Source organism: Zalophus californianus, chromosome 5 (genome assembly GCF_009762305.2).
Source record: "Zalophus californianus isolate mZalCal1 chromosome 5, mZalCal1.pri.v2, whole genome shotgun sequence".
NCBI lineage: Eukaryota > Metazoa > Chordata > Mammalia > Carnivora > Otariidae > Zalophus > Zalophus californianus.
In genome coordinates this window covers 13455050-13527138 of record NC_045599.1, presented here as the reverse complement: position 1 = coordinate 13527138, position 72089 = coordinate 13455050, and positions in this window count along the sequence as shown.

Below are 72089 nucleotides of genomic sequence, written 5' to 3'. Positions count from 1 at the left end.
AGAAAAGTTACTGACTAGCCTTGTTCAAAGTCTAAGAGACTTGCACTAAACCCCACATTCCGAAGTTCTCAACCTACTTCTTTATATTGCATGGTGATTGGGACACTTAATTCAACTTGGGAAACTGGTAAAATTGAGATATTTTTCCTACAAAGTGAAATAAATCAAAAAAGAATTATATTTTTGCTCTAGACCCCAAAGAGGCAACTACAAAGATACTGGTTATTAGTATTATGAAAAATATCATGACAATTTTCTTTTGATTCCAGGAGCAAATCAGATCTACACAAATGAAAGGACAAGGCATACAATATAATGGAATGTGTATACATGGGCTTCCAAAATATTTAGGTAATGCGACTTGTCAGTTCTAAGGAAAATGAATATGTCATTTTCAATTAAAGTCCTAATAGATCATTTAGAAATAGATTATTTCCCATAATTTTTAATTTCCTATTCATGACATTGCCATAAAAATAGTTATTCATTGATAATCAGGGAGTTGAAAATAAAGTTTTTTCTTTTTCTTTTTTTTTTTTTTTTTGATCATTTGGATTCTTCTCTTCCTTTGATTTTGCTTACCTGTTCAGGATATAATGCAAATCATTCTGCATCAAATCTTTTGTCATTACTGATGCTCTTAAGGCAGCTTTTGAATCAGACTGCTTAATAGGTGTAGAGAGTAAAAAGGAAACATAAAATAGCTAGAGAGAAACATGCTGTAAATACCTGGGGAATTAAAAAAAAAAAAGTGTAAGCTACTTATGTGCAAATGAAGGCATTTAATTGTAATGTGTCTTCCGTGATAAATGGGGGGAAAAGTCTTGAATAAATTTCCCATTATAAAATGAGAAATTGTCATGCCTTGCCCTTTTCACTTGCTCCTTGAGAAAGGTGAATGTATCTAAAAAAAAAATTATACCAGTAGAGCTGCTTTTATTCAGCTAATGAACTACAGTAACTTGGGAAAAGGTGCTGTGTTGGATGGTTTTAGAGAGCAGGAATAGTAACAGGTTTACATTATCAAATTAATAGTGGGATTTTTTTTAAAGTTTTTAGTTTTTTATTTGAGAGAGAGTGAGAGAGAGAGAGAGCCCAAGAGAGGGTAGGGTCAGAGAGAGAAGCAGACCCCCCGCTGAGCAGGGAGCCCGATGCAGGACTCCATCCTGAGACTCCAGGATCATGACCTGAGCCGAAGGCGGTCGCTTAACCAACTGAGTCACCCAGGCACCCAATAGTGGGATTTTTAAAAGACAAATTGTATTCTGCATTTTGCATAGAAGTTCATGAGCGGCATTTGAGAGGGTACACAACATTGGGGAGGGTCCAGCATAGGCCTGGACAACCACCTAGCATCTGATCAAGGATCACTGGTCCTTTGGGCAAGTAGGTCACTTTCAGATCAGAAGTTTGCTATTTGATTTCAGGGTTAAGGACCACTAATGTACAAGAAGCTGTTTTCTGAAGTGTCAGCATAGCAGATACTGCCTTTTGGAAAAGAAACAATTCATTAAAGGTCCTGCCTTGTCTTAAGCTGTAGTAGACAGGATGTAAAATTGGTATATTAGAGTCAGAAATGGGATTTTTCTTAGAGTGCTGACGTTATGCCTCCTGCTCACACACAAGAAAGTTCTTTACAGGAAAAAGAGGGAAATTAAGTGTGACACAAACATGCAGCACTTGGCAAACAACAGAAGAGTCAAGGGCACAAACACAGTTATCAGGGGAAAAAATTCTGTTTTCTATCCTATATTCTAATATTTCAGTTAATTCCATATCCATATTTTTCTTTAACAATTCATATATTTGCATTGCTATGAAATCACTTTTATCATTATCAATTTTTTTTTGCTATGATCAGCATTGAAAATGCATAGCGATTTCTTTTACTGATGATTTTAACTGCGAGATTCATTTCCAGAAAGAGTTTCAGAACCACCTTTAATCAGCGAATCAGTTTTCTTCTAAGAATGCATATTGCAGGTAATCTTTACATTTACTCAGACCCCTTGACTGCAGAGTGTAATAAAAATCAATTGTTTCAAAAGAATTTAACTGCTGCATTTCATAAAAGTGACTTGGCTTTACCAAGTAGAGGTTTTATTGTTTTGATCTAGGCTAAGGTTGTTGTTGGACAGTGCAAAAATGTTTTTTTTCTACCACAGTAGTCTAGTTTAACATACATAAACCCAAAGAATGGTAGCTCCGAGGAGGTGGTATTAGTTTAAGTAAAACCACAAAAACTTTTTTTTTTCTGTGTGAGAAAAAGATTTGAATGGGCCACATAATGTTAATATTAAGTTTTCTGTTGTCTACCTCATTACTTTGGTGGATGACTTTCATTAAAGGCAGTGAAGCAAAGGAATCAGTAACCTGGGCATCTTGGCCATTTCTGCAGTGCCACAGATATACATTTCATACAGTATGGAAATTATGCTTAGTGCACTTTCTTAGAACATCTGTGCACTGGACTAGAAATTATGCCTTTATTATGATTCCTCAAGGTGCTGCTATTTCAAATTACAAGGGGAAACCATAGTTATTAATAAGCAAAGCCAGAAAACCAGCAAATACTAAATAGCCATTGGTTATCTATTACACAGAATATTTGTTTATGTGTACAAATACAGGTACAAAATTTCTTCTTCCTTTGAAAATTCTGGAAAAAAAATCATGAGGTACCATTCATTACTCTGGAAATCAACTGAGAGTTTGTCAGCTTATGTAAATCAGTGATAAGTTTCCCTTTCGAAACAGAAAGAGGTTTGTGCTCCTCCCTCAGAGAAGATGAAATGTTTCTTTTATGTCGTGAGAAAATGCATTTCAAATGGCTCTTTCAGACATTTTTAGGGGCCTCACGTGCTTCCTAAACTCTCATTCATGGGCCTTAACCCTGGGTGTCTTAAATTATGAAGGGGTTGAATTTGAAGTCACTTGGTATACAGGAGGTTGAGCCTGACCCACGGCTATGACATTTCTCTGTAGCTCACTTTAACTATATAGAATGTATTACTGTTTATCCTCTGAATGGGAAAATCTCTAATAACACTTGTCTATGTAAATATGGTTAATTGGCTCATTGATGAAATCATGTGATGCACCCTCGCAGTGCTGAGGAATCAGGAGTAATTAATCTACAGGGGTTTAAAGCTAAGAATTTACTCAGTTGTGTAAGGGGTGTGGTAAGCAGATACCCAAAGCAAACTAATATCATACCATCAGCAACATAATGGCTTTTTAAGGTTAGCTCAAATTACCTTTTCTTGATCCAGTGTAGAACCTCATTGCAATGTTGTGATACATAAAAAATATATATTTGGTCATTCACATGGCTAAAATAAGTTTCTCATATATATTTTGTCTTCTTCCATATTTCCTGGCTCACAGGTCCCCAAACCCTTGGAATTTCCTAAGTACTGAGAGTGATAAAGGTGTCTTTTGTTATATCAATGAGGTGACTTTTAGAAAGCACCTAAGAATGGAGGCTGGTTGCCATAGAAGCCAACCATTTGATTAGTTTCAGTCCTCCCCACCCCTCACGCACCTCCGAGGAGAGGAGAGGGGAGGGGCTGGAGGTTGAATCAGTCATTAATAGGCAATAATTTAATCAATCATGCCTATATAATGAAGTCTCCATAAAGCCCCAAAAGGAATTGTGTTCGCAGAGCTTCTGAGTTGGTGAATACATGGAGATCAGGGACAGGGACTCCTAGAGAGGGCATGGAAGCTCAGAGCCCCTTACCCATACCCTGCCTTATGCATGTTGACCATCTGTCCATTCCTGAATTTTCTTCTTTAAAATAAACTGCAAATCTAGTAAGTAAAGTGTTTTTCTGGGTTCTGTGAGCTGCTCTAGCAAATTAATCAAATCCAAGAAGGAGATCATGGGAACCTCTGATTTCTAGCTGCTTGGTCACAAATACAGATAACAACTTGGGCTTGTGTTTGGCTTGTTGAGTAGGAATCATTCATTGCAACCTCCAGTCTATAGCTGGTTGTTCAGAAGCACTGTTGTCAACCTGGTCTTGCAACCAGCAACTGGAGGGGATGTGGGGCGCAGGGTGCACGTAGTCTTGTAGGACTGAACCCTTAACCTTTGGAATCTGATGCTATCTCCAGGTAGATAGTGTCAGAATTGCTGGTGTCCAAGAATTGTTCCTTAATATGGAGGAACACCACGCTCACCCGCTGCCATCACATTGGAATTTGCATCTCAGAACATGCAAAGTAGACACCAAAGTTGATGTCCCTTTTCAAATCCGTTCTGGAGGAAATTTTACACCAAGTGAGGTGATTTGCTGAAATTTCAGGTGCTCCTTATTGTGCTTATTCCATTAAATTAGGACTATATTTCTGGTTCATGGAGGCACTAGTTTATTGGCCACCATTTTGTGCCCATATTGTCTTTGAACTTACATTCTCTTTGGATACCGCTGGTCAAGAACTCACAGGGTAGTTTGCACATTGAAGTGAATCAGTGCACATTCATAGTGGCTGGATTAATATCAATGAATATCATCATTGAAGCTTGGGAGCAACCATACTTATTCCTACAAATCTCCAATGTTATGAAAGTGTCTTTATGATTGGAACCACTGAAAATAACCCAAAGTCGCAACTACACTTACAAAAAATAACAAAACTCTAGGTCTTAGATTCCTGACTTAAAATAAGTGCCATTTATTGAGGTCTTGTGGTAAGAAATTTTACATAGTCTTTTTTTTTTCTTATTGTCTAAGGTTATTTTGACACACTGAAACTCCAGCAGTATAATTTTGACTTTATATAATTTTAAGAATTCCTATTTGTTTCTTTTAAGTTCTTTTACTGAAAACACTACTTTTTATATAAGTCTTGATACCTGCTCAAGCAATATTTTTGCTGGCCCATATCAGGGAAAACAACTTGTCTACTACAGGCACTCTTAAAAATCTCTTTAAAATGAGAGGAATTAATAAAAAGAAGACTAAAAATTCATCTATAAAGACTAAAAACTGGGGCGCCTGGGTGGCTCAGTGGGTTAAGCATCCGCCTTTGGCTCAGGTTATGACCCCAGGGTCCTGGGATTGAGTCCAAGTTGGGCTCCTTGCCCGGTAGGGAGCCTGTTTCTCCCTCTGCCTCTGCCACTCCCCATGCTTGTGCTTTCTCTGTCCCTCTCTTTCTCTCTTTCTGTCAAATAAATAAATAAAATCTTTAAAAACAAACACACAAAAATGATTAAAAACTAACTGAACAGAAAGATACAAATCTGAAAAACAGAAACAAAAAAATAGACCACATAAGTCATCCAGAACCACCCCTAGGGCTTTGAGCAAGGCTGAACCATGGAAACAGTAGATGGTATATATATCTAAAAATCCGGGTCAGTAGCTATAAAGTTTACTTTATTATTAGGGTGTTGAATTCCCCAAAGTAAACATTCCTCACTTGTCTGCCATAAGCATTTCTTTGTTATTCAGGGCTGCATTAAGAGCTCATATGTGTTTTTCAGACAACTTTTTCTCTGTAATTTAGCCCTCAGAAAGCCATTGTTTGTCTAAGTGATAATTTCATTTCCTTTCCAATCCTTGGCTGTGATACCTTATAATGGATTCCAGAGAATCCAAGATCAGGCACAATAATGAGCGTTGAGATGGCTGTAAGAAATGCTGGAACATCTGATGAAGGTCTAGTGGGGTGGGAGAGAAAGCAAGGACCATCTGGTGAAATTATTTCCAAAGAGAATTGTTTGTAAGCTCTAAATTAAGGCAAAGCTTGGTTTAAACAGAAATTTTTAACTCAGAGGTTCTGCTTGGTTACTGGGGCTGTCACTGAAATACAAGGCTTTGGTGCTATGGATCTAGGCGAATGGTCTTTTGGAGAGCGGACCAAGGTGATTAGCCTTGTACAAGAAGAAAGATGCACAAATGACAGAGGGGTTGGTGAAGTCAAACTCAGGGTTTCCAGAGAGATGCTATGTAAAGTAGAAATTAGAGTTTGCCAGAAGCTCAGTCATTACTGTTAGTGACACATGGATACCCAGAGTCCAGCAGGCAAACTGGGGTATTGGATGGGATTATGGACTCGGGGTCAAGTTACTGGGGTTCAAATGCACATTCTGAATTCAGCAGTTAACTTTGTGCAAGTTATTTAACTCTCTGAGTTGTCATTTCTTATATTTAAAGTATGGATTATTAAATTATAGAAGAAAGTAGAAGTACCTGTACCATAAACAATCAAGTTTGGAAAATATTATTTAAGTATTGCTTTGGTAAAATTGTCTTTGCATGTGGTTTAGGGTTCAGGTGTTGGCCTTAAGTGATTGTCGTTGAAGAGGTCATGAGAAATCTGATGATCTTGGAGGTCTATCACAGTGGACTTTCTCACTCTGACAAAAGGGCGGTGATAATAACTAGGATGAGATGACAACCATGAACATCTTGCCCCAAATCTTCTTTTCTGCATCAGCGTAAATGTGTCGTGTACTCGTACTGCCTTCTTAGTGATGCTTCCATTCCCTCTCCCCTTTCGTGTTCACCTTGTTCCATTTCCATATCTTTTTTCTGTCAGTTTAAGTTCCTTAGTTATGCTCCTCATCTCATGAGCAAGTCCTCTGCTGTGTATGAGTGTATACAGGAATACAGATGCATTCATGATGGAAAGGAAGAATAGACTCCTAGTGAATAGACTTTTTAAGACCATTTTTATGTTTAGGGGAAAAATGAGCAGAAAGTATAGAGAGTTCCCATATACCCCCAAATCCTTCCCTACTCCCTCCTACTTATATCTTGCATTAATAAGGTACATTTATTACAACTGATGAGCAATGCTGATTACATTAATGCTAACTAAAGTGTGTAAGTTTTGACATTTATGAATAAGGCTACTATAAACATCAGCGTGCAGGTTTTTCTGTGGATATAAGTCTTCAACTCCTTTGGGTAAATAGAAAGGAGAACTATTACTGGATTGTAGGGTAAGAGGGTGTTTAGTTTTTTAAGAAACTGCCAAAGTGCCCTCCAAAGTCATGGTACAACTTTGCATTCCCACCAGCAATGAATGAGAGTCCTTGTTACTCCACATCCTCACCAGTATTAGGTGCTGTCAGTATTTAAGGATTCTTTTAAACAGTCCACTTTCTTGAAGTTTTAATAAGTGCAATGCTAGTTGCTATACCAAAAAGACCTGAAATGTTTAGTGACTTAGTTTATTTCTCTCTCTCTTTTTTTTTAAAGATTCCATAATCATCTATTGTGGTATTACAGGTAGAACTGTTCACCGCACTCATTCAGGAACCCAGGCCAAGATTGGCTCTGTCATCTTCAGCAGACCTCCTTCTGAGGTCATTCTTGTCATCAACATTCCAGGGAGCAAAAGGGGGAAGAGTAGGTTGGGGCAGTTCAACCCCTTTTATTTTATTTTATTTTTTGAGTTTTTAGTTGTGCCTTTATTCACCTTAGTTCATTAAGAATGTACTTGGTTGAGAGATCCTAGTGGTACCAACTACTTCTGCACGCCTTCCAGTGATGAAAACTAGTCACATGACTATACCTACCTGCAAAGTCAGCTGGGAAATGTAGTCCCTGTCTGGCTCTAAGGCAACAACTCCGTTATTAGTGTGTAAGTTCAGGGCACATTTTGGAGAATGTCTACTAATCCTCTACACATTTGCTGAGACAGTTCATTGTATCATTTGTGATCAGATAGCTTCTATTATTCCGTCACTTCAGGTACAGATGGCAATGCTGTTAAGATGGAAAAACAACAAGGACTTCCTGGAACCAATGATGATTGGGTGTAGTTCTGTCTATGATGTCCTTGGAAGGTTGGCCTTTAACATTGGACCTCCTTTGTAATACTTCCCCCAGTGCTTTGACAAGATGACTATCCAATAAGGTGAGTACCCAGTTCTCCTATCTTGTAGAAAGTTGTAGTTCTGGGGAGGAGAAAGTTAGTCTGACTTAATTGGCAAATGAGAAACCTACAATACATTTTGCACCATATTGATTCTGGTTGGGGGTTGAAGGCCATAGTAAAAAAATAATCACAGATTTCAAAATCCAATCATCTCTGTGTACTCTTGTTGCTATTCCCCTCCTTATGCACACAGTAATTTCGGTTTTGTTTTGACAGGAACATAGAGATATTCATAAACTGAGAGACAGTGTTTCGAGATTTAGTTAATATCTTATCAGAAATAAATAATAAGTGCCCTACATTTTTGAAAGCTTGGTAAGACAATGTACTCATCTTCATTAGTTGACTGCAATCATGAGGGCTTTTTACAAATAAAGGTTAAATAAACTCATGCCCTTAAAATAATCCCAATATGTATTTAATTGACCAGTCTTTCTAATTTGTTTGGACCGCTATTAAACCAAAAAAAAAAAAAAAAAAAAAAAAAACCCAAGAAAACAAAAAAAAAATTCTCTGGTTATTTGACCATACCAGTAGATTAGCAGGTATCAGCAATTTTATTGTCATTTGCCCTTTTTAACATAAAGTGTTCTCAGTTGGTACATTCTATCTTCCCATTTGGAAGGGTACGTGCGTGGGGGGGGAGAAGGCCCGGAGAGTAGAAGGGAGGGTCGTAGAAATAGCTTTAAACTAGATACATGAGTTTTATTTATTTTTTTTAAATTTTAAAGATTTTATTTATTTGACAGAGACAGACACAGCGAGAGAGGGAACGCAAGCAGGGGGAGTGGGAGAGGGAGAAGCAGGCTTCCCGCGGAGCAGGGAGCCCGATGCGGGGCTCGATCCCAGGACCCTGGGATCATGACCTGAGCTGAAGGCAGACGCTTAACAACTGAGCCACTGAGGTGCCCCTAGATACATGAGTTCTAAAATAGCAAGAGAACACTTGTTGTCACCAATATAATAATTGCTCATCAACATGCTAGCAGTTCCTTAAAAGCGGAGAACTATAGGCAGATGCTGTGTATTCAATTTACAGTCTGCAGTTGGTTTATGTCAAAACTCCAACAGGATTTAAAAACCTGCCTTTTTGAGACTCCTCTCTCCTTTAGGATCATTGGAAGATACCATGAATACACACCTTGAATTTTTTTTTTTTTTAAAGCAAAATTATCTCTGATTGCCGGACTATCTTCTGTTTTCTTGTTGGAACTAAAACCAGTTTCTGAAATGAATGGTTCTAAAGGCCACATCTCTGAACCAGATCCTTCAGCTCTAGCAAAATTTAATCTTTGTACGAGTTTGTGAACAATTTGTTAATGTTAAATAAGCAGCCGTCCATATACTTTACAAAGGACAGGTATCCTATTCATGTGTTTATGCCCTTCGCTTTTTTAAAAGGATCTAGGGAAGAGATTTTTTAAAAGTGCTCCATAACTGTTCTCTCAGTGAGAAAACATTTCCCATAGCACACGAACCAGTCAAAAGAAATATGTTTTGACCTTGCATTTATTCTTGGGCTATAATTGGTTCTTGAAACCACAAATGTTGACAGCTCCCCTTTCTTTTATTCTGAGCATGTCTTTTTAACTCTTGTCTCTTTAAGGGCTACTTACCTTTAAGACTGTATCAGAATATAAGGGGGAGGAAGCACAGCAGGAAAACAGTTACATCATTACAGACAACATCCTTTTTCACTGTGGGACTATCTGCCCAGAACCCTGCTTATTGGTTTTTCTCTGTGTACCTATTAGTGGACTCACTCTCAGCGTCTTCCTTCTTAGCAACAACAAGGCCCATTGAAGATACTTTAGGAGTGTAGCGTTTTCATTGTTACATTGAAAACTAAAGAGAAACTCTCCATAAATGAGGCCAGTTTGAAATTGACCAGTTTGTTTTATAAAGTTGCTTCTGAGTAACCAACTTGTAAGGGTTCCCTGTTCTCCTTGAGTCTAGATGGCAGATCCTGATTTCAGTCATCGCTGTTAGTCTTGATTCCAGTATCTCAGTATTCTCCTCCATAGATCAGGAGGTGAGAGTTCTTGTTTATGGGACCAGGACATTTCAGAGATGGCATCTATCATTGTTATTGTCATAACAGTGAAAACTCAAATGTTACCTGGGTCAACTGCTTTCTTTTCAGAAAAAAAAAAGTAATATTTCAACTTGTTGGTATATGTTTGAAAATTTCATACACGACATAATTATTTTTAATATCGTGATTCAGATTTTGTGCTAAATGCACTGATCAAGAAGGAAAACCAAATTACAGACTTTCCAGTTTCTTAAAAATGGCCATTTCAGATTAATCTTCTTATCTGGTATGTAGTGTTCTTATTAGATGGGTAATGGTAGCTCCTCCCACACACAGGAGGGGGATATTTGACATTCATTTCTAACCTAAATTGCAATTATTTTTTGTTTATTCATATACTAATACAAGATGAAAAAGCTCAACAGTGTGATTTTTTTTCATCAAGTCTAGGAATTTACAAGCAATGGTAGAGAGAACTATATCCCACAATGATACATTTTTTATACATTACTACATGTACTCATCAAATACCCATTAACCAAAACAAGAGAGAATAAGGGTATTATAGATTGCTTTTAAAAAATCATGTTGTTTAATTATATTTTCTGTTTACGTGTAAAATGGAGATAAAAATAATGCATTATAAGTATTCAGTCTTTTAGACTTTTCCAGAATATTTTCATTAAAAAAACTTATAATTTGATCCTCACAATAACCCCATGGGAAAGCAAATATAAATAGGATTAGCTCCTTTCATTAAAGATGAGCTAACCAGGGCCCAGAGAAATGATGTGACAACTGTGAATTACATAGAGAATACATGGCAGAGCAGAAATTGAATCTAAGACTTGTGATTGAACTCACATGTCCTAGAAGCATCCTATTTAAAACACATAAGCAAAACATATCCCTATGACTGAGTTTAACTCTGGTCTTTTCCCCTCATCCCCTAACTTGTGTGAAAGTAGTCTACACTGAAGGCCGTTTCTTCATATCCTTTTTGACTCTTGAACCCTTTTAGAACTTATTTTACTCATTCTACTGAAATTCTTTTCTTCATGGTTATCACTGATTTTCAAATACACTCATGCAAGCTAATTTCATTTTTTTAGTATGTTATTTTTAAGTAACCTGTACACCCAGTGTGTGGCTCGAACCCACAACCCCGAGATCAAGAGTCGCATGCTCAGCTGACTCAGCTAACCGGGCACCCCTACTTTCATTCTTTATCCACTTTGAATATCATCCTCTATCCTCTTCTTTTTGTCCATCCATCCATCCATCCACCCGTCCGCCCGTCCGCCCGTCCGCCCGTCCGCCCGTCCGCCCGTCCGCCCGCCCGCCCGCCCGCCCGCCCGCCCGCCCGCCCGCCCGCCCGCCCGCCCGCCCATCCACCCATCCATCCACCCACCCATCCATCCACCCATCCACCCATCCACCCATCCACCCATCCACCCACCCGTCCATCCATGCGTCCATCCATTCTTCCATTCATCCATCCATCCACCCATCCACCCATCCACCCATCCACCCACCCATCCACCCATCCACCCACCCATCCACCCATCCACCCATCCATCCACCCATCCATCCACCCATCCATCCATCCATCCATCAACCCATCCACCCATCCATCCATCCACCCATCTACCCACCCATCCATCCATGTGTCCATCCATTCTTCCATCCATCCATCCACCCATCCATCCATCAACCCATCCATCCATCCACCTATCCATCCATCCATCCATCCACCCATCCATCCATCCATCCACCCATCCACCCACACACCCACACACCCACCCATCCACCCATCCACCTACCCATCCACCCGCCTACCCATCCATCCATCCATCCATCCATTCTTTCATTCATCCCTTGTTCTCCAAAACAATGTACTCTTCTGTTTATTCTGTCTCTCTCAGATTACTTCTCAGTTTCCTTCACTAGCCTTCCTAGAAAAAACAAAACAAAACAAAAAAACCCAATATTTATCAGACTGTAGTCCTTCATAGGGCAACTGCCCTGTGTCAGGGTCCCCAAGGCCACCCTTAGGCTCAACAGTTTGCTGAAAAGACAGGACTCAGCAAAGCTGTTAGATGCACAGTTGCAGTTGATTACAGAGAAAGATTCCAGTGTTAAATTGGCAAAGGGCAAAGGCACCGTGGAGAGAGAAGTCCAGGGGAAACCAGGCACCATCTTCCAGGTGTTCCTTCCTAGTGGAGTTTCAGGGCAACTCACTTCATTCCCCCAACAGTAATGTGTGAAAACACATGCACAGTGTTACCCACTGGGGAATTTCACTCAAGTCTTGATGTCCAAGGTTTTTATCGAGGGTGAGGGATATAGGCATGCAGCAGCAACAATGTTACTGACCTCAGGTACTCAGTCACCAGCCCACAGAGCTAAAAAAAAAAAAAAAAAGGTGTTCATCATAAATCATGTGATCAAACTGGTACTGCATGGCCCAAGGCCTGAGGCATACAAGAACACTTTCATCTGGCGGAACGTTCCAAGGTCATCTCCAGTGGCTGCTAATGGACCAGTCCTAAATACAAGCCTTTCTTTGGAAGGGACTACATTTGAGCAAGCCAACCTGCTGAGTTAACCCCTTCCTGTCCATACCCCACTCACAGACACTTCTGTCTCATGCTCTGACCCTGAAAATTTTTGCTTGGACCAAAAGAGGCCACACCTAGCCTAATAGTAGGTTATTTTTGAGGCAACCTGGAATGTAGAGGGAGGGATAGGGAAAACATGGGTTTGGCATCAGAGAGTTCAGATTGAGCTTTGTACATTTTGTGTGCCCATGAGCCCATTAGATCTCTGATAAATATACACATTCAATAAGTATTAGTTCTCTCACCTCTCCTACAGTGTTCAAATTCTCAGATACGATTCTCACCTTTGCATAGTTACCAAAGTGGTCCTTGCTATCTCTTGCCCAGATTATTGTAACTGCTTTGTAATTGATCTTTCTGACTCCAAACTGAACAGCTGTGTGCACAGCACTCCCTTCCCTACCTGGCCAGGCACTGCAGTTCTAATTCATCCTTTATATGGCTGAACAAATTCCTCTGTTAAAAGGCATCTTTGATCATTCTACTCTCCTTGTCAAAAGACTTTTATGGTTCCCAGTTGCTCACAGATGCAAATTCACTGAGTTTAGCCCAGCAATCAATCCCTTCCTCGATCTGTTTCTCCCCTATATTTCAAGATTTGTCTTCCTTTATTTTGCTTCTGATGTATATTTTATTTTGAAATAATTTAAAAGTTTTTACATAGAAAAAACTACCAATCTTTGCCTTTATGGGTACTGGGTTTTGTTTTTGTGTTGTGTTGTTTTAGTTTTCATGGTTTATTTGTTTGCTTTTTGGGGGGTTTCATGTAGAAAGGTGCTTTCAAGATAATAAAATGCTGCCCATTGAAAAATATTTTTTATTCTATTTTTAAATTTATACTTTGGTTTTGGTAATATATTATACCTGGAATTTCTTTGGGGGCATGGTTTTTGATAGACACATAACTTTGTTTTTCCCCCAGTTTTTCCAAGACTCCTTATTGAAACTCCTTACTTCATTACCTTTCAATGGTACAAGTATCATGAAATTAATTTTGTGAATACGGGAGTCTGCTTATTGACCTTCCATTGTTTTCCATTAATATATTTACACATTTTTACAATAAAATCACTCAAAATTTCTCACTTTATATATATTAATACATTGCCTTTCAAGTACCTTGAAATTATCCTTCCAAAAATACTTTTAGCTCTTGTATCACACATTTTTTCCCATATACCTTTAAAATAAGTTTAACCTATTTATTAAAATTTATTGAGATTTTAATTGGGATTACATCAAGATTATGCATTATTTTATAGAAAATGGACATTTTAACATATTTTATCTTTCCACATAGAAATACAGTGTGTCACTTTGGATAATTAAGTCGTACTTTATGTCCTTAGGTAAAGTTTTATAATTTTACTCTTCTGGTTTTTTCACATACTTGTTAGCTTTAATCCTAGGTAGTTTTTTTTAATCAATTTTATTTATTTAAGAATGGTATCAATATAAATTATATCTTGCTGGTATACAGAAAGGCTATTGCTTTTTTTCACATTAATCTTGTATCAGAAATATATCATCTAAGATTGCATTCATATTTGCTCAGCATCCAAGGAAAGACAGTTTATTTGAATAATTACTGGAAGCCTTCCAAACCAGACTCAGCGAGAGCAGAATGTGTACATCTCTGAGGGTTGAGGTAGCTGGAATAATTGATAGTCTTTTCAGAGAGGATATTTTGGAGTCGGTGATGCCCAACTTATTTAATTGTTTTCAGTTTTTGTTACTCTGTTCAACAGAAAAGGTAAAAAGAATGAGTTTGAATTTGGATTTGGGCAAGAGGAGATGTCCTGAAATAAAATAAGGACATTGTCAGCAAAATTGACATTGAATATTACTCCTGGTGGGATAAATTTTGTCCATGATAAAGTTGGTTGTTTCTTTTGATTAAAGAGAATGGCACAATGAACATTTGTGCTCATGTCACCTTAAACCCATGAGCAAGTGTTGCTTTAGAAGATATAACAAACGTAGAATTTCTGAATCCCAAAGAATGTGTATTGGTTTTCATTTTAATGGAGATTATCAGTTTTCCCTTTAGAGAGGACATAAGGAACGAGTTTTTATTTAAGTATCATTTTACAAATATATCCTTTATTCCATCCTTTTCGACTTGATTTAATTTTTTTCCAGTGTTCTGATTAAAACTTAGTAGTGTTTTATATTAAAAATGAAGTTTTATATCTCTTTTATATACTCTCTTTCTTTGTATTAAAGTTAGTTTTGCACATGTTTTTCCCACTCACTGGGCTGTATGTTCCTTGAGTGTAGGAAAAATCCAGGTACCTCTCACAAACACCCATTGCAAGCTTTCCTGTTTGGTGCTTAAAAATACTACTAGAATTTTCTTATTTGTCCTCTACCTCCTAGTTTGGTGCTTTATTGACTATGAATAATGTCCCGGGCTCATGTGAATTTCTAGGATAACATGACAAGTTGATTAAGGCAAACTCATTCTTGGTTTTCCAGACATCTTTGTTTTTTAGTAATGCTTCATATTGTAGAATAAAGTTGCCCTAGATAGAATCTAGAATAAGTAAACATCCCTGGCCAGTTGTTCTTTACCTTGTACATTATCACACTGTATTTGATCATGGTCCACTATTTCTCAGTATGTAATCTATGCTTTTGCTGATAGATATGTATATAGATGTATAGACACTTTTTTAGGTCTAATAAACCAAATAAAAAGAAGATACAAAATGAACTTTTCTGTATCTTTGGGAAGTTGTTTCACAATTAACATTTCTAAACAACAAGATTAAACTCTTCACAGAAATATTTCTAAAAGGCTATCATTGAGGAGTGCCTGGGTGGCATAAGACAGTTATGTATCCAACTCTTGGTTTCAGCTCAGGTCGTGATTTCAGGGTCCTGGGATCAAGCCGTGCATCAGTCTCTGTACTCAGTCCAGAGATTCCTTGAGATCCTCTGTCCCTCTCCTCAGTCCCTCCTGCTCATGCTCTCTCTCAAATAAACAAATAAATCTTAAAAACAAAATAAAGACTCTCATTGAAATTTTAACCTTGACCCCATCGTATGAAACAACTTTATTGAAGACAGGAAACTATTTTCACTGGGAAAGGGAAACTAGATATCAGAACTGTGAATCTCTTTTGGCTTTGGATTGTTTTTTTTTTTATTTTTTTTAAAGATTTTATTTATTTGACAGAGAGAGACACAGCGAGAGAGGGAACACAAGCAGGGGGAGTGGGAGAGGGAGAGGGAGAAGCAGGCTTCCCGTGGATCAGGGAGCCCGATGCGGGCTCCCAGGACCCTGGGACCACGACCTGAGCCGAAGGCAGACGCCCAAAGACTGAGCCACCCAGGCGCCCCTTACACTCTGAAACATTTAAGTTGGGTAAATCATCTCAATGCTACATTCACTTTTGTACTCCTGTACACTGAATTGCAAATTATGTGGAAATGGTTCACCAAGAGGCCAATGTGTTATGCCTAAAATTATGTAATTTTAGCATCTTTAAATGATAATATTTTCTAATTTTTCCAGTGTGCTACACAAGTGTGGCTTAAAAAATATTTTCCCAGATGTTTTTATGCCGTTTTCATTTAAACTGTATTCATGGGTAGCTCTTTGGTACATAGGTTGTTTTTACTTAGTTATCTGTATTCTTTGAATGAAGTGTTCCCTACCCAGTTACCCACTCACCAGACAAAGACAGTGTTCAGAGCTCTTATCTTTCAGAGCTATCCCATGAATCAGAGCTGGAAAAATAAATGTTTAAGAGCAAAGCAAGTTGAGCTGGGTAAATATTACCTACTCTCCATCAACAACTGATTCAGGTAGACATTTTTAGATGCAAATTCCTCATGTTAGAGGCACCCTGGCCTGAAGAGTCTGGCTTATTGTTGAATAATTGCATACTTCTGAAGTAGTTTCACTCTTTACCCAGATTTTTTGTAGGATAATCTATTTCCTTTTTTGAAAGTGATCTGATCAGATTATTAGAAGACAGAGGAACTGATTGAAACAATATAATATTTCATTATGTTTCTTAAAGGATATAATGCCTATGAAGGGCCTGTTCAAAGAGAAAAGACAGTGTCCTTCTCTCTCTCTCTCTCTCTTTTTTTTTTTTTTTGAGAGGGAGAGAGAGGGGGGCAGGGTGTGGGGAGAGGCAAAGGGAAAGGGAGAGAGAGAGAGTCTTAAGCAGGCTTCACATCCAGCGCAGACCTTCTCTACATGGGGCTCAATCTCATGACCCTGAGATCATGACCTAAGCTGAAATCAAAATGCTTAACTGACTGAGCCACCCAGTCACCTGATAGTGCACTTCTCAACAGTAGGCCACTGAGTTGCCACTATTCTAGTTTTTATTAATTCCTTTTAGTCAGGATCTAGTAGGAATAAAGCTATTTCACCATTGTCTGCCAACCTGCTTTCTTCTGATTCTGTTTTATTGTATCCCATCTTTCCATCTGATCCCTGGCGTGCTGACACCTTGGTCTTCCCCAGCTGGGGCTTCTATACTTTATAGCAGTTAGCTTTAAGAGAAAAATATCTCCCTTTTTTGGAAGTTACAGAATTCCCAATCGTTGGATCTTAGAGTTTAGGGTACAACCAGCTTATCCACCAGAGGGAGAGAGAGGCGAGGAAAAGAGGTGAGGAAAAATTCTTGGTTTGGGCAAATTTGGATACGAAAGACTTTTCAAAGAGCTCATCTCCATCTGGTCTGGGAGGAATTCCTCACCTCTACCTCATGGTACTAGATCAGAAAATGCAAGCTACCAATACAAGACCTGGACAACTAGAAGCATGAGAGTGATGAGAAGTGGAGTGGAGAGAACACTGGAAATTGATGAATTTTCACTTGAAATCATCAGGTAGTTACAGCTTTCTAGACATGGCACCCCACTTTAGGAAAGATGGTGAAAAATGAACCCCCTTTTAAATTAGAAAATTGGGCTTCTAATTTCTGTGTCTTATCAAAGTTCTAACATTAATCCCTAATACTAATTTGCTCAATATTTTTCTCAGCATTTTATACGGGTGCATTTTTTCTAAAAGATTTGTTTATTTTAGAGAGAGAGAGAGAGAGAGAGAGAAAGCATGAGAAGGAGGGGCCGAGGGAGAGGTAGAGGAAGAGAACCTCAAGCAGACTCTGTGTTGAGCATGGAGGCCCATCTGGGTCTGGATCCCAGGACCCTGAGATCCTGACCTGACCTGAAACCAAGAGTCGGATGCTTAACTGACCGCACCACCCAGGTGTCCCCATATACATGCATTTTAAATTCACTGAGTGAGAGCATGCGCAAAATAAGTGAAGAGAGACGTAAGCTTTACCACCTACCCCCATTATTACAAATACTACTAATACAGTTACTACTAATACTAATAACAATAACTTATACTTTTGAGTTACTTATTATGTACTAGGCTTTATGGTAAGTGTCGTGTCTAAATGGGGTGTCTGTCCTGATCAGATGAGAGCCCCCAAATATGGGACAACGATCGGTGGACGCTGGTGGTATGGGCAGTGAAAGGATTCACCTGACGTGGAACAAAGGAGATTAAAGTTTTTTGAATACACCGTAAGGGGGCAGAGGGCTGGGCAGCAGAGGAGAGCCTGTCTGCAATGAGGCAGTTGGTAGGGGCTGTTTTGAAAGGGGGAAGGTGAGGTGGTATGGTGATATATGGAATTTTCCTTCTTTGGGGTACTGTGCCTGGTTGTAAGTAGCTCATTGGTCAGTTAGGTCCTATGGATATTTCAGGATGTTTCTCCCAATAAGCCTGTCTATATTCCATCGCTGAAGCCTGTTTGCCTAAAAGCAGCCTCTACAGTAAGCACTTGATATGCATAAATTTATTAAATTTCTCAAGTAACACATGGAGGGTACTGATAATATTTTTTTTTTTGATGATTACTCTGTGAGCTCAATAGCTGTGGTTATCATGTGCAAAGCACGGCTCATTATTAAGTTACCACCAAGTGTTTGTGTGTAACTCTTCCATTCAACAATGATTCAGTGACAGTCCTGGGCTTGATCCTTTGGACATCTCCAAGCCATAGATAAAATATAGTACAAAAAGTGCCAGGGCCAGGCAAATCCCTGGGCACTTGGTCAAAAACAGCTTGTCATTTCAAGGTATGCCAAAATGAAGCTTGTGGTTTAAAGGACCGAAATAATTTTCAACTGCAGACAGCGGAAATAAAAAAAAAAAAAGTTGTCTGGAAGAGATGACATTTGATTAGAGAAGTCTGTAACATATGAGTAGAATTCAGATAAGGATAAAAGAGATTAAATGGGCCTTCGTTCTATGCTGAGGGAATGACACAGGAGGGCGGGACCACGCGGTGTGTGCAGATCCCCACAATACAGCAGGAAGGAGGAGGAACCTGGAGACAGGGTTGGCTGCGATGAAATCACTGAGGGCCTTTTGCACCGAGCAAAATTTTCACAACTTACTTCATGGGATTCAGAAAAACTCTGAAGAGTGTTGGAAAGAGGAAGTCCATCACTAGAGAGGTTTTACCCTGGAAGTGCTAGGTAGAAAGAGTCAGATGGAGAAACAGGTTAAAAACAGATCAGTGAGGAGGCCCCAATCAGAATTCAGGTACAGGAGATGGGGTTTGTGTCAGGACGGTGCCTGTGAAATTAAAAGGAAGGGATTTATGTATTCAAGGCAGTGAGTAAGACCAACTGTGCTTGATGTCTGAGGGAATGTCTTTACAGATGTGAAACCTACAAACAAAGAGCCAGTTATTGTAACGAAGGTGGTCCTATACAGTCTGTTTGTCATTCTTGCCTCTCAGGACCGGATGGATCTTCTATAAGGCATTTATGTACTGCATAGTTGTCCCTTTCAGAGCACTTTCCCTCATTTCCACTTTTAAATGAATTAAATGAACTCCTTTGCTCTAACTCATAAGTAGTCTAATAGTTTAATATTCTGCATTCGACCTTCATTGAGATGGTTTTATGAACAAATATTAGCTTTCTGTACTTTAATGCTTGCACAGCACCTCATGAATTTTTATTTTTAATTAAACACTGACTCACTGATTGCTAATCCTTTTATATTATTCTTTAGTCTATTTGCATAGTCTAAGCATCTTTCTTTCTACCAATTTACTCCTTTCTCTCTGTCTAAACCTTCAATGTGGTCCTATGGTGGAATCCATCATTAATCACATTCTTTCGAAAACCAGCAAATATTTCTTTGCATCAGACATTTTCTTGGAAGTTAAAAACAAAAGGCATTCTGTTCAAGATGGATGGTTAACCTAGTAAGCAACAAATGCTTTCTTTAGAAAGTTTTTAGGCTTCACTGAGACAGAAGGGGTTGAAATTAATTTTCTATGATTTAAGAGGTCTTGCAGTGGAGAAATGGTTATTATCTCTGTTTAGAAATTAGTTGTTTTGGTCCCAAGTGAAACAAGATACTTGGGAAAAATGTGAACATTACAAAATTAGAAAGTCCTTCTCATGAAATGTTCCAAGTGAGAGAGAACCAGGATTGACTGGTGAACTCAAGAGAAATTTTTGATGGAAGCTGCTTTTGATGACTTTTGCTGGGAAGTTGTCCAGAAGACTTGAAGAGCTGTGTGTGACACATGCCATTCCTTGAACACCCTGGTTAGTCATAGAAGAGGTAGGTCTAATTAACAAAGTCCATAGGACAAATGATAGACAATATAATTATTCAAAAAAGAAAATATCCTGGAATACAGGACATGTAGAGATATGGCGAGTGTGTTATACAGTATGAGATATGAGGTGGGAATTATTCCAGATTAATCAGCCATTTATAATGAAATGTCCTCAGATTACATATACATCATATAGATTTAAAAATATAGTGTTCTATACTGTTTACACACAGTTCCTTTTAAAATTAGTTCCCATTCTTATAAAAGGTGTGTAGTTGATGGTATTGAACGATCTGTTTCTTATTTATTTTGGAGATTACTATGGGGATTCTGGCCATTTAGACCACAAGGAGTACTTGATTTGCAAATGCCAAACTAAGAACAAAATTATGGCAGACAGCTTGGAATGTATCTGTATAATTAATTGAGATGAAAAGTGATGAGAAAGAACCTTTTCTGACCACAAATAATTGCTCTGAACAACTTCTGGTGGCTCTCTTTCCAGTGCTTCGTGGTGACCAAGTTGGGTTCTGATTATTTGCATGGCAGAATGGAAGTTCTTGTCCTCTGAATACCTTTTTCCAATTCTATTCCTCCTGATCTTCATCCATTTGGCAGGAGACAGTTCCATCCCGTTCACCCTTGCTTGTCAATCACTAGTTCTGCTGGGGGAGAAGACATTCCAGGCAGTGATGCAAAAGAGAGTCTTTTACACAAGAGATACTATTACTTGTCTTTTGGGTGCTTTGCTCTTCAGAATTGAGCATCCAAGTTAAATGAGACTTGCTGGTTGCCTTCCCTGAGTGAGCAGCAATGACAGGACTTGTTGACTTGATGACAAGGGGTGTGTAACCATAGAGCAGCAACTGTTGGGCGGGGAAGCTGGCAGGATAGATGGGAGAGATGAGAAATAAGAGAGGTTGTCAGGCATCTGTGTGACATAGGCCATGCACAAACATGTATTTCCACTGCCCAGGTATGGCAAGAGTGTCCATGATTGACAGAAGAGTGGCTCTTTCAGGTGTTAGAATGAGCCAGCTTATCTGTGCAGATAGGAATAATGCAGGGCCGCATCTGGATAGTACTGTTCTCACCATAGGTGTCTAAATAAAGTTTTCCTTGCTGAGTTTGCGAGAGACAGCTACTCCTCCCCATACATTTGAGTTTATTATTCGGAAATGACCATGGAGTGCTTGAGCATTTAATTGTGTGCCAATAATGTTCAATTCTCTTTCTCTCTCTCTTTCTCATGCACATATAGACACACACATACATACATACACACATACACATGCGTGAATATCACACATATTTTGAACCCAATTATAATGTCTCTATTTTCTAAAAGCGGTGTCTATAAGAAACTATATGAGAAATTATATATATGTATAGTATATTATATGTATTATATATTATATAAGAGATTATCCTTTATTAGCATTATTAGTTACCCTAGTAAGAGCAGGCAGAAAAAAAAAAAAAAAACATGGCTTCACAATTTTCTTAATAAGATGGAGGCGAGAGGGGGGGAAACCTTGGGTATTTTACTCAGCAAAGTGATCATTGTGCTAGCCAGAAATCATTGTGCTAGTCACACTGAACCATAATATATTCCAAAGGGACTGAAACATTTTCATGAATGACAACTTGTTCTTAAATATTTTTCTCCTTGAATTTTTATAATCATGGTACCAAGAGAGTAGACATAATTAAGGTTGAAATGAGATTTCTATTAGGAAACTGATGGCTGAGATTTAATATTTATCCTAGTTATAGGGCATGAAACTCTATCATATCCCAAGTCCCTTAGGGTTGCTTCAGATTTTTCCATAATAAAATTTGCCTCTTGTCTTCATGACAAATATTTTACAAAAATATTTATTATTTTGGCATGAAAGACATTTGTTAGCACATAATTCAGAGTTTATTAGGAAAAGTATAGCTGGACTAATATACAAAGTTATTGAAATTCTTTTGGTCCATCACTTTATTAAGACAAGTAACATGTGGAAGCATTTTTAGATTTGTATACTGCGGTATTTTGAACAGTTTAGCAGTTTTCTTATAATAGAAACAAAGACTTTCACCTTCATATGTAGTTATCCAACCTCCTCCACCCAGTTTTTCTTTCCTTCTCTGCTACCCTCCAATCCAAGGAGCTGAATTTAAAAAATTGCAGTTGGGCAGACAGCTGGTCTTTGTAGAAGATTTAACACTTTGGGTATTTTGAATACAGTTTTGTAGCTGCTGGAAACTGAAATATAAATAAAACGAAAAAAAATGTGAGAGAGAAAAATACCCCACAGCTAAGCCAGCTCTTTAAGGATTCTTTTTGAAGTGAAGACATGATTTTCCTCTTGGTTTTATGGCACAAACCTGGAATACCATTCATGAATCATATCAAACTGATAGAGCTCAACTGAGAGAAGGTATAGGTGATAAGATATGATCAGTAGAGAACCCACTGTGTATTTTAACTCATTGGGAACATCTTGTGAATGTTTTTAACATTTCTGTTGTTAAGAATTTCAATAGTAAATTCCATACAAATTTTAGGATTGTTTGTTCCAGCTCTGTGAAAAATGTCGATGGGATTTTGATACATATTGCACTGAATGCGTAGGCTGGAACAAACGATCCTAGAATTTGTATGGAATCTGAAAGACCCCAAATCACCAGGGGAATGTTGAAAAAGAAAACCAAAGCTGGGGGCATCACCCTGCCTGACTTCAATCTATATTACAAAGCTGTTGTCATTAAGACAGCATGGTACTGGCACAATAACAGACACATAGATCAATGGAACAGAATAGAGAGCCCAGAAATTGACCCTCATCTCTGTGGTCAACTAAACTTCGACAAAGCAGGAAAGAATGTCCAATGGAAAAAAGACAGTCTCTTCAATAAATGGTGCTGGGAAAATTGGACTGCTACATGCAGAAAAATGAAACTGGACCATTCTCTCACACCATACACAAAGATAAACTCAAAATAGATGAAAGATCTAAATGTGAGACAAGAATCCATCAAAATCCTAGAGGAGAACACAGGCAGGAACCTGTTCGACCTTGGACAAAGCAACTTTTTGCAAGATAGATCTCTAAAGGCAAGGGAAACAAAAGCAAAAATGAACTATTGGAACTTCATCAAGATAAAAAGCTTTTGCACAGAAAAGGATACAGTCAACAAAACCAAAAGACAACCGACAGAATGGGAGACGATATTTGCAAATGACATTACAGATAAAGGGCTGGTATCCAAGATCTATAAAGAACTTCTCAAACTCAACACCCAAAAAACATCCAGTCATGACATGGGCAGAAGACATGAACAGACATTTCTCCAAAGAAGACATCCAAATGGCCAATAGACACATGAAAAAATGTTCCACATAACTTGCCATCAGGGAAATACAAATCAAAACCACAGTGAAATGCCACCTTACACCAGTCAGAATGGCTAAAATTAACAAGACAGCAAGCAACAAATGTTGGTGAGGATGTGGAGAAAGGGGAAGCCTCTTACACTGTTGGTGGGAATGCAAGTTGGTACAGCCACTCTGGAAAACAGTATAGAGATTCCTCAAGATGTTAAAAATAAAGCTACCTTATGACCCAGCAATTGCACTACTGGGTATTTACCCCAAGATACAGATGTAGTGAAAAGAAGGGGCACCTGCACCCCAATGTTCATAGCAGCAATATCCACAATAGGCAAACTGTGGAAGGAGCCAAGATGTCCTTCAATGGTAAATGGATAAAGAAGATGTGGTTCATATATGCAATGGAAGATTACTCAGCCATCAGAAAGGATGAGTATCTACCATTTACACTGACATGATTGGAACTGGAGGGTATTAAGCTAAGTGAAACAAGTCAATCAGAGAAACACAATTATCATATGGTTTCACTCATATGTGGAACATAAGGAATAGTGCAGAGGACAGTAGGGTAAGGGAGGGAAAACTGATTGGGAAGAAATCATTGAGGGAGACAGACCATATGAGACTCCTGACTCCAGGAAACAAACTGAAGGTTGTGGTAAAGGAGGGGGATGGGGTAACTGGGAGATGGGAATTAAAGATGGCACGTGATATCATGAGCACTGGATGTTATACTCAATGAATCATTGAACATTATATCAAAAACTAATGATGTACCGTAACTTGGCTAATTGAATTTAAATAAAAAAAGGATTACTTTACAAAGAACACAATTAATTTAAAGTAAAAAAAAAAAAAAATTCAATAGTAAATGGTTCGGAGTTGACTTAGGATGTACCTATACCGAAGATAGAGCAGTAGAAACAAGCAGACTCATGAAGTATCATCCCATGAATGTACAGAATGATAAAATCAGCAAAATTCTGGTAACCCAAGCTTCTACCTTGACCCAAAATTTCTGCCAATCAAGTCTCCACCGTTTAAGTTAAATGTGGCCCTGATGTCTGAGTCTGGAATTGAGAATTGATTTTCCCATAGAAAAATTAACAAAACAGGAAAAACAAATGTTGGCAAGGGTGTGAAGAAAGGGGAACCCTCTTACACTGTTGGTGGGAATGCAAGTTGGTACAGCCACTCTGGAAAACAGTATGGAGATTCCTCAAGATGTTAAAAGTAGAGCTACCCTATGACCCAGCAATTGTTCTACTGGATATTTACCCCAAAGATACAGATGTAGTGAAAAGAAGGAGCACATGTACCCCAATATTCATAGCAGCAATATCCACAACAGCCAAACTGTGGAAGGAGCTGACATGCCCTTCAACAGATGAATGGATAAAGAAGATGTGGTACATATACACAATGGAATATTATTCAGCCATCAGAAATAATGAATACTCACCATTTGCATGAACATGGATGGAATTGGAGGGGGTTATGTTAAGTGAAGTAAGTCAAGCAGAGAAAGACAATTATATGGTTTCACTCATATGTGGAACATAAGCAATAGCATGGAGGACCTTAGGGGAGGGGAGGGAAATCCAAAGGGGGAGAAATCAGAGAGGGAGATGAACCATGAGAGACTATGGACCCAGAAAAACAATCCGGGGGTTTCAGAAGGGAGGAGGGTGGGAGGAGGGGGTGATAGGTATTGAGGAAGGCACGTGCTATGATGAGCACTGGGTGTTAAACTTAACTAATGAATCATTGAACACTACATCAAAAACTAATTATGTACTATACAGTGGTTAACTGAACATAATAAAAAAATAAAAAAGAAACTAAAATGTGATGAGTAGCTTTGACAGAGTTAGCACAATTAATATATTAATTTAAGGGTATATGAGCAAAAGTTTAATTATAACTGGCATTAATTGAATATATCAGGCAGTTTTTTAAGTACTTTATGTGGACTTTACCATTAAACATTTGCAGTAATGCTATAAGGAAGGTAATACTATTATCCCAATTATATAGTTGTAGAAATCAATAGAACAAGAAGTTAAGTAACCCATCCAAGTTTATGCCATTTGCAAGAGGGAGAGACAGACTGTAATGCCAAGCAGGTTAATTCCAAAGGCCAGTCTTGAATAGGTACTATACCATCACCATGAGTTACAGAGGCTTTTCTTAATGTTTTTCTGGGTACATATCATTTATTCATGACATTGTTTCTGTGGGAAAATGTTTTTTGAAATTTTTGTGAGAAGCCCATACGTTAGAGCAGTAAGAGAGACGTATATTGCTAAGTGATTATTTGGAATTATACTGAGTAAGCATGCAGAAAGGTGGATTGTCAACTTTCTTGGAACTTATCAGTGTCGTGATCAATGGTTTCTCTTAGATCTACCCATGCACTGTCTTGTCTAATATATGGAGTGGTTGTCAATCCTTATGAGTTTTATCCAATTGCTTATTCCTGTTGCCAGAGAAGAGCCAGTCTGTATTGCTGTGTTTATTTAGGCTGCACTATTTTCAAGGAATATCTGGAAAGTGAGCAGCATGGCATAGTGGTTACCACCGCAGGTTATGGAGCTAGATTCTCTTGGTTTAAACCCTGCCTTTCCTAGTTACTAGCCATGTGATTTAAGGCAAGCTGGTTAACCTCTCTATGCCTATTTCTTTATCTGTCCATGGGACCATTTGTAGTTCATTAGTCAATAGTAGTTCATGTTGATAGGATTTTTAGGATTAAATAAGATGTTATTTTTTAAAGCATCTTAGACCAGTGCCTGGTTCATAGAAAGTAAAATATCATTTGTTTAAAACAGACTTATTTTGATAACATTTAACACCAGTTTTTTACAAAAAGTTCTCAGCTGGGACACCTGGGTGGCTCGGTTAAGCATCCAACTCTTGGTTTCAGCTGGGGTCATGATCTCAGTGTAGTGAAATTGAGCCCTGTGTTGGGCTCCTTGCTGGGTATGGAGTCTGCTTGTCCCTCTCTCTCCCCCTCCGTTCCTCCTCCTCCTCACTCACACTCTCGTTCTAAAATAGATAAATAAAATCTTTAAAAAAAGCTCTCAGCTAATAAAGAACAGAACATCCATAAAATGTAAAAGGATGAGTACAAAAAACAGCTGAAATCATACTTACTGGTGAAACAATGATTCTCTCCCTAAGTCTGAGAATAGGATGAGTATATAAACTCTTGTTGTTTCTACTTAAAATTATAGCCAGGTAAGAAAATAAATAAAATGTATCCAGTTTGGAAAGGATGAAGTAAAACTATTTATTTGTAGATGAGATAGTCATACATGAAGAAAATCCAAAAAAAGACTACCCAATGTTGCTAAAACTAGTACATGAATTTAGCAAATTCATTAAGACTTAAGGGTAATAACTTATTATAAAGCTACACCAAGCATTGCTGTATTAATAATGCTACAGTAATAATGCTAGCATAAGGCTAGTCTTATAGACCAAAGGAATAGAAGTGACAGTCCAGAAATAAATCTTCACATTTATGGTCAATTGATTTTTAACAAGAGAACCAAGAAAATTCAATAGAGGAAATAGTCTTTTCAACAGATGGTGCTGAGACATTGCATATCCAAATGCAAAAGAATGAAGTTGGGCCCCTACCTCACACCATACATCAAAATTAATTCCAAATGGATCAAAGACCTAAATATAAGAGTTAAAACTCTAAAAGTCTTAGAGGAAAATACAGGCATAAATATTTTTGACCTTGTATGTGGTAACAGTTTCTTAGATATGACAAGAGCCCATGCAACCAAAGAAAAAAAATAAATAATTTCAACATCACCAAAGTGAAAAGCTTTGAGGATTCAAGGGACACCAACAAGAAAGTAAAATTACACTTCACAGAGTGGGAGAAAACTTTTGCAAATCATATATCTGATAAAGGTCTATTGTCCCGAATATATAAACAACTCCTATAACGCAATACTAAAGAGAAATAACCCAATTTAAAAAGTGGGCAAAAGATCTTAATAGATTTTTTCCAAAGAAGCAGTATAAATGGCAATAAGTACATAAATATATTCTCAACATCATTAGCTCTGAGGGAATTGCAAATCAAAACCACAGTGAGATTCCACTTCACAACCACTAGAATGACTATTAAAAAGAAAAACAACACAGTGACATATTTTGGCCAGAATATGGATGAATCAGAGTCCTCATAAACTGTTGGTGGGAATGTCAAGTGGTGCAGTGACTGAAAAGCAGTGTCTCAGTTAATCAAAAGGTTGAACATAGAGTTATCATGTGACCTAGCAATTCTAGGTATACGACTGTGACCTAGCAATTCTAGGTATAGGACAAAATGAACAAACAAAAAACACATATATTTACCCCAAAACTACCGATGTTCAGAGTACCGTTATTCATGTCCATAAAGTGGAAATAATCCAAATATACAGTTGATGAATCGAGAAACAAAGTGTGCCATATCCATACAAGGAAATATTATTCAGCAATAAAAAGCAATGAAGTACTCATACAAGCCACAATATGGGTGAACTTTGGAAACATAAGGCTATGTAAAAGAAGGCTGTCATGAGACTACATACTATATATTTTCATTGAAATGTCCAGAATAAATTATGATAGTAGACCACATTTTTACTATCTACAGGTAAATAGGAACAAAATAACACTTGCAATCATATCAAAAACATCATATACTTAGAGATGTATTTAATCAAATACATGCAAAACCTGTCCTCAGAAAACTATAAAATAGTGCTGAAAGAAATTTAAGATCTAATTAAAAAAAAGAATATGCCATGTTTCTTAATCAGAAGACTCAGTCTTATTGAAATGCCAGTTCTTCCCAAATCAATGTATAGATTTGACTCAACATCAAACACAGTAGCACTGTACTTTGTTTTGGTAGAAATTGACAGACCAATTCTAAAATGTGTATGAACTAATATTTAATATTCAAAGCAGCTTTGAAGAAGAAGTAGGGCAGAGCACTTACACTACTGATTAAAGGAATTACTATAAAGCTGTGATAATCAAGACAGTGTGACACTGGCCTAAGGATTGACATAGATCATCAGAATGGAATAGGGAGTCCAGAAATAGACCCATACATATTGGTCAATTGATTTTCAAAAACAGAGCTGAGATATATTAATGGGGAAGGAATGGTGTTTTCAGTGACTGGTCCTGGACCAGAGGTATAAATGTATGGAAAGTACTGTACTTTGACCCGTGCCTCACAGCATGCCAAAAACAAACACAAAATGGATAGTATGCTGCAACATGAAATCCAAAACTATAAAACTCCTAGAGGGAAGCAAAAAAAAAAAAAAAATCATAACAGCATTGTGAAAGGCAAAAAAGTCTTAGGACACAAAAAGCACTAACTATAAAGGAAAAATGATAAACTTAAAACTTGTGCTCTTGAAAAGCCATAGAATACAAAAAGGTAAAACATAGACTGGGAAAAATCCTCATAATACATTTTGGACAAAAAGCGGATCTAGAATATATACAAAAGCTCTTAAAACTCAATAGTAAAAATAAATCAATCCAATTTTTGAAAAATGAACCACAGATTTTAGCACACTCTTCACAAGATATACCATTATGTTGACTAATGGTAAGTCCAAGAAAAGATGTTCAATATCAACAGTGATTAGGGAAATGCAAATTAAAACCACAGCGAGCTACTCTACATCCTCTAGAATGGCTCAAATTAAAAAGATCATCAATACCATGTGTTAGTAAAGATAGGGAGTCACCAAAGCTCTTCCACAATGCAGGGAGATGTTAAAATGGTACATTCCTTTGGGAACACTGGCAATTTATTTTAATGTTAAATGTATACTTATCATTAGGACTTAGGAAATTCTACTTCTAGTTATTTATTAAAGAGAAATGAAAACATATGTCCACAAAAGGACTATATATGGCCATAAGTGTTCATGGCAGCTTGATTCAAATGGACAAAAACTTCGCATAACCCAAATGTCCGCCAACAGGTGATTGGATAAACAAAATATGGTAAATATGTGAAAAAGAATACAACTCTTCAATAAAAAGAAATAAAATGCTGGTACCTGTAAGAATTATAGGTAGATATATCTCAGAACCATTATGCTGAGTATTAGAAGCCAGACAAGAGGAGGGCAGGCTCTATGACTGCCCGTGCATGCTAAGCTAGAATGGGCCAAAAGCAAATCAGTGCATGATTGGTGTAAGGGGCAGAGGGTATGACTGAAAAAGACCCCACGGGCGCTTTCAGAGAAGTTGGAAATACCTCTTATTTTGCTTGGAATGTTATTTATGTGGGCATATGTATCTGTCCATATTCATGAAAGGCATACTTAAAATTGGTACTTTTTTAATCTGTAAAAGTAGACGTTAATAAAGTTGATTTAAAAACTAAGCCAAGGCACACAAAGAAACAATAGAAAGGCTTATAATCTGTGAGAGCAGAAATTGCTATATCTGGATTTAGAATCCAGCTTTTAAAATCCTCTTATTTAATATTTCAGGAGACTCAGGCCTGGAGATGTACTTTAAGATGTTTATTAAAGTCAACCTAGCTGGTCAGGGGCAGATCCCACACTAGAACTGAATTCTCCTGACACTTTCCATTGCTTGGTAGAAAATCCAGAGGATATGGCTAGGTTGTTGTTCAGACAGTGTTTCCTCAAGACCTAAGTGTTATTGGTGGTGGGGGGGGGGATGTATCAAAGCAGAATTAGAGTTCCTTTCCATAAGAATTAATTTAATTCAGCCTTTGTTTTGGTGTTATGATATAGTTTATAAACCGACAGTATCAGACAAATGTCTACAACAGTTTTATAACTAAAGTTCCTTAAAAGATAGGATGCTTTCCTGTTTTAGAGGATGATTTTCTTTGACATATGTATATAATTAGCCCCCCAGTTCTCAAAATATTTATAAGCTCTTTCTAATTTGATCTCACTGAAAAATAAGACAATTTAAATTTTAGAAGTAGGAAGTAAGAATAAATATGCCTGCCGGGTGTGTTTAGTGAAAAGGAGAAAGCAAAGGAGGGAAGAAAGCGGGGAGGGGAAGAAAAAAATCAAATTTTTCTTAGTTCATTGCACTTCCTAAAATACACCAAAATAAGCATGCATTATTTATAATTTAAGGAGATGAATTAATATATTGAGAGGAAATAAGATAGCATGGCTGATGGAGCTGAAAACGAGAAGATGGTTGAAAATGCCTTTTTGCCCTGAATGACGATCTGGTTTTAGGACATCGGTGGAATTAATAAGGTTGCTACCACTGACCACAGTCTTGTCCTAGTGCATTTTCACTGGATTCCTACCTGCTCACAGGTATGTGCTGAAAAGGAGGCGGAAGAGGAAACAAAGCCATGATAAGGAAGATAGTGTGTTTCAAACTCTGATTCTGTTCTCCGCCTCACTACACTGGCCCAAGGCACTATATGCACATAGCTTATGAGAAAACCAGGGACCCACTACCAGGAGCAGAACAGTACTGTTTGTGGGTAGTATCTATCCTAGGGGAAAAGAAGTGATTTGGCCCACTGAAGTAGCTTCTATACTACAGTGTTTGGAAATTACTGATGGAATACGTGATCACTGGCCAAAAATCTGTTTATATAAACTGTATAGTAAATTATCTGTGACTGTGAAAGTCTCGAACATTTCTGCCCACGTTCCCTGGGGAAGTCAGGCTGAATAATATTTTTATTTGCTTTACTCGTTGTAAAACAGAACTAGAACTAGGGCAGATCATGATCTATAGTGTAAGTGGCATTTTTGAAAAACAAACACCAAAAGATCTCCAGAACATAAGCTTTGTTTTTCACTGTGAGTGTCTTTCATAGAGTTAGGGAACAAATTAGGATTGTAAAATGGAGGGAAGAAAACTTGTTTTGGGAATTACAAATAAAATGGTAGTTGTCGTGGAAAAGAACCTTACTTCGTAACACTCCCTCTTTCCTTTTGCTGATTCACAGCTTGTTAAGCCCAGGAATGGCTTGGCTCATGCCAGCTAGCTACCTAAATATAATCCGACGCAAGACAGAGACTGCTGGCTTCTTCTGTTTTCCTTTTTCCCATTGAATTAGAACTACTGAGAGTCTCAAAATATCACACTGATTTATTTTGTTTAAGCAAATCTATAATGTTTACTCCAAATGTCATGCACTTTCATTTTCCGGTTTCTGGAGCCAAGAGCTGCTGGCTGAGTTTACTTCTAAACTGGGTCGCTTTGCTGCAAGTTTGCTAGGTAGGTCACAATGGGAGAAAAAAAAAAAAAACCAATCATGACAAAATCATCACGGGGTTGGATGCACCGCCAATGCAAGAACCCCGTTTTGTTATCCTCGTTTTAAGGGGCTGAGCCAAGTGCTTACGCTGCCTGAAGCCTGCTTGTTTTGCAAACTGTCACATACTCTTTCAGATGACGTTACATATGGAGCCATAAACTCAATCTAGCACTTTATTGGCTTCCAGTTTTCCTCCCAGCAGTATCAATCTATGGCTGAATATTTGAAATATAATCCCTGTGCGTGTTCAATAACATGCAGTAGCCCTCATCATTTAATTTGTCTGGCATTTTTAGGGGAGAAAAAAGGCTCATGCCATACAGGCGTTGCTAGAGGAGGGACACCATTGAAGTCGTTTGCCTATTGCCATCAGCAAATGGGACTTTGTTCCCCTTTCTGGGTGCACTTTGGATGATAGGGTCTTTTTGATGTCATTACCAGGGAAGGAGCACAGGAGATACATATGTTTTCCTAGCTTCAAAATCATTAGGAAAAACTAAGTTGTAAATAAAAATCAGACTTATATTTTATTCTGCCTAGATTTTGAGCCTCTGATGAATTAAAAACATATGCTTTTCCTAAAGTTGTTTGGCATGAGAGATGTGTTTATTTACCTAGAAATTAAGACTCTACTTGAGCTGTTTGGAGTATGATATTTAAGTAGTCTGTTTGGAACCCAAAGTCACATCCCATCAAAATGTTTTAAATGATGATGAAATTCATAGATCAGCCTATAAGGATATATTTAACCCATAACAGACATTATGGATAGAACCTTTTTATCATATCTTAAACCTCACTGTAAAAATATAGTGTTTTCCAAGAAAAATGCCGTCATAGATCCAAATTGGTTTGACCAGAAAGTATCCCTTTTGCTAAGGTCCTGGATATGGGAGCGGTGACTAACAGGTCACTAGGAGCTCCCTCGGGTTGGGGCAGAGTCTTTGGCTTACCACAGGGGCTGATGGCTGGAATTTGGTGGAAGGCATGGGTAAAAGAAGTATCTGTCTGAAGACAGACAGTGCTGGGAGGCTGCCCAGTCCAGCTCCAAGCCCAAATCTCAGATTTCTGTTCTTAAGAATTGGCTGTATACTCAGACTCGGATCAGCATTAGATGTACAGCTTCTCCCCAGCCTCCTGGTTCCTATAACAAAACCAGTGTTATTTAGCTTTTGCCCAGATTTTTTAAAAGTTTCAAAATGCTTCTTTTTATGATTCTGTCTGTGAAAGTTCTTCCTTTAGAGCTCTCCTGAAGTGATAGTCCAAACACACTTTGGAGGTAAGTATACGAAGATTAAATTGCCAAGTTACAATAACATGAAAATTCACTGGTTCATCAAGGCATTCAATCACTGGGACTGGAGTGGAACTAAGGGATTGAAGGAAATGGGTTAAATGTCAGGAACACTGATAAACACCCATTTATTTCTTCACTTAATCACTCAACAAATATTTACTAGGTGTCTAGTCTACAAGATACTGTGCTGAGTACTAAGGACTTAGAGGTTAATATGCTCTGATCATGGTGACTGAGAAGTTTACATCCTGCTAACAAGGAGATACATATAAACAAAAACATATATTAGTGTATTAATGTATTTTTAGACATTGTGAGAGGAAAGACCACAGGCTCTTTTATCCATTTTCTGTCACTGCTATAACAAACAACCACAAACGTAGTGACTTAATGCCACACAAATTTATTCTCTTGCAAGTCTGGAGATCAGGAGTCTAAAATCCAAGTGTTGGCAGGTTGTATTCTTTCTGGCGGTCTAGGGGAGAATCCATCTTCTTGCCTTTCTTAACGTCTAGAAGTTGCCTGCATTCCTTCCCTCATGGCCCCACTGTGTATCTTCAAAGCCGGTATCTTCCAATTCGCCCCACCTCCACCCCACCCGTTTCCATGGTCACATTGTCTTTTCTGACGGACTCTCCGGTCTCCCTCTTCTAAGGACTCTTGTGATTAAATTGGGATCACCTGGATCATCAAGGCTCGTCCCCTCATTTTGAGATTCTCAATGACCTATTTCCTTTTACTGTGTAAGGTAACATGGTTATAGGTTCTGAGGATTTGGACAGGGATAACTTGTGGGAGACATTATTCAGTCTGCCACAGCTCTAGTGGAGTCCCATGGAAGGAAATTTGGGGTTCTCATCAGGAGTGGGGGTAGGAGGTCAGAAACGGCTTCTTTGAGGTTGTGGTGCTTGAGTCAAGATTTGGTTTTTGAGTAAGCGCTCAGTAGGGGAACACCAAGATATCCAGAGGGGAGCAGCGTGCACACTTTTCATAGTAGAAGGTGAAGACAAAGATATGCTCAGAAAGGGGCGCCTGGGTGGCTCAGTTAGTTAAGTGTCTGCCTTTGGCTCAGGTCATGATCCCGGGGTCCTGGGATCAAGCCCTGCATTGGGCTCCCTGCTCAGTGGGGAGTCTCTCCTTCTCACTCTCCCTTTCCTTCTGCCCCTTCCCCTGCTTGTGCTTTCTCTCTCTCTCTCTCTCTCTCTCTCACTCTGTGTCTCTCTCTAATAAATAAATAAAATATTTTAGAAAAGGATATGCTCAGAAAACTCCAAGTAGTTTGACTTGCCTAGAAGATAATTTTGAGAGAGGATTCACAAAGGGATAAAACTAGAGGTAGGCAATTGGATCAAATCGTACAGAATCTTACATGCCACTCTGAGGGGTTTCGGTTAGTATTCGTACTGTGCCTTGTAAACTTTAGCCACCTTGGATTCATGGAGCTCTTAGTTATGTTTCCTAAATCAGAGAAACCATGGGATTCTGCCTGTGTTCCCTCTGCTTGTGTTGCAACCTTGAAATTTCTCCAGGTACCGAGCTGTTAGAATCATTCTATCTCCTATCTCTTGTTTATTCTCTGTCTCTCAGGGGTCACTATCCTTCATTAACTTATGTCCAATATATTGAGTTTTGTTGTTTAGTATAGTTAAGAAACAAACACAATGTCTATTCCAGATGAAACTGAACCTCCTAGTCTTCATTTTAAAAAATGAGGCTAGAGATATGGTTGAGTTCACCTTTGAGGGCAGACTTCCTTTACTGTAAGAAAACCAGCTCCGTGGACATTTTCCTTATGCTAATTGAAGCAGAGGAATTGACCATTTCAAGAAAATGAAGATACAAAAAGGTATTTGTGTTGCATCTCTAAATAATCTAAGTTGAAAGAACAGATGTCTGTCCTCTGTGAGAGCCTCAGCATGGTTGAGAGTTGGGATTCTGGGGTGATGGAGACTGTTGAGTCATATCCCCAAGTTTGGATGGAAGTGAACCCTATAAACTGTAACAAACCAGGGGTACTGAAGTGAGATATGAATGGAGTGTCTTGGCTTGTGGATTCTGGTCACAACCTCATTTTAATTACATATATTTTTTTTCTTTCCTCAGTTTCGGTTTTGTCCTTTTATCTTGAAACTTCAGGAAAGTTTAGTTAAACTTCACATTTTAGTTTTATTTGAAACCTAGACTGACCTTGAGGGAGAGGCCTCTGTCTAAATTTGGATAAAGTGATACAGAGGGATGGTGGCAGCCCAGGATGACTGGTATGTGGTGGGAAAATGTAGTTGACAGAGAATCTCTCAGTAGGTGTCTACAGTGAGATCGGAGGCTGAGCAGACAAAGGACAGACCCCTTGTTTTCATGGAATGTTTGGGAATTTTCATGAGGATTCCCAGAGGTAGGTTGACAGGGAAATCCAATAAAGTTGGATTTCCTATGATGAAGTCTGATGGGCGCTTACCATACCTTTATTAAGATTTTAAAGGAAAATGCCTGAAGACCTATAGGCTAAATATTTGTATTAACATATAACATCGAATTATAAGTGAGGTGGTTTAGATATGATTCCAGTGTTTCTCTCTAGTTAGTCTGTTGGTGAGAGCTAGCACATATGACTACAGGAAAAGTCTGTCCTCGATATACCCGGATCCTGTTTTTTGTTTATCTTTATTTTTTTTTCAGGTCATCACCTAATTTTCTTTATCCTATGTTACTGTACTTCTCTTAATAGTCAGTCAGAATTATCTTCTCCTTGATTTATAGTGTTTTTAGTAACAGTAGAAGCTCCTTAATCTCCCTACATAAATTATTCAGAGATCAGACTTTAAATAGGGAGTCTTTATAAACTGTGTATTTGTGGTTACGGCAACTGGTGGACCTAAATTTGTTATTGTACAGAGGTGTATGGTTTTGGAATTTAGTGAGATTCCCTCTTCTTTGTCATTATTTATAAATATTTGTTGTAGCTCAGCCAGAGAGGATTTTTACTCTGTGACAATGGAAGGAGTTCTACAGAATTTTTTATATTATAGCATACAGAGAATGTCTTCCAGGATTAGTATTATTATCGTTATTATTTTTTTTGGTGGAAAAAGAATCATTAATTCCACATTCCTTTGTTGCAACAGTATCATCACATCCAATAACTCCAATGTAATGCTTAAATGAGATTTGCAGTGTCTTCTAGCTAACAAAATCACTTGTTTTAATACTAGCAATTGCTATAGAAGGATGATGTCTCTAATAAGCTTTGCATAATTTTTAAATGCCACTGCTGTTTTATGTCAAAAAGGCATGCTGACAGCGAGATTTCTCTTCAGGGTGAAAATGCCAGTGACCTCTTTCCCTTCCAAGTAATGTCCTTTATAAGAGGAATTCATAATCTTTTCTACTTTGCAACCTCTCTGACACTGCTTAACATCCTGCAGGTTGCTTTCTGACACCTCCATCCCACAGAAAGAGCACCCAACGATATCACCCATAACAGACTCATTGCAAAAATCTGTCACTTTCTAGTCCTCTTGGTATTTGTCATCTAGACCATATCTGATGCCGTTTTACACTTTGTCCGTCTTGTAATTCTCCCCCACCCTTAACTGCCATTGAGCCATTCTTTTATTTTTCGTCTATATTTTGGGTAATTCCTTGTCAATCTCTGCCTGGATCTTAAAGATTTATAGTCCATAAACATTTTCTCTTTGGGCTGCTATAACAAAATTCCACAGACTGGATGACTTATAAATGACAGAAATTTATTTCTTACCATTCTGGAGGCCAGGAGTCTGAAATCAGGGCACCAGCAAGTCAGGTTTTCTCTTCCAGGTCAGACTTCTCATTGTATCCTCCCATGACAGACAGGGCTAGGGAGCTATCTGGGGTCTCTTTTTAAAGATTTTTTTAAAAAAAATATTTATTTGACAGATTTGGCAGAGAGAGAGAGAGCATGCACACAGGTAGGCAGAGGGAGAGGAAGAAGCGGGCTCCCCACTGAGCAGAAAATCCATTGCAGGACTTGATCCCAGGACCTTGAGATCATGACCTGAGCTGAAGGCAGATGCTTAGCTGACTGAGCCACCCAGGTACCTCTGGGGTCTCTTTTATAAAGGCATCAGTCCCATTTGTGAGGGCACAGCCTCATGATTAAGCATCTCTCAAAAGCCCTACCCCTTTACACCATCACCTTGGACGTTAGGGTTTCAATGTATGAATTTTGGAGGGACACCTACATTTAAACCATAACAAACCCTACACATGAGGCTCTACCAAACCCTTTATGCTCATGACTTCCAGATCTGTACCTCTTATTCAGACATTCTTCCTTGAACTCCACAGCAGGTGGCACAATATTTATTTGTGCGTTTCTCTGGCACTGCTTAACATTGTCAGTATGGGATTATTAACCTACGCCCTAAACCCAAACGGAACCACCATTCACCCAGTCTCCAGCTTAAAGCATTAGAATTTACGTTCTTTAGCATGGGGGCTGTAGAGAGCGGATCCTAACATAAGGACTAAAGTATTAACACTTTATTTGAGAAATGCAAGCCCAGGATGTGAAGATGTGGATAGAAAGAATACAAGGCAAGAAAGATGTAAGCCATGTGATATGATACATTACTATGTTAGTCCCAGCTTTACAACAAACTCTAAAGGGGCAAGACTTTCATAAGAGATGTTCTCTGCACATGGAGAACTCTGACCATGTTATAGGATAAAATGATCTACAGAAGAAAGAATAGAGGAGGAATTTATCTGCCTGATTCTCTCCATAGAGCCACATTTCCCACTGCTCATTAGTCACACCGTGAGGAATTAATTTCTAGGTTGTATCATTCAAGTTCTTCATGGCCACTCAGGAACTCAGGCTGCCTCCCCAGGTAAAGCACCAACCCAGGGAGCGAGATTAGTAGGTAACTGAGGAAATCTGAGCAAAGTCACAAGGTCAGTGTCATCCCGATTCATTATCGTAAATTTATTATTGTATCTCAATCTCTATATTGGATTAGTTACCAAGTAGTATTATTTTTACCTCATAAATATGTCTTAAACATGTCCTCTTATTTTATGCTCTTAGCGTTTTTATCAGTGACAACTGCAAACAATTTCCTAATTATTCACCCTAACTTAACCTTGCTTCCCTCCCCTGCATCCTCCATCATCCGGTTAGAGTAATTTTTCTAAAATGTGACTCTTGCAATTTCACCCTACTACCTAAAAGTCCTTTGGTGGCCCCCACTGACTCCAGAGTAAAATCCCTGTCCTTAGCATGGACAGAGACAAAAAGTTCTCATAATCTAGGCTCTGCTTAAATCTTCAGCTTCCTTCCTCATCACTGTTCAAACAGTATTTTATGATCAGACCGTGATCGTCTATTGTCATGTTTCCCAAAAATACCATGCTGCTTTTTTCATTCATGCGTTTTGTGTCATGTTGTCTATCTTCTTTCCTTTACCAGGCTAGGTTCTGTTCAATCTTCAAGCTCAGTTCAAGATGAAAAACCAATAAAAAATATTTAATTGTTTATTCACAAGAAATATTTATTGAATTACTCTTACATACCGGACACGACACTGTGTTCTGATGGTGCAGAAGTTAACAAAGCAAGCAAAAATCTCCCTCCTACAGCTTATATTCTAGTGGAAGAGTAAAATACATAAAATGTTTGCTAGTGAGAAGTGACAAAGGAAAAAAAAAATCAGGGAAGAGCGGTAACAGCCATTTGGGGGTTATAATTTTAGATAGGATGGCCTGGTAAGACCTCACACGAAGAAGTGAACTTTGAGTAAAGACTTGAAGAAGGTAAGGGAGGATGCTGTATGGATATCTCAGGGAAAAGCAAATCAGGCACAAGGGAAATGATGTGCAAAAGCCCCAAAGTATAAGCATACCTGGAGTGCTTGAGGGATTGCAAGAAAACAAGGAAGGCTAGAATAGTAAATGAAGGCAGAATAGTAGAAAATAAGGTTAAAAACATAATGAGAGGCTCCCTTGTATAGGGGTGATGTGGAGACCATTTTACAACTGGCTTTTTAATTTTTATTTTTTTATTTTTTTTGAGTGAAAGGAAGCCATTGAATGACTTTAAAGGGACAGTAGAAAATGGCCTGGGCTATTCTGTTGAAAGTAGATAGCAAGAGGGCAAAGGCTGAAGTTGGGAGATGACTCAGCAGGCTTCTGTAGTAATCCAGTGTGAGATGATAGTGACCTGTCCCAGATGGTAGTGACGGAAGTGATGAGCCATTGTTAAATTCTGCATATATTTTGAAGATGTGGCAGAGTTGACATGTAGAGTAAGTGAATTTGGCATAAGCAATTGAGATGGAAATATGGAGCAAAGGGAGGTTGGGGCAGGGGTGTAAGGAGCCCCATATGGGGCATGTTGTGTATGAGATGGCCATGAGTCATCCAAGGAGGGATGTCAAGTGTGCAGTGGGATAATTGAGGCAGCATTTGCTAGAGGCCGTTTAAGAATCATCACCATAGAGATGGTACTTGAATGCATGCAGTTGGATGGCTTTCTTTCTCACTCAGAGTGAAAGCCAAAATCTTATAATCACTGAGGAGGAGGTTATCAGTAGAAAATAGGAAATGTTCAAAGTCAACTCAGGGACATTGTGACATATAAGGATTAAGGATTTGATGGAAGCAGAAAAGAGACTGAGAAGGAACTGCCCATCAAGGAGAAAGAAAACCAGTAGATCACAGTGTCCTGGATTAGTGATTGAGGTGATTTAGGCTAAACGTAATAAATCGACACAATTATTTAATGATTTAAACACAGTAGACATTTATTTTTTCCCTCACTTAACAATTTGAGCCAGATATTCTGGGATAAGGGGTATCTGCCTTTCATATAGTGAGACATGTGTTCATGTTTTCTCTAACTTATGCCTGGTTCTACCATTCCCTATTGGCTTCGTGATTATTTGAATTTATCACTTAAAAGGAGAAAAATTGTTGGACGGAATATATCCACTTCTTAATTTATTTGACTTGCACATGGTATATGTCACTTCCACTTATGTTTCTATAAACTCTGACTCAGACATAAGGTCACACCTATTTATAGGTGAGGCTTAGAAGTGTGGTATAGCTGTATGTACTGTGAGAAGAAGAAATAGATTTTTTAAAAAAATGTATGAATAGTCTGTGTCATACCAAACGAAGCCATTTTCCACACTGCCTCCCTCTGAATTTTAATTTTCCTTTTCTTGCTGTTTTTCCCTTAATGGATTTGTTGACAGCATTTATTTCTGTGTCCCTGATGGTTTTCACATTGACCGGCACTTAGATATTCAATAAATATTGTGAAATAAAAAGTTGAAAGCATTAGTTATAAGATGTTTTATGGCTTACAAAATAAACTGAGTAGTATAGGTACAATTCCATTTCTTTGATGGGTAGCAGGAGGCTCAGAAAGGTTAAGTGTCTTGCTAAAAAAAAAAACCACATAGCTAGTAAGAAATGGCCCTGACCCTTGAACCCGGATTTCCTGGTTTGAATATAAATGTAAATAGCCTTGATCATTCTCTATTTTGATTTACTTGCAGAAGACCGAAAGTGAAAATGAAATATTTAAACAGCTAACTCTGATGTGTAATTTACTGAGAGTTTTACTATAACCTCTACTTAAGTATTAATCTTGGATTATGACACAGACAATGAGCTGTTTTGGTTCTCTAATGACATTATGTTGGATGGAGAGTCTGGTAGCAGAGACACTGGCATTAAAATTTAAAATTACTGAGGCAAGCTAGAAAAGAAAACAAACAAAATTCAGCAGGGACAATTCAATTAGGGGACTACAGTGTAGAAGAAGGATGAATATAAACACAGAAATAATCTTAAAACAGAGTAGAATTAATAAGGCTTAATAAGAGAGTTTCAGGAGAAGTGTCAGGCAAGTTCATTGGTGCACAGGCAGATCTTACCTTGCTTCAGGTCAAGGTGACAGCACTGTACCTTTGGAGGAGACTACGTTCCATTTTCAGTCTGTGAGCCCGGGAGTACCTTTCACATGGAAGGTGCGGGGGGCTGTTGGAGGGATCAGGAACATTTTTACGATGACCCTTGAGGTATCAGTAATAGTTTACAAGGCAAGGAGAATTTATCAGTTATGGTTTTTGTTTATAAGTGACAGAAAACCTCCCTCAAAGTGATTTAAACACCAAAAGCAAATAACGTGTTCATGTGATTAAAACGTCTTAAAGGAAAACCATCTTCAGACTCTCCAACCAGGCTCTTGTAGTTTTGCTTTTGTAGATCAACTTTGGCCAACAGGTCAGCAGGCTCCTTTCCTGAAATCAGAGTCATTGAAGGAACCACAGTCCTGGGATTTTCGCTGGGTGGCCTGGGCTTTTATCACAGACTTGACCCCTAGACCTCAGGAAGGAGCCATGTCTCAGGAGCCACTTGGGTACCATGGGGAAATTAGTCAAGTTTGAAAAAGAGAAGAGATGCCCCCAAGAGACCAGAGCAGAAGGTGAGGCCATTCCAGGAATAGGAAGCTGTTTTAGAAAAGGAATGTATCAGGGCAATATTGAGGTATATTTTGTTTATTATTCTGTGTTTGGTGCCTAGAATAATGATTGGCAGCTAGTGCTCAATAGATTTGTATTAAACAAATGAATGAATAAATTAATGAATGGATCAATACATTGGTAGAAAGCATTCTCCAGTTTGGCTGGAGCATGTGATGTACATATAGGAAAGTGCCATCTGCATATCGATGGCAGACCAGCACAAATAAAATTTAATGAAGCACATAAAGCAGCTCTCATTTTTAACTCATCTCTGTGCACTTCTGCTATTGACTAGCTCTTACCCACTAAGGCAGCCAGCCGCTCTTCACTGCCCTGTCTGCTCTTGGATGACTTCTTGCTGTTCAGGCAGTGCCTGTAAGAACACACATACCTATTTTGACCATAGCCAAAGCCAGCTGTTAAGATGAAGCTATGTCCTCTGCAAAATTACACACACACTTATCCAAAACCAAAAAGTGAAGTGTGTTTGTGTCAACTGCTCTGTGAGGTTATTTGTACCACTGCTCTCCTCCCTTAGCGTGGGTAATGGGGCAAAGACTATAAAAATGCAAACTGGAGAATCACTGGCGATGGGAGGGTACCGTGTAAGGGATCTATGAGTTATGGCTGATCAGTAGTTGAATTCGTCAGAGGTGGTGTCTTTTCTTAACAACAGAACTAACAAAACTCTCCTTCATAACTCTTTATCAGTAATTATAATGGATGAGGTTTAGATATACAATGACAATGGCACAACATGTACATCCAAAGAAAAGCTGACTTTCAAAATAGTCAACTTGGCACAATGCACACTTTTTCAACTAAGCTACCCTTACTCATTTTTGGGGAACTCTTTTTTTAGGATAGGCTTCAATTTATGATTATGTAAGAAGACCCATTTCGTTATTTTACTCTACTTACTTTTGTTCTGTTAAATGGAAAAGATAATGTACTCATTACTCACCAAACTATTAATTTCAAAAGACTCGGTTGTTTCCAAAACTTAAATCCCTTTCAACATTAATTATGAGTCCATACTGTGGATATTCAAAAGAATGTGCTGCGCTATCAGAAGAATTCCAAAGGCTTCTAAATCCACCTCGACCAAAAGAAGATCATCTGAGAAAGAAGACAACTTCTTGGATAAACGAAAAGGTGCTCAATGTCACTAATCATTAGGGAAACATAAATCAAAACCACAAGGAGCTAGCACCTTATACCTGTCAGAATGACTAGAATAAAGAAGACAAGAAATAGCAAGTATTGGCAAGGATGTAGGGAAGAGGGAACCCTTGTACACTGTTGGTAGGAATACATACTGATGCAACCACTGTGGAAAACAATTTGGAGGTTCCTCAAAATATTAAAAATGATTCAACAATTCCACTTCTGGGTATTTATCTGAAGAAAACAAAAATAGTAACTCAAAAAGATATATGTAGCCCCATGTTGATGGCAGCATTATTTCCAATAGCCAAGATATGGAAGCAACCTATGTGTCCATTGTTGGGTAAATGGGTAAAGAAATTATGGTATGTATAGACACTGGAATATTACTTAGCCATAGTAAAAGAATGAAATCATGCCATTTGTGACAACATGGGTGGAATCTGAGGACATTATACCAGGTGAAATTAAGTCAGACAGGAAAAGACAAGTACGGCATGATCTCTCATATATGGAATTTAAAAAAAAATGTCACAGATAAAAAGAGCAAGAAGTAGGGGCTGAGAGGTGGGAGAAATGGCTGAAAAAATATATATATCTGATTATGTTTTCACGAATATATAAATCATTGAATTTCAGAAGATTTTGCTTGAACCTTCAAACCAACTTCTGGAACACTAAAAAACCTACTCAGAAACAAACAAAACAGCACTGATAACAGTGCTTGACACCCAAAACTCTTTCCCATTTTGTCTTGCACCTTCTACAGAGCTAGTTCCTGAAATCCTGGCCCCATTCCTCAGCTTGGATCCTGGCTTTCAGACTCTCCAGACAAGCCAGATTTATTCCGTCTGGAATCTTAATTGCAGCCTTTCCATTCTCTTGAACACCCCCGCCCCCAGATGGCTTGCACAATCACTGCTTCTAGGCTGTTCTTCAGGACCTCACCTTTCCCTGGCTCATTCTTTTACTCTCCACAGTTTGAACAGATTTGTGAGCTTTTGACAAGTAAATACAATTGCAAAATCACCAGTGTACTCAATCTATAGGACAGTTCCTTCATGTGGAAAATTCCCTCATGCCCCTTGTAGACCAGCTCTCCTCTGCCCCCGGTCTTTGGCAACTACTAATCTGTATTCAGTTCTTAGAGCTGTGGTTTTCTGGGATATCACTTAAATAGAATTGTACAATAGGTATTCTTGGAGTCTAGCTTCTCTTGGCTAACCTAATGCATTTGAGATTCACTCATGTTGTGAGGATCAAAAATTCATTCAGTTGTTGCATTGAATTCATTGTGTGGATGGACCATAGTTTGTTTATCTGTTCACCCATTGAGTGGTGTATCCATTCTTCCCAGATATTGATAATTATGGATAAAGCTGCTACACTGTTTGTGTCTAGGTTAAGAATGAATACAGGTTTTCATTTCATGTGGGTAAATATCTAGGCAATTGCTGGGTCATATCATATATATATATATATATGTTTAACCTTAAAGGCAAGTGGTGACTTATTGTCCAAAGTGGATATAATATTGTTCAGTCACACCAGAAAAGTAGGATTGTTTCAGGTGCTCCCCATCCTCCTAAGCACATGGTCTTGTCAGTACTTTTTTTTATTACAGCCATTCTAGTGTGTGTACAGGGTACCTCATTGTGATTTAAATTTGTATTTGCCTCATGACTAATGTTGAGCATATTTTCCATATGCATATTGCCTAATCATGTATCTTATTTAGTGACATAGCTGTTCGAATCTTTTGACCCCTTTCAAGGGGTTGTTTGTTCTCTTATTAATGAGTTTTGAGAGTTAGTCTGGAAAAAAAGTCCTTTATCGGATATGAGTATTGTAAACATTTACTCACAATCTGTGCTTTATTTTTTGTTTTCTTAACAGCCAGAGAAGTTTTCAATTTTGATGAAATCAAATCAACCATTTTTTTTTTTCGTATTTGGTTCATGATTAGGGTCCTAAAGAAATTTTTGCCTAACCAAAAGTCACAGTAATTTCACCTTTGTTCTCTTTGGGACTTTCTGTTGTCTTCACTTGGATCTCTGTGTCTGTTTTCACTAGTAAGACAATTTCTTGATTGATGTAGCTTCATAGTAAGTCTGGATTACACAGTTTGCATTTTCCATGATTACTCTTCTCTTTCAAACTAGTTTTAGCTATTCTAAATTATTTCCTTTTCCCAATAAATTTTAGAATCTGTGTTCTAACTTTGAGAGAAAAAAAAACCTCATTGAGATATTAACTGATATTGCACTGAATGTGTAGTTGAGATTGGACAGAAGCGACTTAATACTGGACACTTCACATGTGTCCTATGGGTGACCATTTTGCTGCCCTTTCCCCATTTGCCCAGGGTTTTTGCTCCTAAAGGAAGAAAGTTCCAGACCAGGCTTCATGCCTTTCTCCAACAGTGTTTGCTGTTCTCTCTCAGATAGTACCTCCAAGGAGGCTTCTGCTCTGTCCTGTTTTGCTTTGTTTTGTTTGTTTTTTGAACATCCTTTGAGATCTGGGGATAAGAGCTTGCAAGTGGCTATAAACTTCCCTAGTGTCAACAGTTCTCTGATTTCCTATTGACTCTCATTTCCTATGAATTTAGAAATTCAAGCGAAATAAGTCAATCAGAGAAACACAAATATCATGTGATCTCACTGACATGAGGAATCTGAGAAACAAGACAGAGGATCACAGGGGAAGGGAGGGGAAAAATGAAACAAGACAAAAGCAGAGAGGGAGACAAACCATAAGAGACTCAATTGCAGAAAACAAACTGAGGGTTGCTGGAGTGGTCGGGGTGGGAGGGATGGGGTGGCTGGGTGGTGAACATTGGGGAGGGTATGTGCTATGGTGAGCACAGTGAATTGTACAAGACTGATGAATCACAGATCTGTACCTCTGAAACAAATAGTACATTATATGTTAATTAAAAAAAAAAAGAAATTCATATTGTAGCAGAAGTCTTCCTACTTGCTTACAATGTAAGGCAATGCTATCTTACTCCAGATCTCTGCCCCAGGTAAGCCAGGGCTGAGCCCTTCTCTCATGAAGATGCCTGTTTTTTTTTTAGATTTTAGTCTACTTGGTTGTTCTGTGACCTGATGTCTGATGGATTCAAGAAGAGTTGATATGTAGATTTTCATGTTTCTTTTTGATAGACTGGGAGCGGTACGTTTCTACTTTTGTATATACTAAGTGGAAGCCAGAACTTTGTTTTAGTCTTATCCTTAATTTTCCTGCCAGTAAATAAGCCAGTTGAATTTCAGTTTTTCGTGCCTGCCTCAAAATAATGGGGAGACAGTAATTTCATATGGGCAATGCATTTTTTCTTCTTCTATTGAACTGTCTAAAGAATATTCATACCCACTCCATCCCCACCCCAACAACATAATTGTCAATCCCGAGACCCTCTTAGGTAGATATTCTCTGGAGCTGCAATTTTTATTTGGGTAGACTAGAGTTACACAATATTACATTCTTTATGTAATAAAATTGTGGGAAATAATACGATTTTTTTCTCTCTTTCTAAATATTATTTCTCCTATCTGTTGGCTAAGGAAGTCTCTTTTATGTTCTCTTATAAAAGATTTTCCTTAATATGTCTTTTGAGTACTTCTCATTTCCTACAAGTTATTACTTCTCTTGATTCAACGTCATTTTGAAAGGCACTGCCTGAATAAGCTCTGGAGTATTTTTTTCATTGCAGACAAATTGTTATTCCTGAATGTCATGAGCTTCCAGATCCCTTCATAGATGAAAAATACTGGTATCTATTTCAAGATCTTTTTAAATGAAGCTTCCTCCTTTTATTTCAAGCCTAATTTTTTAATGAAAATATCAAGTGTGTGTTTAGCAAGATTGACTTTTGTTCTCCACTACAAACTATCCTGACGTTCAAAATGCTATTTTCTGTGGAAGACTCTTACTTTCTTTTCACAGACTTGCACCACCTGTCCATCCTCATTTTCCATTGATTGTGTGTGGTGAAGGGAAATTTGAACTTGAGGTGGGAGACTGCATTTTAATCTGAGTGTGGCTACTCTCTAGAGGTGGCTTTGTTTTTTTAATTAAAGATTTTCTTTGTTTATTCCTCTGTTAATAAGCAGTGCCCTATGTAAACCTTGACATATGAAAGATTTTTTTTTATCTTCTTTGGGATTTGATTAATATATGCTGTTTGGATACTTTCATCTTAGAAAATTATCTTTGATTATTAATTCTGTTATATTTTCAAATAGAAAAATCATTCTTTTTTTTTTTAACTGAAAAACCGATATTTATTTAATGTTTGAACAACTACAGTTCTTGCTAGAAATCTTAGTCCAAAGCTGTCAATAACCTTAAGATACAATTTCATGGGCGCCTGGGTGGCTCAGTTGGTTAAGCGACTGCCTTTGGCTCAGGTCATGATCCCGGAGTCCCGGGATCGAGTCCCACATCCGGCTCCCTGCGTGGCGGGGAGTCTGCTTCTCCCTCTGACCCTCTTCCCTCTCGTGCTTTCTATCTCTCATTCTCTCTCTCTCTCAAATAAATAAATAAAATCTTTAAAAAAAAGATACAGTTTCATAATATTATCTGCTAGTGGGCTATTGTCTTTACCAGCAGTTTCTAAAAAACTCACTTTAATGGGGCACCTGGGTGGCTCCATAGGTTAGGTGGCTGACTCTAGTTTTCTGCTCAGGTCATGATCTCAGGGTTGTGAGGTCGATCCCTGTGTCTGACTCTGCACTCAGTGGGGAAGTCTGCTTGAGATTCTCGCCACCCCCACTCCACTCCTCCCTCTGCTCTCTCTTTCTCTCTGTCATAAATAAATAAATAAATAATAGAAAAAGTTTCTTAGTGACATTTTTCATAGACTTTGTCTTTTGTATTTACCTTCTGCTCACAATATATTTGCCCCTGTCTCCTTCCTTCATTTTTAAAATTAATAGACCATTTTCAGAGCAGTTTTATAAAATTGGTCAGAAAGTACAGAGTCCTCACTTACCCTTTCACTTGTCCCCCCCCCCCCCAACTTCCTTTTAATATTAACACCTTGCGGTAGCGTGATACATTTGTTGCAATTGATGAGCCAATGTTTATATATTATTATTGACTAAAGTCTATAGTTTACATTAGGGTTCACTCTGGGTGTTGTACATTCTGTGAGTTTGGATAAATGTATAATGACATGACCCTCAGTATATCATGCAGAAGTTTAACTGGTTGAAAATCCTCTGCGCTCTGCCTACTTGTCTTTCTCTTCATCCCCCTAAGTCCCTGGCAACCCTTGGTGTTTTTACTGTCTTCATAGTTTGCTTTTCCAGAAGGTCATATACATGGAATTATTCAGTATATAGCCTTTTCAGTTTGGCTTCTTCACTTAGCAATATATTTTTTTAAGATTTTATTTATCTATTCATGAGGGGGGAGGCACAGAGGCAGAGGGAGAAGCAGGCTCCCTGCAGAACAGAGAGCCCAATGTGGGACTCAATCCCAGGACCCCAGGATCACGACCTGAGCTGAAGCGAGACACTTAACTGACTGAGCCACCCAGGCACCCCTCACTTAGCAGTATTCATATACGTTTTCTTCATGACTTCTCATGGCTTGATAGCTTATTTCTTTTTAACCCTGAATTTTTATTTATTCCTAGGTATGGATATACCATAGCTTTTTGTTTTGTTTTGTTTATCCATTCATCTATTGAAGGATATCTTGATGGCTTTCCAGTCTTGACGATTATGAATGAAGCTGCTCCAAAAATACCTTCCTTCATCTTTGTAACAATAGTAATCCCTAGGCTCGTTCTGATCCGCACTCTACCATGCCACAGCTGAAAAGATTAAAGACAGCATATGAACCAAGGAGGACATCTATTTGCATTGTTCCCTGAGATGACCAGTAGTCTATATGCAGGATTTATTTATGTTAGATGTCTGTACAATAGCCACAGCATACAAGAGCAATCACAACCCATCAAAACCTCTCTTTTTGGAGGAGTCTGTATTTGAAATATTCAGGAACACAATTGATTGGTCTAAAGTTCTACTTTAAAGAGAAATGGATGTATGCTGCCAGAGAGGACCGTTGAACTAAATTGCTCGACCTTGGAGGACGAAGGGACCACAGAAGAGAGGAGGCAATTAAACTAGAAGACACTTGTGCCCAAGATAAATTTCAGGAGATTTGCAGCCTTGTCTGGAGTTGCCCAGGACTAGCGCTTTAGGGACAAGAGCCTCACTGAAAACAAACGTGAGGGATAATGGATAGGAAAGACCATGTTTAAAATCTCAAGTCTGAGGGCGCCTGGGTGGCTCAGTCGTTAAGCATCTGCCTTCGGCTCAGGTCATGATCCCAGGGTCCTGGGATGGAGCCCTGCGTCAGGCTCCCTGCTTCTCCCTCTCTCACTCCCCCTGCTTGTGTTCCCTCTTTGGCTGTGTCTCTCTCTGTCAAATAAATAAATAAAATCTTTAAAAAAAAAAATCTCAAGTCTGATATGCACTTGGTGACGCTGGAGGAAATTTCTCCTTTAACTCCCGTGTGCCTTTGTCTGGAACTACATTCTTTTCTCTTGCTTTCTTAAAAACTAGCATCTTAGCTCCTGCTGAAGGGTGTGCAAACAAGAATTGCTGATACCAACGATTGCTTCAGCCTATTGAGAAAATATGAGAGGTAAATCAAAGGAACATAAAAACAGTGAAAAGGAGGCTATTTCTGCAAGGAGATGCTTTGCTATCCCAATATGACACTGCTTTCTGTAAAAAGTATCTCAGTTTTATTTTCCACCTAATTCTATGGAAAATATTTTGATGTATTTTGTCCAGGATATGCTGTTTGCTCCTCCTACTTTTCCCCACATCCCCCACAAGACTCCATTGTCCCAAATGATTTATTGGTAGTTGAACCTAATTGGACATCAGTATTTATGTAACTTAATGGATGGAACTGATACTAATATTTCCAATGATATAATATAAAGAATATTGTAAAGGGAGGAGGAATAAGAGGACTTCTGTTGATGATGATGATGATGATGAAGAGGAGGAGGGGGAGGCGGAAGAGCATTTTCTTATCCTTTACCCTGGTGCTGGGACCAATGGCTTACAGGCACTTTTTCATTTAATCTTAACCAAATATATGTGGACCCAGGGCAAAGAAGGATGAAGAAGTCCTGATGAGGTGATGATTTGAAGTTGGAACAACAACCAAAAAGTGGATGAGAGAAATGGCAGCCAGTGAGAAGTTCTGGCATAACCAAGAGGGGAGCTTGTGTAGAAGGGAAGGGTGCATAAATACACCATTGTACAGATGCCTCATGCGGGTCCCCCAAGGAAGATGCAAAGTGATGCCCCATTGAAACAGGGCTTATGCTCTAGAGATTCAGGAGGGCAGCTTCCTATTGGGCATTTTTGTGACTGCAAAGAAAGTACATCTTCTCCATTCCAGCCTCCTCTACTCCTAATCGCTTTCTCTACCAATTATCATAAATGCCAAAATCTCAGTCTAAAAGGATCCACTTGCATTATTTCTAAGTTCTTCTTTCTCACATATTCTAAATTTCAGAACTATTTCCAACTAGAAGGTTTCCCTGATACCAGGACCCATGCCTAATCTCCAAGTATAATGAATTAACTTGACATGACTTAGGATCTCTTAATTCTTCTAGACTCCTTCCTTAGCCCCCTGTGAAGCGGGTAGACATGCGGAAGGATGAGGCAACTCCAGGTACCCTGTATGAACAGCCTGTAAGGAGTTCATGGCCATGGGTTTCCAATACCTAAATGCAACTTAAGTACTCCTTCAGAGAGGCTAGAGAGAGCCATTTGTCTTTTTCAATCTGCTTATGAGAAGAAGATTTTCACAGTTTTTTTACTATCAGCAATGGAGAGAGTCTGATACTAGAAACATTTTGACATGTTACAAACATGTTTATTCTTACATATTTATGTCTCCATAGCTCATGTTGCTTATAATTCCTTTGTTAAGATCGCTCGTATCCTTCCCTGAGCAGGGCAGTGCGGCATCATTTTGTGGGAAGTCTTTGGAACTAACCACATCTTCGAGTAATTTCAAATAATAATGTTAAATGAGGTACAAATTACAGGGAAATGCAGTTTGAAAATGTTGCCTAATGAATAGGAAAAAAAATATTTGAAACATCAACAAGAGATTAAAAATTCAGATTCAAAGATGAAACTTGGAATGATTTTAAATGTTGCATCAAAGGAAGTACAAAGGAACTGCTACTCTCAGGAAGCCTGTGGTTTTAAAGGAGCAATCAGTGCTATTCTGGAAGAGTTTGAGGGCAGAATGGATCATGGCCCTTTAGTTGGCATCTCATTCCTGACATCTATTTGGGAAAGAAATGGCTGGTAGGAAAAAAAAAAAAAAAAGGATTTCACTACTGGTTGCCTGTTGGGATAAAATTCACTCTGAACCCCTCATAACCATTAGTCCTTCTTTCCTACTAAATCCAGCGGTAAAACTAAACCAAATGGAACAAACACAAAAATCATAATCATATATATACATATATATATATTCACACACACATACACACACACAAACAAAACTAGTGGAGATAGAAAGAGTGAATTAACTGGAATTTCACACTTCTACTTAAAAAGAACCTTGCATATTTAAATACACTGATTCTGAGAGTTTGGATGTTGAAATTATTCCTGTTTTCTAACATTTTCACTCTCAAGCCATCCCTTAAAACTTGCACTGTTCCATTGGGCTCATTAAATAGTACCAGTATGAGGATAATTCAGGACATAGGGCTCCTTTGCAAAACTTGCTTAGCAATTGATGCTGATACAATGCATTTTCTTTTTTTTTTAAGATTTTATTTATTTGTTTGAGAGAGAGAGAGAGCGCACAAGCCGGCGGTGGGGAGGGGAGGCAGTGGGAGAGGCAGGCTCCCTGCTGAGTGGGGAGCCCGATTTGGGACTTGATCCCAAGACCCTGGGACCATGACCTGAGCTGAAGGCAGATGCTTGACTGACTGAGCCACCCAGGCATCCCTGTTTTTGTTTTTTGTTCAAGTTCAGTAGAAGATTTTCAAAGAAAGTCAGACAATAGTTAAATTAGGGTGGCTGCCAAATAGTTGTACATAAAAGTCAGAGAGGTTGACCTGCCTGTGAGAGGTCGGCAACTCCCTGGCAAGTGTCTTTCCTCCACATCACTCGGTAACAGAGGTATTGATTTTGAGAGTTTATTCTTGAGGCTCTAGCCTGTTGGAGATGCTTGTCTTTATTATCTGTTTTTATCTGGCAGCTATTTGGCATGATTGCAGTTCTATCTCTGGGATCTGGATTTTATAATTACCGACGCTTATGGTTAGAAGGCATTTTGCAGACCAATAACTGCTATCCATTATTAATTCATTAACAAAATGAGTCCATTTTGTAGGATGTGGGACCTACTGACGTCCATTCTCTGCTGACATACCTCTTGAAATGGGCTCACGACTCCATTGTGGGGTGGGGGGTGTGCTTTAGTTGTTAGCAAGTCATTTTTTAGAACTGAACTCTGTCTTTTGAGAGCTAACTAGTTGTGAGCATTTAAATGATCTGGCCAGGTCAGCCTGCTTCCCCAGGAACTTGTTAAATTTTCAGGTGATCACATTAAATGGTGAGTCAGAGTAGAGGGGCCTTCCCATCTTCTACTCCACACGTCATAGTTTCTGTGATGGGGGAAACTAGATTTAGGGGTCAGCTGGATTCAGAATCTCGATGTCTTGAGCTCCACTCCCGTCCCATCATTCCTTCTTCCACCGAACTATACACCCTAGGTTCATAAGGGAGAGAGATACACAGACACACACGTACGTATACATATGCCCACACCTATGCGTATGGTCAAACACACATGCAGACAAAATGGCACCCATTTGTCTCAGGGATCTTGTGGTCTTAACCCCATTGTCATCTCCTCGTGAGCTGCCTGAACCCAATAAAGGACTCTTCTGCCTCTAGAAGGTGGCCACTTTCCACAGCAGTCCATATACATGCATGTCCTTATAAATGGGGGAATCAAAACTACTATAAATTTAGAAGAAAGAGAGATTTGCCCGCTAAAATTTAGGAATTAATCTGCTCCTATCAGCTAGACCCTTCTAGGGAGAGGGCAGTTCTTAGTTTCTAAGCAAAATATCTTCCAAGGTAAGGGCAAATGACAGTAGGACAATTCCAGAACAGACCACATCCTAGGAAAGCAAGAGACAGTTTCCCTAGCCTGGTTGCTGTTGATCCTTCTGCATATTGTGGCTACCATCCTACAAATCTACCATGTGTTAGTTCCTTGTCTACTCTTTGGGGCTTTTATATGAGGTACTATATATATAAAGAGACAGAGAAAGAGAGGCACTGAAAAGAAATGAATCAGTGTGGTTTTTTTCTTTTTTGGCACAAGTCTTTTCAGTCATGCTCAGGTAATTCATTTGAATTCCTTGTCTCACAGTTGAACTTTGTTAGGTAATTTTTGAATTGAGTTACCAGTGAACATTATCAAATGATAAGGGCTTTGTTGGAAACTGTCCCATTATAATATTCAATAGAAGTCCCATTTGGCTATTCAGTTTGCTGTGTGTAGCTGAAGTAAGATAATTTTCATGTTCAAAAGAGCAATTCAATTTGAATGAATAATGAATAGTTATCCTTAGAAAACACAAAGAGGACACAGTATCTTCAGTATTAAGTCTGGAGAACCTGATATCTGTGCCTAAATCTGGTTCCTCTTTAGCGTTTTGGTGTGTGGCCTTTGAGAAGGCAGTTTAAATTTAATAAAACTAAAACTGTCTATAAACTGTAGCTAGTTTCATAAGCATGCTAATTACCAAAGTAATCTGTATGAGACTTTGGAATATACAAACTAGAAGAAATAAACTTTGGAGGGAGGAGGGTGTTGATTGCAAGTGAAGGGCTTTTGGAAAGTGGATGGTTTTCCTTGTGTCTTAAAGGAGAAATCTGTCCACTTCTTGAGCTTTCAGCCATTCAGTTACTTTCTTTATTTGATAAACTGCCTACCATGTAAGTCATTTTGGGGAGCAGGGCCCACTCCCACTCTATACACTGGAAAACATAGATCTTCAATAATTTAGGCAGAGAAAATAGGTTCCAACAATCGGAAGCTGAACCTGGAGCTAATTATACAAAAAGGCAACAACTGGAGAGAATTCGTTCTGGTGCATTGAGGTGTGGAAACCAATTCCGGCTTCCAAGGGGGTGGTGTGGGATCATGAGCAGCAGGCTGCATCCGACGCAAGGCCAACACCAGTGCAGGTCTGTGTTACCCCAAAGTATTTGTATATTTTAATTTTTGTATAGCTTAAATTCTTTTTCTGTTTAAAATAGCCAGATTTAGTTTCTGTGCTTACAGTCAGAAGTCCTAACAAATTCATCCATAGACAAACTATGCATGACTGAAGTCAGCCCCTCCAGTGACATGATACATTAAGAATTATATCCACCTTCATTTATCCTCACAATAAACCATCATTCTCCACTCCTTTCCCATACCAATCCTCCAGGGCAGGAACAGGGGAAATGGGTTCACTGAATGTAAGATGCCGAAAAATTGAAATTTGACTATTCCAAACGGGTGGTTCTATGCCCTTAGCTTAGAAAATAAACGTTGTTGAATTTTAAGTGACTTAATACTTAGAAGTATTAGGTTTCACTTAGTGAAAGAGTCCATTTAGTATATCTTTCTACATATCACAATAGGGTGGGAATAATTTAGAACTCCTCCGTATTTAAAGGGCAGGCTTTCCATTTTGAGGGCTTATATCAAAGAAAAGACCAATGTTACATCAATTCATTGTATTTTCAGTTTTGTCCACTCTCTGACTGATGGTTGATTTTCGTACTGGTCTGGCATTAATATCTTATTTTCCTTTTAGCTTCTCCCAGTTACCATCAATTGATATTCCTTGACAACCAGTGGACTCTACTTATAATACATATTAGACTTTATATCGTTCCATGGTACTGGTTTTCGTCCATGCTGTGATTTATATCTGCAAGAAGGTATTGTGACATTGTCTTTGGATGACAAATAACATTCAGTATGTGTGCAAATTTGTATCTTGACGTTCTTTCTCCCTGAAACTTAGACTTTTTTTTTTCAATCCTGACCCTGCCTATGCTCTGCTCTTGCTCCTGAGGACTCACCAGACATTAAAGTAAGTGTTGCTAGAAGTAGGGTGGGAACAATGAGAACAGCAAAAGTTACTATCAACATCTAGTATGGTACCTTGTTGCCAGGTACCATACTAGATGCAGCACATACTGAAGTCTGGATAAATTTATCCACAGTTCCGGGAGGCAGACTCATATTCTCATTCCCCACGAAGAGTCTGAAACTTAGTAAGATTAAGGAGTTGTCCATGTTCACATAATGAGTGAGAAAGCTGGGATTTTTATCTTGAAATTCCAGACCCAGGTACCTGAGCTCTCTTCCTTTTTATATAGTTATGTTCCATTCTCAGAGATGGGTATCCACCAAGAGAATCCAGTAACAATATCTTGACTGAAGTGGAGAGCCATGAGGCAGAGATCATAATACCTTTCCTTGTAACTCTTGATCTTAAGCTTTTTTACATCACAGAAAGTTAGAATCTAATGAAATTTGTGTGTGTGTGTGTGTGTGTGTGTGTGTGTGTGTGACTGTGTTTGTAAGTGTATTATGTACACATATACAAGAACTTTGTAACTGTATGTGTATACAATTTTGACCTTACTGATAAACTGTAGTTTAGGATCCTACTTTAGATGTCTGCGTATTACCTGATACCCTGCAGGAGTCCCTTAAATGGATGATTTAATATTGTTGATTATAAGGTATAGGTCATATTTTAAATGTCATCATTTTATGAATTTATATTGCATGTGGACACAGAGGATTTGAGAGCAGTTCTAGGATTCTTTCCCAATGCTATCCATTGTTATTGAGAACAGATGACTTCCTAAGAGAGCAGGGTTTTGTGATCAACCACAGTTTGTCCAAGTCCCCTAATCTGTATAGCACCGCACATTGTAATGCTCACTACTGCTAAATAATGCTGCTACTGTCAACATAACTCAATCTGAAATTTCTAGTATCACTTGATTCACTGATACAGTGTAGAAATGCTGTATTCTTCTTTATCAACATGCTATTTCCTCTTGATATTTTGGGGGAACTTGGCTTGTCCATCATTCAGAAACAAGGTCTCCAACTTTTAGGACCAAGTATTGCCAAAAGACAACATTCATGGGATTTTAACTATTATTTAAAATATATTCAACACTGTCTGAATTGAGACGTGAAAGCATCCAAGGAGAGAGAGAGAGAGAGAGATATCAGCACTGGCTATATTTTCCAGTAGTTCAGATATCCTGTGCAGAGGACACTACGGAGGACCATCCCATCCATCCCTGGGGACCTGGACACTTGTTTTTCCCAGCTGTAAGTGAGGGATATTAGCTGCTGATGACGCACAGCTGAGTTTCTCTTCAAGGCTTTCCCTTAGCCAGAGACAGCTGCCTTCCCCAAAGTTAAGCCCTCATCCGATGCCAGGTGGATGAAGGTACGAAAGGCTTGTTGTCTTGCCTAGGTTTGGGGCAGTTCTGAAAGGCCATACCAGTTCCAGGGGTCCCTGGACAATTGGGTGAGACCTGTGTTGGAAAAATGAATCAAATTCAGCTTCTCCCTCTGCTTAGTCCTATTTCCCTCACTTCTGTAAAATTATGCCCTAAACCACTCCTCAGCAAGCTTCTGGCTGCCAATACCTATATCAGAATATGTTTCCCAGGAAACCAACACAAAATCCATTAAGCAAGGTCTTAAGACTATGGAGTAGTAGGACAATATCCTACCTAGACTGGAAGCCTCTCTAAGCAATTGCCACTTGATAATAGAACTTTCTTTCCTTGGTGGCCAGGCACTAAGCTTTTATGGTTTGGAAATATAGATTCCTGGTGTAATGTGTTTTCATGCTCCAGTTGAAATTAAAAATATGTTCGAATGTTACCTTTGAAATGTGAGCGTATTCTTGGTTTATCGAACATTTTAGAAGGTTGGATGGGTGACTTGTCCTTGGGGAGATCAAATCCTAAGTGATCGACACACTCCATGCTTTCTTGTTCATTCTTATTGATAGTGCTCCAATCCAAAATCCCTTTTAATGAAAGTGTCTAGTGGCCAATTCTTAGACTATGGCAACAAGATCCACACTCGGTTGATGCTGTTATATTGCATTCTCTGTGGCTACAGAAGGAAACATTCCTGCATTGACTGGACCAGGACAGAGACCCTTAAGGAAGTACTCATCCCTCCTCACCCAAATTCTGACTAAGGTGGTGAAAAGTTAACCTCCTGTTTTAATTAATGATTCTCCCTCTATTCACCACTTGAAAGCGGGACATGGGAACAGATAGTGCTTGTATTATTTTCTTTTGAATCTTTTTCTCCATAGAAACCCCCTACTCATTTATGAAAGGCTTGTTGAGAATCTAGAGCTAGAAATGATCATAATCAGTCTAATCCAAGAGACCTTGGTATATTGATTTCATTTTAATATTCTTAAAATATTCACAGTACTTAAAAATGACTTGAAAAGAAAAAAATATGCCCTCAGTATGGGTAATTATCAAACAAAGAGTGAAATGTTGCTTTCCATATCACAAGTCCGTCTCACTAAAGGTAACTAGTATTGATATTTTAGGAGGGATCTTTCCGGAGGACAAAACCATGTACATATGTGTTATGTGCTCACATGCACCCCCACACAGGTAGAAGCTTCCCCCAGTCAGTTGACCATGGAATTTGGATATCCTCCATCCAGAGGGCAGGAAAAGAGACTTCAAAGAGCCCTGTGCCGAGTGTGTCTCTTCGGTTGGGTTGTTAAGTTTTCCTAGAATTAACTCACCAGAGTCTCAATGTGAGATGCTGCTTTATGCACAGGTGAATTCCAAGAGTGGTTTCCCTCTACTGTTCTTTCCTTGTGTTTTCACAGTATGTGACTCCAGCCCTGAGGAACAAAGCTGTTGCCTGCAGATAAAATGCCACATAAACAAGTTGACAAGGGTAGAAAACATACGGCGAAGTTGGTGCATGCTGTTAAATGTAAATACCATTTGAAATCATCTTTTTAATTACTGTACACTTGGCTATGATGATGTAAAATAAAATCAAAATATCTAGTTATTCCATTAAACAGTCAAAAAAGAGAAGAGAAAGGAAAAACACAGCTGATTTAGTATATTTGTATACGTGTGTGGGATGAGGACTAAAACTTCATTGATGATTTTTTTTTTAAGATTTTATTTATTTATTTGAGAGAGAGAATGAGAGAGAGAGAGCACATCAGAGGGGATAGGGTCAGAGGGAGAAGCAGACTCCCTGCCGAGCAGGGAGCCCGATGCGGGACTCGATCCTGGGACTCCAGGATCATGACCTGAGCCAAAGGCAGTTGCTTAACCAACTGAGCCACCCAGGCGCCCTTCATTGATGATTTAGACACAACTCAGGGTTGACTGAAATGTTCACTTTTTAATCAGTTACTTATCATAACAAACAGCATTAGAGATGAGTAGGAATAAAAAAAAATAACTCAATGTGTAACTTTCTTACTGGTATGGAACTTTATTTGGATGCTTCTTTAATACTTATTTAACCCTTTATTTATTTAAGTATCTTATTAAGATTTGACCTTGTACAAGGTTGGGTTTGGGTTGCTGAAGGTATAGGGGTAAAGAATTCAGACAGTTCTTGCCCTCTTCTGCTAACATTGAGTGAGGATTCAGAGTCCTTCACTTAAAAATATATCTTGAACTGGTTTATTGGATGGTCTGTACATTGTGGTCTTTATTTTCCTCAAATGATTGACATTTAACCCTTGACACTAATCATGGGAATAGATAAGTATGCTGCTCCAGCCAGCACAATGCCTTCTCCAGGTGAGAAGCAAGTGTTGGTCACTGAGTGCCAATCTAGCTCTAGAATCTTGGTGACACGAGTCATGTTCTTCCAAGAATTCTCTCACTGGTCTTCATTCCTGTGCTCACTCACTTGGGGATGGGTCTGAGTTCTGCAGCTTTCAGCCTGGGAAGAAAATGCTAATTTCTCCTTTTAGAGTCTACCTCTGTGACTATTTTTCTTGGAGTGGAAATGTTCCCCCTGTGTTTTATCTCTTTCAGATAAAACAGAATCACTCTTTTATTATTTCCCTTCACAAAATTCCATCTCAAATTTCTAGTCCTCTTTTAAGTAGCTTGGGTGGAGTGGTGGTGACTGGTCGAGTTTCACTGTCACTGACACAGTCCTGCAAAGGTTTCTAGTTCCTCTCTTTAGGGTATCTTGTTGCTTGTCCAGAATTGCCCTCATCCCCGTGGCTTTAGTGAAAACGTCCAAACAACAGGAAAAGTCCATTCAGTATCTTGCTACCTCTAATATAATTATGGACAATTGTACGTGCTATGTGAAAAAAATCAAGCGCAATAAGGAAAAAGAAAGTAACTATCTTTCCCGAGTAGAGAGGGAGGGGAAAATGTCCTTCTCTCTCCCCCCACAGCTCCTAGTGTCCTGCCAGGTCCAGCCAGAGGCCAAACGCAGGCAGTTGCCCCCTAATGGTGAAGCCTGACATGTTCAGCTTGGAGGTCAAGGTCCTAAGGTTCCAAGAAATTTACTTGTTTGCTTCAGAAGAAAATCTGACTCCTAGATGATGGCATTCCAGCTCACAGCTTCACCAAGCATTAGAATTTCTCCATTGAGCTTTGTAGGAAGACCCTTCAAACAGAAGACAGCATGCCCTGGAGAACAGAAAGAGAACATACAGCAACCTCTTACAATCCCTATGTGTTTGGAAAAATCCTGTGTTTCAAGTTTTTACTGGCATTTTTTTTAATCCATGAAAAACTGTTTTTAAGATATAAAAACAGGGGTGCCTGGGTGGCTCAGTTGGTTAAGCATCTGACTCTTGATCTCAGCTCAGGTCTTGAAATCAGGGTTGTGAGTTTAAGCCCCAAACTAGATGCGGAGACTAGTTAAAAAAAAAGAAGAAGAAGAAAATATAAAAACAGGTTTTACTTTTTTTCACTCTAATACCCTGTTATTCACAAACAAGCTGTATATACTTAAACATGGTATGGGTCTCTGTAGACTAAAGAGGAGTCTCTAATAGCATTACAAAGTAAAACAAAAACAAAACAGATGTTTTATGTTTTTAATGGGTTTATTGCTCTACTATAATTCAATTATTTTGGAATAAAATATAAATTTATTTATACATAACTCATGATTACAATTTTAGGATTTTATACTCATTAATAAAGCATGATTTTGTATCCTGGTGTTTTTACATACCACATAACATTGCTCACATCAAATATTTTTAATAACTTAGATGAGATTGCTCTTTTGTGTAGTAAAAATATTTTATAAAACTTGATGATCTTCAGAGAAGCCAGTTGCCCTGCCTTCTTCGCTGTGAATTTTATGCACAATCATTTCTAAGTCATTCTGATCAGATTAAAATTGATTTTCATATTATTTAAATCATCAGAGAAATAACTGTCAAGCTTGTCATCAGTTTTCCATTCTGATTTAAAAATCCTCATGGGACATATGTCCAATCTTTTTACCTTACATTTCTAGAACTTTTTATTTATTCCATTCCCTGGGAAGAACATTTTTTTCTTTGTATAGATTCCTTTATATAGACTTCAAGTTTCTTTGCATTTTTGCCCATAAATTCCCCTTTCTTTGGTCGTTTATTAAAAATATGTTTTTTTGTCTTTTTTTTAAAGATTTATTTATTTGAGAGAGAGTAGGGGGAGGGGCAGAGGGAGAAGGAGAAAGAAAATCTCGAACAGAATCCCTGCTCAGCATGGAGCCCCACATGGAGCGTGATCTCACTACCCTGAGATCATGACCTGAGTAGAAATCAAGAGTTGGATGCTTAACCAACTGAGCCACCCAGGTGCCCCAAAGCAAGTGAGATCAAGCCCTGCATCGGGCCCCACTCTCAGCATGGAGTCTGGGATTCTCTCTCCCTTTGCTCCTCCCTCTTGTGCCCTCTCTCTCTCTCTCTAAGAGAAAATAAATAAAACTTTTAAAAATAGGTGTATGTTAAAAATCCACTCATGCAGCTCATGTAACTTAAATTGCACCCACCCTCATCCCCTTCTCCCTAAAAGAGGAGGAAAGACAAGTTTCATAGAAGATGCTTATTTTGTAGGTCGAATAGTCACTACCTAAGAAATTACATTCTGGGTCCAGTTTTAGCTATTGGGGATATAAGAAAGTAACCCACAGTTCTTATGTCAAAGAGTTCATAAGAGTTAAGGAGAAAAAAAGAGAAAGTAGGGTATTTTTTTTGTTCAAAAGCTAATTTCAGGGTCGAGAGTTACATTTATCAATGTTAATCATAGGTCTGATTTTCAAATTTGTCTCGTCAGTGAATTCACTTCTAGTTGTCCTTATGCTGGATTAGTTGTAGAGCATAGATGTGTTATAAAGCAATAATTGGGAGACAGTGAATCTTTACCTTCTCATTTGTATTGGGCCCTTGTATGAACAAGTACATTGACTTGAGTCTAGGTACTCTAATGGGTCTCACATGATGAATAACTATCACAGATATAAAATGCTATGGATTTCCTTATTGATCATCATTCCTTTTTTATTTGTTTAAATTAAAATCTGAAGATAGAATTAATTCAAAGTTTTGGGTGGTGGTTAAGTCTTGTTTCCAGGGTTACAAAAAGTTGTCTCTTAAAGGTAATTTACTGTAATGATCATCATATAAAGAGCCTGCATATATATGATTGAGCTTATGAGATTCTCTCTCTTTTTTTTTATGGTGTATGTTTTCCTTTTTTTTAAATTTTATTATGTTATGTTAATCACCATACATTACATCATTAGTTTTTGATGTAGTGTTCCATGACTCATTGTTTGCATATAACACCCAGTGCTCCATACAGAACGTGCCCTCCTTAATACCCATCACCAGGCTAACCCATCCCCCCAGCCCCCTCCCCTCTAGAACCCTCAGTTTGTTAAAGAAAGATTTTATTTGTTTATTTGAGAGAGAAAATGTGAGATAGTAAAAACAGGGGGATCAACAGAGGGACAGGGAGACGCAGACTCTCCCACTGAGCAGGGAGCCCAACATGGGGCTCGATCCCAGGACCCTGAGATCAGGACCTGAGCCCAAAGCAGCCGCTTAACCAACTGAGCCACCCAGACACCCCTGAGCTGAGATTCTCTTTCAATAAACACTTTTCTCATCTGCCTATCATATTTATAAAAATGCTTCCGAACTTTGCCCCAGGAGACACTGTATGTGTGTGTGTGTTTGTGCGTATATGTGTGTGTGCACATGCACATGCTTTTCGTTGTTGTTGTTCAAGGACTTCAAACTGTGGACCCTCTTCTCAGAAAAGCTGGGATTTGAGGGACACCTGGGTGACTCAGTAGGTTAAGCATCTGCCTTCAGTTCAGGTCATGATCCCAGGGTCGTGGGATCGAGCCCCACATCAGGCTCCCTGCTCAGTGGGGCATCTACTTCTCCCTCTATCTGCTGCTCCCCCTGCTTGTGCTCTTGCATTCTCTCTCCCTCTGCCCCTCCCCCCTGCTCGTGCTCTCTCTCTCAAATAAATAAAATATTTTTAAAAAGGAAAAACTATCATTTGAAAAACACTTATTTTGGGTGTTCGTGATTCCTACACATTACTAAACACTGCCCCATAATATCAGAGGGCTAAGAGAATAAGGGTAGTGACACCATTAATGTGTGAGTTTGCAGGTGCTAGTTTACCAGCACAATTAAATATCACTTTAGAAATTAAAAATCTGTTCTCAGGAAAATAGGCTTCCAGACATATATTTTTATGAAGATAGTGGGGAAGAGAAATGGTCAGTTTGAGATGTTCAACCTAGACATGATTGATCCCAGCTTGACAGCGTAAGAGCCTGGTGCAGAATGATGTGCTTCTGTCTCAGTAGAAACGGTATGGATTTGTGAGGCCATCTGATTCTTCCAGCAGCAAAGAAGAATCTCTAAACATTTTAGAAAACCACACAATGTAAAATTTACTATTTTAATCATTTTTAAGTGTACAGTTAAGTGGTCTTTTACACATTCACATTATTGTCCTACAATCACCAAGATGCATCCATAGAGTGTGTTTCACAAAACTGGAAGTCCGTACTGATTAATAACTCCCCATTGACCCTCCCCCAGTCTATGACAGCCATCATCCTATTTTTGTCTCTATGCATTTGGCTACTCTAGGTACCTCAGAAAAGGGGGATCATATAGTATTTGTCCATTTATAATTGACTTATTTCACTTGGCATAATGTCCTTAAGCTTCAACCATGTTGTAGTATGTGTCAAAATTTCCTTTAGTTTTAAAACTGAATAATACTCCACGGTACGTATATACCACATTTTGATTATCCATTCAATCTGTTGATGGACACTTGGGTTGCTTCTACATTTGGCTGTTGCAAATCATGCTATGAACATGCATATACAGGTATCTTCTTGAGAACCCACTTGCAATTCTTTTGACTATATACCCAGAAGTGAAATTGCTGGATCATATGGAAAGTCTCTTTTAACTTTGGAGGGACCACCATACTGTTTTCCATAAGAGCTGCACCATTTCTGTTAACTTTCTCCCAACAGGACACAAGTTCCCATGTCTTCACATCTCGCCAACATATATATTGTATATTTTTTGATAGTAGGCATCCTAATGAATGTGAGATGGTATCTCATTGTGGTTTCGATTTGCAGTTGTCTAATGATTAGTGTTGTTGAACGTTTTTCATGCTGATTGACCATTTATATATCTTTTTGGATAAGTATCCCTCCTAGTCCTTTGCCCATTTTAAAATTGAATTGTCTGCTTGTTTGTTGTTGAGCTGTAGGTCTTTAAACATTTTCAGTTAATTATAGTTCACCCTGGAACAATGTACAAGTTAGGGGTGCTGACACCACCTACAGTCAAAAATCCACATGTAACTTGCGAGTAGTAGCCCACTGTTGACCAGTACACAGTCAAGTGACACCTATTTTGTCTGTTATGTGTATTACACACTGTATTCTTAGAATAAAGTAAGCTAGAGAAAAGGATATGTTAAAAATCATAAGGAGGATAAAAATACATTTATAGTCCTATACCATATTTACTGAAAAAAAAAAACGTGTATGTAAGTGGACCCATATAGTTCAAATCTATGTTGTGCAAGGGTCAACTGTAATTAATTCATTCTTTCAGACAAAATTGATTGAGCACTATTTATAAATTGAGTGTTAATTATATTGAGATATTTTAATTAGGAAATTTATTTCAGCATGAAAAATGGAACTTCACTTTATTCTGACTTCTTCTATGTTGTTAGAGTTAAAAATAGTGAAGGAATTACTTTTATGAGACAAGAGGGGAACGTAGAATTTTTTTCCTTGTAACTGATTAAGGTGCCACCTGGAAACCTTATGGTGCTCTAGTGTTTTAATTTCACTTTTTTAATTGTGGATGAATTATAGTTAAGTATAAATAACTTTCTAACATAGAGTGATTTCCAAGCAATATTCCCTCAAGCTTATAATAGCAGAATAATTTAATATTTATGTGGGATTGTAACTTTCTGGGAATCTGCTTATGTTCTTTTTTGGAGTCTCTTGCATGTTTGGAGAAATAGAATGAGAAAAACCCTCTTCCAAAGGTTATACTTCAAGCTTGATGAAACTATTCTTAATTAAAAGTAAAAGATCAAATACCTTTGCAAATACTTCTATTAATACCAAATACCAAAATATCTTTATTAATAACAATTACCAAAATATCTTTTTAAACCATTGTCAGTTACATTTTTGATAGAATTAAATTATTAGCTCTTTGCTCTTTCTTTCCTTTAAGCTGGGGAAGAAAAGATGCTGTAATTTATCTTGGACACAATTGGAAAACTGTGTCTTGGAAATTTTTAAGTCATCTAGTCCAGTAGCTTTCAAACTTCAATGCTCATACATTCACCTGGAGAGCTTACTTAAAACGGTGAGCCCCGCCATCAGGGATTTTTGATTTAACATATAGGCTAAGTCCTAAATATCTATAGTTTTAGTCAACACCCTGAAAGAACTGTGATAAAGCCTGCCCATGAACAGCATTTGGGATAATAATTAGTCCACCTCCTTAATTTATAAGATTAGGATAGTGAAGCTTAGCATAAAGAAGTGACCTGACCAAGAGCACATCAATAGTAAGTGAACTGAGCTTGCAGGGGTGGTTCAATATCCACAAATTAGTCAACATGATACACCACATTAATAAAAGAAAGGACAAGAACCATATGATCCTCTCAGTTGATGCAGAAAAAGCATTTGAGAAAATAAACATCCTTTCTTGATAAAAACCCTCAAGAAAGTAGGGATAGAAGGAACATATGTCAACATTATAAAGGCCATATATGAAAGACCCACAGCTCATATCATCCTAGAGCTTTCCCCTTAAGATTAGGAACATGACAAATGTTCACTCTGACCACTGTTGTTCAACATAGTACAGCAATCAGACAACAAAAAGAAAGGACATCCACATTGGCAAGGCAGAAGTCAAACTTTCACTCTTCACAGATGACATAATACTCTATGTGGAAAAGCCAAAAAACTCCACCCAGAAATTGCTAGAACTGATACAGAAATTCAGCCGAGTCACAAGATATAAAATCAATGTACAGAAATCTGTTGCATTTCTATACACCAATAATGAAGCAGCAGAAAGAGAAATCAATGATTCGATCCCATTTACAATTGCACCAAAAACCATAAGATACCTGGGAATAAACCTAACAAAAGAGGTTAAAGATCTATATGTTGAAAGCTATAGAACACTTATGAAAGAAATTGAAGAAGACACAAAGAAATGGAAAAACATTCCCTGCTCATGGATGGAAGAACAAATATTGTTGAAATGTCTATATTACTTAAAGCAATCTACACATTCAATGCAATCCCAATCAGAATAACACGAGCATTTTTCACAGGCGTAGAACAAACAATCCTAACATTTGTATGGAATCAGAAAAGACCCCAAATAGCCAAAGTAATGTTGAAAAAGAAAAGCAAAGCAGGAGGCATCATAATCCCAGACTTCAAGCTATATTGCGAAGCTGTAGTCATCAAGAAATATGATACTGGCACAAAAATAGAGAGCCCAGAAATGGACCCACAACTCTATGGTCAACTAATCTTGGACAAAGCAGGAAAGAATATCCAATGGAAAAAAGACAGTCTCTTCAACAAATGGTGCTGGGGAAATTGGACAGCCACATGCAGAAGAATGAAACTGGACCATTTCCTTACACCACACACAAAAATAAATTCAAAGTGGATAAAAGACTTAAATGTAACCCAGGAAACTGTCAAAATCCTGGAGGAAGCAAACTCTTCGACCTCAGCTGCAGCAACTTCTTGCTAGACACGTCTCTGGAGACAAGGGAAACAAAAGCAAAAATGAATTATTGGTACTTCATCAAGATAAAAAGCTTCTGCACAGCAAAGGAAACAGTCAACAAGACTAAAAGGCAATTGACATAATGGGAGAAGATATTTGCAAATGTCTTACCAGATAAAGGACTGCTTTCCAGAATCTATAAATAACTCATCAAAATCAACACCCCCAAAAATAAATAATCCAGTTAAGAAATGGGCAGAAGACATGAACAGACATTTCTCCAAAGAAGACATAGAAATGGCCAAGACATATATGAAAAAGTGCTCAACATCACTCATGATCAGGGAAATAAAAATCAGATTTCTGTACATTGATTTTATATCCACAATGAGATACCACCTCACAAAAGTCAGAATGCCTAACACAGGAAACAACAGATATTGGTAAAGATGTGGAGAAGGGGGAAATTTCCCACACTCTTGGTGGGAATGCAAACTGGTGCAGGCGCTCAGGAAAACAGTGTGGAGAGTCCTCAAAAAGTTAAAAATAGAGCTACACTATGACCCAGAAATTGCACCACTAGGTATTTATCCAAATGATACAAAGAGGCTGATTGGAAGGGGCACATGCACCCCAGAATTTCTAGCAGCACTATCCACAGTAGCCAAATTATGGAAAGAGCCCAAATGTCCATTGACAGATGATTGGATAAAGAAGATGTGGTATACACACACACACACACACACACACACACACACACACACACACACACACATATACATATAATGGAATACTACTCAGCCATCAAAAAGAATTAAATCCTGCCATTTGCAACAATGTGAATGGAACGAGAGGGTATTATGCTAAGTGAAGTAAGTCGGTCAGAGAAAGACATATATATGATTTCACTCATATATGGAGTTTAAGAAACAAAACATAGGGGAAAAGAAGGAAAAATAGAATAAGATAAAAACAGAGAGGTAAACCATAAGAGACTCTTAAGCAGAGAACTGAAGGTTGCCGGAGGTGAGGTGAGTGGGGGGATGTGCCAAATGGGTGATGGGCATTAAGAAGGGCACGTGATGTAATGAGCACTGGGTGTTATATGTAAGTGATGAATCATCAAATTCTGTTCCCCAAACCAATACTACACTATATGTTAACTAACTTCAAAAATTAGTAAGGGACTGAGCTTGGATTTGAACTAGTCTTATTCTAAAACCATCTATGAATGGTCAATTTTCAAGGAATTAAGTAGAATATGTAACAATTAGTCACATATCATTTATACTGAAGCCATTTCTGTTCTTCTTTCATTTTTTAAAATAAACTTGATTATCTGCCAGAGATTCAGCTCTGTCAGTATACACTTTGATCCTCATTGTAGATGTAGATACTGGAAGTGGGGCCACATAGAATTAAGATGGAATCTATGCTTTGGACATAACTTATTGAATTCATCTGCTATAGGTATTTTTATAAAACTGGGCATTTGTTCTCTTAAAATAATGAAGTATCCCCATTGGATACATTTGTGTTGATTTGGATACCAGATATATACCAGTGCCTAAGTGCTTGTTATTTCTCTTAGTGTAGTGTAGTGGTTAATATTTCCTGGGATCAAATCCTGAACCTACTATTTACTCTCTCTGTGACTTGGGTAACTTTCTTATCCTTTCTGGGCCTTGGTTTTCTTATTTGTAAGATACTCATAAGGCATATCTCACAGAATTGTTATGAGAATTAAATTAGATGAATCATGTAAATACTTAGATCAGTACTGGCAGCATGGATAACCATATAATTTATCCATGCACTCATGGGTCAAAAATCTCTTGTTGAATATTGTGCTTGAAATACAGGAGTAATAATTCTAGGTGACAGGGTCAGGAAATTTTTGTGAGCATTACTAGCATTTGAAATGCAAAAACAAATAAAAAAATAAAGCAGTATTTCTGAAAGACATGTGGGATGAAAGAAAAGGAAGTTCTGCTTCTAATAACATTTCTCTTCTGCTGGATCTTAGAGAGATTCATCCAAGGTGCAAAACTGGTCTGGGAAGAATCCTCTTTTTTCCCACGTTAGAAAAATTGCAAGTGAAATTTCCAATTGAGTCTCATGTATTTTTGGTCCTTGGCCTCCTTGGCCTTCATAAATCCTGTCTCTCAGGTTCAAGCAGAGAGATTAATTGGTAATTAAATTGAAGGTAGAACTTGAATTATCAGAGCCCTTATTGTAATGTGTCTAAAACACTAGGTGAAGAGTTGCTTTATAAAACAATTTTTCAATAATTTCTGTCTTGCCTCAGAGGTCTGAAAACTCATGAGTGATTTCAAGATTGGGTAATTTGTCCTTTAAATCCTCTGAATCTGCTTTAATCTAACAAATACTTCTGTTGTTAGTGTTTAGTAATTCTGTTATTTGTTATTTGATGGTTCCTGAAATTGATTTTCCATTGTATTTTTTTTTTTTCTGCTGCTGTTACTTAATTCATCAGTTACAGATGGGATCCATTCTATTTTCTTCACTTCATTGTCATTTTCAATCATATTCAGAAACCGGAAAGTTGGTTGGCTTTCCTTGGAATTTTGCGTAACAGGGTTGTCTGCATATGCTAGGTGTCAAGGTTTATATACCACTACCATTAACTGTGAGTCTTTAAATCAGTGTTTCTAAAGCATTACTGTATTTAAAATCCACATGGGATGTTGGTTAAAACTGCTTCGTAGGTCCCCAACCCCGCAAGACTGATTTAATAGTTATGGGTTGGGCCTAGAAACCCACATTTTTAATAAAATCCAGACAATTTTTATGGATGTGGACCAGGAATGATGCTTAGAAAAACTGCACGAGTAAGCCCAATGTCCTATTAGGAAACCGGTTATGACTGTCTTCTCTGGTAGGGAGAGTTTCAGAAGCTTACTTTAGAGGCACTTTCACTTTCTATTATAAGATACATTGGTCTGACTTGGGTCTTTACACTTGAGTCTTTAACACAGGGTAGTTCAAAGAACATCCTCTTTGTTGCCTTAACCTTGACTTTTATCAGCTGAGTAACCCTTGGGAAGGCCACTTAGGTTCCCTGAGCCTCAGTTCCTTTTCTATAAATAACAGCATAAGTGACTGTCAGAGGCAGTTGGGAGGATTAAGGAAATAAAAGCTGTCGGAGACGATGTTGCCCTAGTGCCTGGTATATCTTGAGAAATCGATACATGTTAGTTCTTTTCCCATCTATCTGCCTCATTTCTGCTACTTATCTGTCTTGACCTGAATCTTCATGACCTCTGCCTCTGGAATAGTTACTTGGATTTAAAGCTACTTCTTTGCCTTGATCTCCTGCTTCACTGTGACCTTGGCTGTTAGGTTCAGAAACTTTCTTTTTGCCCCAGCAGCATAAATCCACTCACTGGTTTCACATCTCAGGGCGCTTTCATAGAGTATGGATCTCAAGTTCTGATTTAATTATTTGACCGTATACATAGGTGTCAATTATGAATTCTTAAAGTGGTATTATTCAAAAATATCAAAGTAGCAAAACTGTTATTTACTAAGAATCCTTCATTTATTCTGTAAACTATTTCAATGTTGTCTCAAGGAGGTTTCCTACCTTATGCACTCTGACTTCAGGGGAACTAAAATGTAATTTTTTTTTAAAGATTTTATTTATTTATTTGACCAAGAGAGATACAGCAAGAGAGGGAACACAAGCAGGGGGAGCGGGAGAGGGAGAAGCAGGCTTCCCACCGAGCAGGGAGCCCAATGTGGGGCTCGATCCCAGGACCCCGGGATCATGACCTGAGCCAAAGGCAGCCGCTTAATGACTGAGTCACCCAGGTGCCCCTAAACTGTAATTTGATACCTACCTTTATTTTTTCTTAGTGACTGTTTAAGAAAGACATCTTTTGCATAAAGGGAGGGGCACTTATGTTAGTCCCAGTATCAAGCCAGTCCACTTTTCCCAAAGCCCGGGTCACTACTACCCCAAAATAATGTCTTTGACATTTATAACCCCTTTACTATCTAAGGATTAAGCGGCTTCTCAGTAGAACTTATTTCCAGGCAATACTTTGTGTTCAGAGAAGCTAGTTCTTTAGTTTGAAAAGAAAGCTTACATTTCAAAGCACAGAGACATAATAAATCTATTTTTGGTGTAGTTGAGTACACCTAACAAAAGTTATTATAGAGATGCTACATTGATCTTAAGATTTCAAGTACAAGTGTATATTCTGGAAAATGCCAAAAAGCATTGCATGACTCAGTTCCCTCTGCTCAGAAGCCAGAAATTATATTTAACTAAACAATCACAATTTATTGAAGCATGGAGAATTTCATATCGCAAATCTGCTAAATATATCTATTTGGAATGCTCTTTGAATCTGAGGTATAGAATATGACATTTATAAAGATACATGTGCATATCCATGTGCCTATATACATTGATAACTGTGTAAATAAACTATTTGATCATTTAACATTAGGGCTTTTATTCACTCACTGAGCAAATACCACATGCTGATTATGTGCCAAGAACTGTGATAGGTTCCTCACGGGCTACAAGGCAAAAAGAAAGTTTCCAGACATGAGCACTCTCAAACACTGTTGGTGAGAATGTAAATTGGTACATTTTTGCAGGGCGCTTGGATAGAATCTATTAAAGTCTGAAATTTGTATACCTTTGATCCTTCATTGTCATTCCCACTTCTGGAAGTTTCTCCTAAAGGAAAATGTGTGTATGTGTGCAAAGAAATCTCTAAGTGAATTTTAGTTGCATTCTCATTTATAATAAGAAATGAGACTCAAGGCAAATAACCCTCAGGAGAGCAGTGGTTAAATACACAGAACACAAGAACATTGTGGAATACTATCCATAATGAAGTAATCCCATTATGAATGTAATCTTACAAAGTAAAACAAGAGTTGCTGAATAATAGTGTATCATGAGCCCATTTTGTGTTTAAAAAGTAAAACAATCACAGGGCACCTGGGTGGCTCAGTCGTTAAGCGTCTGCCTTTGGCTCAGGTCATGATCCCAGGGTCTGGGAATTGAGCCCTGTGTAGGGTTCCCTGCTCACTGGGGAGCCTGCTTCTCCCTCTCCCACTCCCCCTGCTTGTGTTCCCTATCTCGCTGTCTCTGTCTCTCTCTCAAGTAAATAAATAAAAATCTTAAAAAAATAAAATAAAAATAAAAGTCACAATAGAAATGGTATCAGTCTATGAAATAGGTAGAGAAATATTGAAATACTGAAGAAATACTAAAACTATCAAAGGCAGTTTTCTCTAGAGGATGAGGTAATACATAATACTGTCTGTATTATGTATTTCTGTAAGATTTAATTTTGTAAAATTTCTAACACCCTTTTGTCCAGAAAAATAATAAAGTTGGCGTATTTTTTTGTTTTATTTTTTTCAAAACATTCCTTTCCTGTCCCGCAGTTGAACGTGGGAAGCAGAAATGTGTATTAGGTTTCATGTATCAAAATCACTTGTTCAAAGTCAGATCCTCATTGGAGCTGGTCAGACCAGAAACCAGATTCCAAGTGTGTATGCACCTGCACTGCTATCTTGTCAAAATATATGTCCTTCCTGGCTGCTTAGGCACTTATGAACCCTTGACTATTGAAATGACGTTCTGGAAGTATCAAAGCACAGCCTTTAATTAAAGAGAAGCTAGACTAGAAAAGACAAAAGTTGACAACTACTTGAATTTTTCTGAAATTATTTAGTCACATCTATAAAAGTTATTTTTTTCTGTCGTTCATGCAGCAGAATTATCAAGTTAGAAGCCAAAGAGCCTGCTTC